Source organism: Haemaphysalis longicornis, unplaced genomic scaffold, assembly GCF_048455015.1.
Source record: "Haemaphysalis longicornis isolate Haplotype H1 unplaced genomic scaffold, Haemaphysalis longicornis Haplotype H1 scaffold_5, whole genome shotgun sequence".
Classification (NCBI taxonomy): Eukaryota; Metazoa; Arthropoda; class Arachnida; order Ixodida; family Ixodidae; genus Haemaphysalis; species Haemaphysalis longicornis.
The window spans coordinates 178,129,044-178,201,132 of record NW_027526385.1 but is presented as its reverse complement, the minus strand read 5'-3'; the positions used below and the strand labels follow the sequence as shown (position 1 = coordinate 178,201,132).

At 48.4% G+C, this 72,089-nt stretch overlaps 1 long non-coding RNA gene across 1 annotated transcript; it reads left to right on the top strand.

The window, feature by feature from the left end:
- The first annotated feature begins 27,974 nt into the window (after nt 1-27,974).
- LOC144138840 (uncharacterized) lies at nt 27,975-60,042 on the top strand. The gene is made up of 3 exons (XR_013315982.1): nt 27,975-28,346; nt 32,646-34,969; nt 59,614-60,042. It is a non-coding gene; the product is annotated as an uncharacterized LOC144138840 (long non-coding RNA).
- Nucleotides 60,043-72,089: the final 12,047 nt, after the last annotated feature.

The following is a 72,089-nucleotide window of genomic DNA, read 5'->3' as shown; positions in this document are numbered from 1 at the left end:
TATGATGCAAGAGCATAATTAGGTAAAGTGAGCGCAAACAAGGAAAGCTAGCGGCCTCTCGATTCGCCCGACCACTTTGTTTTACGGCCACTAATTTCGTAATCGCGAAACAGATTTCACGCTTCTTACGCTCGCTGAATTCTGTCACTGAGACACGCAACAAATCGGCAAGCTAAAGCTGCACCACGTAGTCGTAGCGGCGACGCAAACGAGCACTATTTAATGAAAGCGCACGTATAGTGTGCAGGTACGCAAAAGAGCAGCGCGCCGCAGCAGGCGAGCCGGCGGTCCGCCGGGCTCGCTGGCTTTTAAAGCACCATCATCACCGACTGCGTCACTGTTCTTTTTAGATGCAAAGCATCTCCTAGTCGACCCTCCGTCATCCGGCATCCGCACCTCTCCTCCCCGTCCCCCTCTCCACGCCAGCTGTGATAGCGCCGCTCTCCTCCTCGCCGCTCGGCTCGCCTCGTGCCGGCTCAGGAAGACACCGGCAACACTGTCGCTCCAGGAGCCCTAACCAGCTGTGATAACGCCGCTCTCCTCCGCGCCGCTCGGCTCGTCTCGTGCCTCCCAAGACAAGGCTGCAGAGAGGAGAGCTCGCGACGCCGAACCTAAACGGCAGCGTCGAGCAGCGGATTCCTCCCTTCGAGAACGAGAAGCCGCTTTGAAGCTCCAGCGGCGAGTAGCTGATCCAGATGGCGTTCGGCAACGTGACAACGCTTCGAAACGCCAGCGTCGAACAGCGGATTCATCGCTTCGAGGACGAGAATCCACAAAATGTTCCCCACTACTCAATAAAGAAAGAAGACATTTAATACGCTACTACACGTGTCTTTAACAACCAATTAACACGCTACTACTCCACGGCTTTGCATCCCCTCAGAGTTCCCACGTGGGAAGATGGTGTAATTTTTGATCGGCTGTTTTTGAAAAGTCCTTGTCACCTAGAGTAGTAAGCAGTTTAAACTAGAATTTTCACTTCAAATTTCACTTCATACGACCATCTCTCGGTGAACCGTTGAGTGGCAGATCGCCGTCGCCGTCCGGGCACTTTCGTCGGCGCTTTAAACGCATTTTGCGCTGCAAATCTTTTTCCCCTAATGCCACGTTGATCGCCGGAAAAGATCGGACTCGTCGGGGATTGGCTGGTGACCATGTCGCAAAACAATCGGGAGCATCGAGCTGACTTTGCTTCTGTCAACACGGGATTTTATGGGACCCACGCAGCTTTGTACTACACTGAATTAGTGCCAGGAAGCAGATTGTGCAGCGCACCCTGGGCAGTGCAGGAGGCCTATTCCCGGCCGCGGCGGCCGCTCTTCTGATGGAGGCGAAAAGCAAAAAAATTACACCATCTTCCCTCGTGGAAATCCTGAGGAGATGCAAAGCATGTCGAGTTTGCACGAGTTTGCACGGCTTTGCACTCTCAGGGTTCCCACGTGGGAAGATGGTGTAATTTTTTCGCTTCTTCTGCCCCCCGCGTTCTCTTCGCCCCCCCCCCCCCCCCCCCCCGGTACGTGGTTGCGCATTATTTTTGAACGTAGATTCAATCCAGAAATGAGTGGTCAATAGTGCGGGTATTGTGTTCTAACACTTTTTTCTCGCTGGATTTTGTTGGCGTGAACATGATTTCTCGGAAGTGTATGCAGGTTAATGGTCGAATGAACGCTTTCAGATTTTGCGTTAACTGGCCCGAAAGGCAGGCCTTTGAGCATACCTGTGTATGCTTATTTTTTAAATAATAGGTTCCCAATTATTGCCTCTCAACTGAAACGACTTTTTTAATGTATAAGGAACATATTTGTCTCGAGGCGAGCCCAAGAAATAAGTCTACTTTGAAAGGTACTTTCGAGTTCTTTTCTTCTCCCGCCGAGGCGTGCGCGAAAACAAATCTGTGTAGTGACTACAACTTTCGAAGTTCTTCTTGTGTAATTAATTATTGTATAAGTAAATGTGTATGTAGCACGTTTTTTACGGATCGTGCAATATTGTATGCCTAAATTTGCACATGTCATATTTTTGCTTAGAGTCCAATAGTGTGTACGAAGTAATAATGTATACGCAATATATGAGTGTAGTACATGTGTTCTCGTGACTTCGAATCAAAGACGTCCTCATATGAATTTTGAATAAAAGAAAAGCAAAAGTAATGTTTGTGTAACGCTCCAATAATACCGCGACAAAGGCAACAATTCGACACCACAAAACACACTATTACCTGCATGCTTTCGTCGTTCAATTATTAAACACGTTACTGCACACACATACCAAACAATGGGTGGTGACCCTTCCGAGGCATCGGCTGCCGCTCGTCCAGCTTTCGCGCCTGGTGCCATTCCCGAATGGCCAATGAGGCAGCCACCGGCGGCAGGCGCGAAAGCGCGCGTCGGTTGCTGCGGCCGACGCGCGACGGCCCCGCTGCCGCGGGAAAAAGATGTCAGCAGCGCCCCCGACGTCACCAACCTCCGTTCTCCCAGCCCCACTCGTTGCCATGACGATAAATGCAACGTTTTTCGGACGCCGCGTGCCACTAAAGGAGGATTTGGCGCTGTTGGCGCGAATAACGCGGGCCCACGGTGGATGTTACAGAGGACGCCCCGTTCTTAAACGCGCGAAGCCTGTGAAGCCCACGAATGCACTCCGCGCGCATGGCTACACAGTGCACATAGTTCCGGTGTCTGCCTCTGCGCCGCCGCTGCTATTATGTTCGAAAGAAAAACTAGTTCCACGCACGCACGAACGAACGAACGAATACACATCTTGCTGGCGTGTTCGTGATCTAGCGCTGACGCACAGGCATGCAAGCAGTTAGCGAGCACGCGTCGTACTGTGTGGAAGCAAGTATGATAATACGGGCAGGTCCAACTTCCCATGTTGCATAAAGCGTCTGTTTGAAAGTCCACTTCGTGCGTAGCACATTGTTTACAAAGCGCAGCCGTGTATTCCACGCTGGCGGGACATCACGGTGAAGGAGCCAAGGATGAATCTTCCACTTGGGTTGGGCGTCGTTTGACGATTCTGCGTGACTGGGGGGCGTTTCTTCTCCTGAAATATGACATTTCAATTCTATAAAACGCTAAAGGCAGTAAATAAAAAAAGAGCGTCCCCGGGGAGATTCGAACCAGCGACTCCGAGAACATGGAACCGGCGTTCTACCTCCACCTCACCTCGCAGAGCCAACAACAGAGCTCGCTTCAGTGAAAAATCGGGCGTGTCAAACCTGGCTCCGAATACATACGACTGGCTTCTTCTATTTTGCTGTATTTGAAATGCCCTCGCAGCGATATCACCTGCTCCTCTCACGCCCATCTTGCAGACGGGCCCCATGTTGCTGTTAATACAAGGTATGTATATACGTATGCAAATCAAATATCGCTGATGAATTGGTGTATGTAAATGGTAGGAGTGCATCTCAATACTTACTACCGCACTATACATGAATGAAATTGCATTTTTGCTCTTCGTACTGGAGGCAGGGAGATGATGCGGAGGTTTACTCTTCACTGGGGGGTGGCGGAACTGGGGTGCACTCCGCCCCACACGAGAAAAGTACGCGGTCAGTTTTGCTCTTCCTCTTCATGAGGAGCGAACATTGCGTCCAACTCCCCGCAGCTTTCAAGGGGAGTGCGCCAATGCTTACAAGAGTACAATGACTGTTAGACTCTTGAACTACTCCCCCGAATTCTTAGGGTGAAAACTTGAAATTGTCTTTACCATTGAGATTTGAAAATTTTTCCTTTAAGTTACATCTACAAGCCGATAAATTATATTGGGCACTCTTATTGATGTCAGGGAACTTCCTTGCATCGTGAAGATGTAATGCTATCTATTGAACGAATATAATGCTCTTAAACCCGCCTTTTATTGCGAACAGAAACACCGTCACTTTGGGCGCAAATTAGCACAAAGCTTGCAAAAACACATTTCTCTGAAATATTTGATTTGTTTTGAAGGATAATTACTCAATGCTCCCTACATTCGCATCAAAAAATGGTCATCGCGATTCGCAACAAGATAGTCACTAGCATCATCATCTCCTTAAGTGCGAACTAAGGAAGAAGGATGCCACGCAGCAAGCACAGGACTGGACACCGTAGGTCCACCTTGAACAAAGACCTGGCTCCAGGGCTGAACGCGGACGTTGAAATCGATGCGGCGGTTACTTATCGCGATGAAGAAATGGAGACGCCGGCGGCCCAGATGGATGCACAAGTTGTTCTGCCAGGCACGCTAAACGAAGGACCTGCCCAGACCGATCATGACGTTGCCGGGGGATCGGTACCCAACCTGGACCGTAGGGAGAAACGGCGCCCCTCACATCGTCACCGTAAGAAATCAAAGGCATTTGAACCTGAAGCCTCTCACGCGATGACAGGTTCCGTGGCTCCGGCGTGGTCCTCAGTTTCTGGACCCGATTATATAAACAACGGTACCATTTCAATGGCTTCCCTAACTAAAGCCATGCAGGACGCATCGATTGCAGGCTCAGGACATACGTTTCCCCTTCAAGCCCCCCAAGGGATGATGACTTTTGCGGATATGCAAGCCCAGGGCTACCACCCAGCATTAACCCAAGTGCCTTCCCTTTTTGGGCCACCATATGGAGAGCTACCGCCACCCGCAACCTCTTCGGGGAATGTATTTAGTCCCACAGTCACAACCGCACCTGTTCCAGGAGGAGATCATGGAGTGCAGCTCCCTGGCAATGCGCAGCCTGGGGCACTGTTACAAAGCGACCATATCCTTACTTCATCCTCATCGCAAGGCATGGCGCCGGCAACTGTCTTTGGACTAGCGAGCGGCTATGAGCCCGTACCAGATTTTACTGCGACGGTTCCTGTAAGCCAAGGAGTCCCTCCCGCCAGAGATGGGCGCGCGCAGCGCCTGAACAACGCTCCTATCAACATAGACGTGGCGAAAGAAAGTTATGGTCAAGATAACACAGTGGCCGATATGTCTTGCAGCCGTATCCTTCCTTCCGCTGATACGTCTCAACCCAGCGCAGCAAACGGGAAGTTGCAGAGGACTCGGATGACCGGTGGAAACATCCATGAAGCTAATCCGGAGTTCATTAAGAAGGGGGGCGGTCCTGAATTCGAATACGCTGAAGAAATGCCAATGCACTCACAGAAGTCGACGGTAAACGCTACGAAGAGCGCCGCCTCAAGTGGCCACGGGCGGGCGCCCAGGCAACATTCGGTAGTAGAAAAGTCCCCGTCGACGCCGAGAGAACCGTACCGACGCACAGGTGTCACTGGGGTAAGACGTACGGTTCCATCAGATGCTATCGTTCTAGATAGGCAGTTGGCGAATAGGTTAGTCACTGTAATCTCGAAGATGGAAAAGTTGGCATTGGCACATGATGAAAACAGAGGCCGACGGAGGCAAGAACTCGACGAACGAAACCAGGTGCCACCTAAACAACCGGAATTAAATATTAAAATTGAGTGTCCTTTTTCACAAAAAAAGTCTCATTACAGGTCCCGAGATACCGAAGAAATAGTAGAGGACGGAAGCGATCATGATAATGATGACGATGATGGCGACGATGATAATGACGAGCGAAATTACTCCAATAGGCCGGAGTCGAAACGTAGACTCAAAAAGTCTGTTAATTACTCCGGGCGTAGAGCATATGAAGAATCTGTTGAACGACTTGCTAGAGGACTAGAGCGAAGTCGACAGAGCGCGCGACCAGCAGAAAAGCCTCGTAGAAGAATTCTTGAATCACTATCAAGAGAAGATGAGGGCGAAGAACCGCATTTCGAAGGCGTCTTGGAAACCCGCTCAATCTCGGGTTGGCCAAGCCATACAAACTACCAATACAGTCAACCATCGACCGCCTTTGGGGCTGGGCAGGTGTACCGCTACCCACAGTACCCTCCTCAGATATACCCCGAGCCATCACGGTACCCCGGCCCCAGACCCCCTTTTACTCCAGCTTATCAACCCAGCCGAATGTATGCCCCGTTTCCGCAGCCTGGTACAAATGCATTTTTGTATAATAATCGTTCTACCTGTGGCCCTTTTGACTGCGTTGAAAGTCAAGGTCCTCGAAGCAGCTTTACGGCTCCGGAGCAGTGCCTTTACCTCAATGAAGTGCGACCAGGCAACAACTATGCACTAAGAACTGACTATAACCCCTCCTACCCGGGCGTCAATCAGCCGCAGCAGCAGTCTCACAATTATCTCCCAGGAGGTGGCTGTCCTGTCAGCTCGGTACTTCCCGATACTAGTCACACGTACGTAATAAGGCCTCACCATCAGCTGACAAAGGAACTAATAAATGAAAACACGGGTCCTTGTGGCCCAAGGGGCCCGACCAGCACTGCAAGCGAACAAAACTGTGCTTCCAAGAGACTTTTAACATTCGCAACACCTGGCTCAAAGGCACGCGGCCGCGACGATAACTGGGCCACATTGAGTATGGCCGCCACACTGAGATCAACTCCTCTGGCGCATAGCGAGCCAGACGCTGCACGCGCAGGCAGTGTCCTTCCCCATGTGATGGCAGCTTCTACAGGGGCTCATCGTGCACCGACCAAAGTAATAGCATGGCCTTTTAGAACACCGGTAGCAGCTGCGGATGGCCCTTGTCCACCGCCCAGAGTCAAGCAGACTGGTCTTCGTGTCGCCTCTCCATCCTGCTTCGCCAAGGTGACCCCCACGGCTCTTCCACACCATGCGGTCCAGGGTGGCTTTCAGGTGCTCCACCACGGGAAAAATCGCCGCCAGCCACAGGGGGTGACTCTTGAGGAGCTGCTCCGTCACGAAGATGATATGCGCTGGGAAGAGGAGATGAGATACCGCAGCCGTCGTCTGCGAGAAGAAAGAATCCGCGAAGAAGAGCGCCTGCTGTTAAGAGAGCGCCTTCTGGAGCAGGAAAGACGGCTTCGGGAGGAGTTCCGGGATCATTTGGACAGGAAGCGTGGTACTGACGATACGCTGCTTCGTTTAGTCGAGAGGCAGAAGGAGCTGGAGGCCAGGGAGAACGCAGCCATCATGAATATCTTGGAAAAGGCGCAGGAACGGAGGGTGTCTTTCACGTCCCCGAAGCCTCTCCAGGATGCAGAGGTAAGATCACCGCTCGGTTCCATTCGCCTGAACTGAGTTTGCCAAAAATTTAGCCTTGCAGTGTTGTATGATGGTTTCAGTTTCAGCACATGTTGAGTGTTGGGCTCAAAATCTTTACATTTACGTTTAGCGTCTGCGGAAGCCTGCGTAAGCTCTCTTCAAACAATAATTTGAAATTGGGAGCTGAGGTCTACAATTGCTTCTACTTATTAGGATTGCAGGTTACTTTTTTGCTGTTATTTCACGGTATACACATCAGATGGTGAATCGGCGATAGACAAAAATGGACTGATCAGGGTCACCGCCCATTTTTGAACTATACAATGAAAGGTATACGATTTTCACGGTAGTCTCGTTAAGGTAGTTATGATAATTACCGATAAATATAAAAAGAAAGAAAGACCACAACCGCAATTGTTCGTTAGAACCTATCCTTCACTTTGCGTTTGGACCTGAAATGATTAGGAACAGTTGCAACCGCTAAACAACACATCCACAAGCCTATATAACAACAATATTGGTAATCAAGTGCAATCCACACGCAATATTATCAAGCCGAAAGCCGGAAGATACAGGAAATTCTAAGGTACAGATTCTCTGCTTAGTACGTTAAACATTCTCAGTGCATTTCTTTAACTTCCCGCACGCAGGTCCAAGCAAATTGTGAAAAGGAGCCGTTATTCATGAAGGACGATAAAATGGAACCTGGAATGAGCGCTTATCTGGGTGCCAAGAAACTGGCAAAAGAGACCAGGCGTCAATGCTCAGACGCCGGCCTTGAGCAGCAGCCGCTTCACCAGCGACCCCCAAGAAGGCACTCAATACCTGAACTTCCAGCTATTTCCCATCGTCGAAGGTCATCGAGTACTCATGGCGAAGGAGGAGCTGTTGTGCTTCCCTCATCTTCCAAGCCACACAAAGGGACCTAGATCCTCAGAGATTGAATACACAGAATCGGTTCCGTTTACAACACATACTGTCCGGGTGGACCAGCGTACCAAAGTTCTTTTACGGTTTTGTACATCTTTTTCAAAAATCCCCCAGTTGCGTTTCGAAAATCAGGCTGATCTGCAACGCTTTTAAATAATGTGTTTTTTATTCAAGTTACGGGCATTTTTCATTAAAAAAAGTTGTAACTAAATCCAACTAAAACGCGATGTCAGAGCTCCCCACTGATATTAAGCTGCGGGAACATCAATATGTGCATTTTTTTGAACTGGCAACTTTCTGTTTATGCTTGGCACGCTACCGCTTTGCAGTGTTCTGTGTATCTTAACCTACCCTAGACATCACTGAATGGGAGAGAAGGGTTGAAAGAGTTTGAAATAAAAAGGGTCCGATATATATGCTACGTGTATGCCCCACATTATAATCAACGGCTAAAGCCTCCCTTGTCCTGAATATATTGCGATATGTTTGGAAGCGTTCTCCTACGCCCGCCGGCGTAGCTTCGCATTTGTTAAAGGGACACTGAAGTGATTTGTAAACATTGCTGGATTACTAGCGCAAACCGTAGTTCGGAGTCAATGGGCCATGTTTCGACCATTCTGAACGCGTTTGCGCGAATTTATTCACTAGAAAAATGAATTCGGAAATGCTGTCCACCTCTCTGCATCCTCGCCCGTTTTATGTGGCGTTTTCGTGTGACGTCAGGAGGAGATGATTTGGCTTCACTGAGCACAACTCGCCAACCTTCCGGCAGAGTCAGTCGGCCCAGCGTTAAAGGAACCATGAAGCGAAAATGCAACTTCGTTTAATTTGAAATAACTAGGATTGAGTATCTCACTCACCTCCCTACAGCCACAAAAGATGTTTTTTAACGAAAACAATTACGAAGTATTAAAAAACTTTCAAATTTTGCTCCACAGTGACGTGTTATGAGCAAGGATGACGTCATACGGGCCAACAATAAAACATAATTTTCAGTGCGTAAACTGCACGCTAGCATTCAAGTAATGTGGCCAAATGGAACTAGAGGCCCCATTTCAGACGTCCAGTAATGTGCAGTCTTGTACGGAACGGCGTTACAAGGAACGGCGTTCCTGGAACTAGTTCCTTTTTGGAGGAACGGAGGAACGCCACCGTTCCATTAAGGGTCGGTGGAACTGTAACGGTAACTCGTTACGTTTTTGAAGGAACGGCAGGAACGGCGTTCCTACCGTTACATCGCTAGGATTTGGCTGTTTTTGATGCCAAGGTTCGAGTACAAAAATCCACAAGTCGCTGCTGCGTTTCTCTTCCTATCAACTGGTCAATTTTCCCGCCCTTCAGCCGTAAGTGCTTCTTCGAAGGTCAAAGGCAGAAGAATAACCACGCAGCAGGCCGCAGGTTGAACTTACACGGCCTTCGACGGGTGAATAGCGCAGCCGCAAAAATGCTTTTCACCCTTCATCGTTTGTCTGGGGAGGCCAGAATGCGCGTCTGGCCGATAGAATCGTTCCCTGGTGGGGAAAGAATAGAGAGTTTTAGTAGTCCGTCCGTTCTGTCGTATGCGTTGTTACTGGGTTGACCGGGACCCGGCTGGGCACTTGGGCATTCGTCATGGTAGGGGATTAGTTCAGCGGGCCTGCCTTCGCCATGTCCCCGCCTCCGCAACCTTCCTACTCGCCCTTCCGCGTGCTCAGGAGCAGACCGGTCCCGGTGTACCTGGTAACAACGTAGCCAACGAAACGGAGGGTCTGCTAAACGGGATCCGGACATTTCGGTGTAGAACATTTCGGTACAGGACGTTTCGGTGCGCACATTTCTGTGCACGGACATTTTCGTGCACGACGTCTTGGCCCAGACATTTTGAGTGAGGGGATGTCCCGGGCATTCTTTGAACATTTCAGCTTTAGTATTGTAATTTTGTGAGTTGATATGATTTTACGTTCGAGACTTGTGCTTGTGCCGCCGTTCGTGGAAACGAACGCTAAACACTGGCGGAGCATTGCCACGTGAGACCCAATTTCTGTAGTAGATGGTAAAAATTAACATTGTTAATTTGGATCCGTTCAACAATTTTTTGTTATTTTAACATTCATGTACATTGTTAATTTGGATCCGTTCAACAATTTTGTGTTATTTTAACATTCATGTGAACAACCTTAATACTTTAAGTGTAACCAAAGTGCTTTCTTTTCACTTCACCCAACGGTGCAAAACGCTGCTGCTTTTACTCTATTCCTCCCCCCCCCAGCAAAACTTCCGCGAAAAGAACAACAGAAAAACGACGTCGAATAAGCGCGTGTGCATTTTGTTTTAATTATTCTCTCAATCAATCTCGCCTTCGTTGCATTCGGTGTCAGTTCTACTTAAAACTAACAAACCAATGATCGCACTTACGGTGGCGTTACTTAGGGGAGGGGAAAGCTGAGCCCCGCCGGCAATCATCCCCCTATGTAGAGAGAGAGGGATGTCACTTGTGCTTCACCATAGCGTCGACTGGACTTCGAAAACTTGAAGACGACAGTTGCCGCTCTCGTCACACTAGCCTATTCATTTTTTTTTTGCTCCTTATAATGGGAGGAAGCGATGTATACCTAGGGTGTCCATGATGTGCGCGACTTGATGAGTAATTTCCCAAGGGGGCGACTGAAGGCGCAGAAAGAGCAATTACTGGAGTGGGGGCGCCGTCGGTATGACTGCGACGCGCGGAAGGGCGTAGACAGCAAACGATAGAGGCCATTGTGTTCTCAGCGGCTTTTTGGGTGGCTTTTTTGTGTCACATTATAGAGGTTTCGTGCGGCCATGGTGAATGTAAAGCTTTGTCTCTGTTTAAAACACGAAGTGTGCTATGTCTAGCGGCAAGCCAGTATTCAGTGCTGACCATTGATTTTGCTGTTGGCAGGCTCCCCAGGCGGCAGACGTGCGTCAACGTTGTCAAGTTTGGCTGCATCCACGCAGCCATATCGGCCCTTCTTGGAAGTGCACAGTTTCCGCACGTGCGGGCACTCTCTCGACTGACCAGCCAGCCAGAGCCTGTCCTGGAACCGGTTGGTCATCGCCTGATGCCCGTTGTGCCTGGAACCTTCAACCACGTCCCCTGGCGGCCGGCCTCGCCTACTTATACGGAGAAGCCACCATGCACCTCTGCAGTCAGCGGCAAGCCAGTATTCAGTGCTGACCATTGATTTTGCTGTTGGCAGGCTCCCCAGGCGGCAGACGTGCGTCAACGTTGTCAAGTTTGGCTGCATCCACGCAGCCATATCGGCCCTTCTTGGAAGTGCACAGTTTCCGCACGTGCGGGACCTCTCGACTGACCAGCCAGCCAGAGCCTGTCCTGGAACCGGTTGGTCATCGCCTGATGCCCGTTGTGCCTGGAACCTTCAACCACGTCCCCTGGCGGCCGGCCTCGCCTACTTATACGGAGAAGCCACCATGCACCTCTGCAGTCAGCGGCAAGCCAGTATTCAGTGCTGACCATTGATTTTGCTGTTGGCAGGCTCCCCAGGCGGCAGACGTGCGTCAACGTTGTCAAGTTTGGCTGCATCCACGCAGCCATATCGGCCCTTCTTGGAAGTGCACAGTTTCCGCACGTGCGGGACCTCTCGACTGACCAGCCAGCCAGAGCCTGTCCTGGAACCGGTTGGTCATCGCCTGATGCCCGTTGTGCCTGGAACCTTCAACCACGTCCCCTGGCGGCCGGCCTCGCCTACTTATACGGAGAAGCCACCATGCACCTCTGCAGTCAGCGGCACGCCAGTATTCAGTGCTGACCATTGATTTTGCTGTTGGCCGGTAAGGTAGTTACGCCACCAGTTTGCTTTCATTGCTTGTACGTTCGCCGCTGACTGCACTGCCATGTCGTCGTGTGCAAAATGTTCCAAATTGATACCCGCACAAGTGAAATGTTTGACATGTTGTAAATGTGGCGAAAGCTTCCACCTTGGAAAGGCGTGCTCGTCTGTTTCCGAGTCGTCGTTCTCGAAAATGAGCACCGTTAAACGAGAAACGTGGTGCTGCCAGCCATGTAGATCGGATTCGGGGGCCAGTGCAGACACAGACGCCCTTTCCGGTGACAACTCTTTTGCAAAGCAGTTCTCGGCTGTGAATGAGAGGCTTGATAGCCTCATGTCCACTGTAGAGCGGCTCGCAACAAACCTGGAGGATTTGTTGTCACTCAAGACTGCAGTCGTGGAAATACAGGAATCGATCGAGCATCTGTCCGCGAAGTACGACACAGTAGTTGCTACGATGAATGCTAACAAGGCAGACATCGCCGTGCTCAATGCACATGCACAGTCAGTAACTACTGCAGTGGACGACCACGCAGAATCTTTGTATCAGTTGACCACCGAACTTAATCAGTTAGAACAGTACACCCGTCGATGCAACTTCGAAATTCATGGTCTCGCTGTCCAGCCAAAAGAAAACTTGTCTTCTTTTGTGTGCGACCTAGCTCTGAAACTTGACCTGACTAACTTCAGTACAACTGATATCGCAGCTGTTCACCGTCTGCCTAGTGGTCCTAATAAAATACCGCCCGTCCTTGTGCAAGTTCACAAAGTTAGCATAAAAGAACAGTGGATCAGCGCGCGCACAAAGCTTCCTGAGCTGGCGGAAGAGGAAACGTTCCCTCGCCTTTACATCAACGAGAACCTGACTCGCGCTAATAAAGAGCTCTTCCGCTTGGCTAGGCTTAAAGGTAAAGAAAAAGGATTCAAGTTTGTGTGGACTAGGAATGGCAGGGTGCTTGCTAGGAAAGAGGAAGGTCGCCCCATCGTTCATATCGATTCGAAAGCGGACCTTGACTTCATCGTATAAAAATGGATAAAGACCACTTCCTAGTTTCTCAATCCTTTACTGCAGTCAAAGAGTTTTTTAGGTGTGATAGTAGTTCGGTTCAAATTTGCCACGTAAATATTCGAAGCATTAGAAAATACTGGGACCAGTTCTTGGCTTTAACCTCCTCGTTTAGAACTTGCTGTGAAGTTTTTGTGTTAACCGAGATAAATGTTCCTTTAGACGCCCTTTGCAACTACACACTTCCTGGCTATCAAGTTTATGCTTACTTACGCCCCATTGGAAAAGGGGGAGGCATAGCTGTCTTTATCAAAAACACGTGGTTGGTTTCAGAAATAACTTTTTCTTTCACTCAAGCTGAAGTAATCGCATTGCGGTTATGTTCCCCATTATTATCTCTTGTCTTGATAGCGGTGTACCGCCCACCTTGCTGTAATGGGCGCATATTTCTTCAAGAACTTAATGTGGCCATTTCTTCCCTGTTGTCTGGTGACAACATATGTATGACAGGTGATATAAACATTGACACATTGCGCCCCAACTTGCCACTAACTGCGGACTATTTAGATGTATTGTCCAAATGGGGTCTAGACTGTGCAATTTCAAAAGCTACCCGTGAAGAATTTTTGTCCAGTAAGCTCGTGACTTCTTGTTTAGACCACATCAACGTACGCGTTCACGATTTTCAAACCCTCTCAGCTGTAATTGAAACTAAACTTGCGGACCATTATTTTGTTGCATGCTCTTTGTCACCGAAGTCTTCACATGTGCGCAGAGTCGCGAGCAAAACAACTATTTCAGTCATTGATCCAAGGGCACTTGATAGGGAAATCGCACAGTACGACTGGCACAACTTTATATGTATTACATCTCCCAGTAACATGTACGAAAAGTTCGTAACCTTGCTCGATGAATTCAAGAAACCTGCGACACGAATAGTTAAGGTCAGGCAAACAAACTCTAATGAAAAATGGATGACAAAAGAAATCCTTGTCGCCATTAAAGAAAAAGATATGCTTTGGGCTCGAGCAAAACGTGCCCCACAAAATGCAATTCTCAGGGCAAGCTTTAAACAAAGTCGAAATAAGGTAAATGCGATGATACGTCTAGCTAAACGCAACCACATGCGGAATAAGTTTGAAGATGCGCGCTTCGATTCTAGGAAAACTTGGTCCTTAATTAACGGTATGAGAGGTTCTAATGTGCAATCTAGCAAGGACGAATACTTTTTTTCCCATTTTTCTGGTGACGGACTGAATATTGCCAATACTTTCAACGACTTTTTTTCGCGGGTCACAGGTGTTGCCCGATCTACCCCTGGCATTTGTACGTTGCAGAATAGCATAGCTAAATCGGCTTATCTGCCCCCACTCATTGAAGGTGACCTCAAGTCAATTTTATTTGCGCTGAAAGCCAACAAGTCACCTGGGCATGATGGTATTTCGATAAATGTGCTGCGCAGAAATTTTGACCACATTAAAGCTGTTCTTCTTTCCATTTTAAACCATATCATTGAGAGTGGCATCATTCCCATACAGTTGAAGAAGGCAATAGTTTTTCCTTTGTTTAAGTCAGGTTCTCGAAATAAAATTGAAAACTATAGACCTATCTCTGTTCTCTCTTGCATAGTTCAGATATTAGAGAAACACATTTTAAATGTTATGACCAGTTTTTTATCGACTCATGATGTTTTTTCTCCATCTCAGTATGGGTTTATTGGAGGCCGAGGTACTCAAACTTTGCTCGAGGACTTTTCTGATTTATTAAATTATACTTTCGACCGTAACCAGATTGCATGTGCATTATTTCTTGATGTCAGTAAAGCTTTCGATAGCGTGTGTCATACCCTCCTGCTCACCAAACTACAAAGACTAGGTTTTCGGGACAACTTTCTGCGTCTACTTGAAAACTTCTTACTTGACAGAACTCAGGTTGTTCGGATTGGTAAATTTTCAAGTAATGCTTCTTTTATTAGGTCAGGTGTACCACAAGGGTCTATACTGAGTCCTCTGCTGTTTAACTTGTATGTTAACGACCTCGCCTATTCTGTATCGTCTTCAATATTTCAGTACGCCGATGACACGGTTCTTGTTTCTTATGCTTCTCGTCATTCTGACGCCATAAAGTCGCTTCAAGTTTCTGCAATGGAAACTATGAATTGGTTTACGGCCAATTCCATTGATGTTAATACCAAAAAAACACAGCTGATTTGCTTTCACAATCCATTGAAAAAAGTTGACTTAACGCAATCTTTATTTTTACACTCAGCGGCCTGCTCTTCTTGTAGTTGTATTCCTGTAAAGTATGTGTCCACTGTGAAGTATTTAGGTTTGTATTTCGATAGCGACCTTTCTTGGAATTCCCACTTTGCTTATGTATGTAAAAAAGTTCGTGCTGTATCATCTTTGTTGTACAAATTAAGAACATTTATTCCATTTTCGCTGCGAAAAGTCATTGTACATTCCCTTTGTTATAGTGTGCTTAGGTACGATATTACAGTATATGGTCACTGTTCTTTACGTTGGATAGAACGAGTCAATTCCATTTTGCGTTTTTTGCTGCGTACCATTGCATATGACTTGTGTATGGAGAAAGATGACAATGTATTCAAAACCTTGATGTTGCCCGATTTTACCTCGCTCCTAAATGAAACCGTTATCTTAAAACATTTTTGGATTAATACATTCAAAACGTGTTACACTCCTGCTCGGTCCCTGAGACCGAAGCAACGTTACGCAATTCCTCGTTGTTCCACAAGGTACGGGAAAAGAACACGTCGTTATTATGTGCCAGCTATATTTAACACTTTGCCATCTGACTTTTTTGCGCATGCCTCGAAATATAAACTGAAAAAGGCTTTAAGGCGCATGCGCTAGTGCTTTGCAGAGATTTCGGGAATACCGAATGGTTATCTGTTCTTGGTTGGTACTGCGTACTGAAACATATATAATTTTTTTTTAACGCTTGTCGCCTGCCAGGCTCTGCCTGACAAGCCCGTTGCGGCTTAGGTAGGCCTGATTATGTACATGACTTCTGTTTGACTAATAAATATTATTATTATTATTATTGTTCTGAATGTATCATCCAATTCCTGCAAATGCATCCACTAAGAGGCTAGCAGTATGTTCTAAATAAAAAATAAAAAATCACTGCTGTGACGCTTCGGAGACTGTGAACTCCACCACGCCAGTAGGATTTTCAGGGGAAACCGAAAATAATATGGCTGAAAGAGAAATCTGGTCGAGATTTGAACGTACAGCGGAAGGTGGGAGGCGGGGGGGGGGGGTGGTAGAACAAAGAATTAAAATCTGGTAAATGTAGGCTTGTAAACATTAAACGAAGGTTGGTTGTCCCGAAAACAATGGGTGGAATTTGTATGCACAACCAGTACGCGCTTAATCAGCATTTAGGACATTAGAACCTGCGGCTGTTTTTCAAAAGGCCCGTTTTTTCTCCCCCACAATATCCTAGACCAGTGCTCGCAAATTCATTTTAGCAAGGCAGCCCAGCCTACGTAATACCCTTCAGAAGGTTTTCTGTATTCTGGGGGGCTAGCTAATGTTTGTTACTTTTCGGATATTGAGAGTGTGCATGTAATTTATGTAATTTGAGGGTGTGTAATTTAAAAAAAATACAAAAGAGGCGGTAGACCATCGTAAACACCGGTTAATTGTCTTAGCTAAAAAGAGCGAATATAAATTAACAACCTGTCATAAATTTAAAAAAAAAAAAACGTGCGCTAAAGAATTCAATCGGCTTCATAACAGGTATCCCCATGAAGATGTATTAAACAAAAATATATAAGTGTAGAATTTCTAAAAATACCTGGCAAAGATCGAACATGGCATCAAACAAAAAAATAAATTCACTGCTCCAGATTGTTGTCCATAACCCACGTTAAGCGTAAATAAAAATATAACAGCTGTCGCAAACAGGCAAGCACAAGATAATTTGGTCGCGGAAATGTCCGTACACCGAAATGTCCGTACACCGAAATGTCCGTGCACCGAAACGACCGTATACCGATATGTCCGTACACCGAAATTTCTGCACCGAAATGTCCTCGAGCCGTCTGGAGTTTGTCCGGTGCTCCCTGAAAAAATTCGCCTAGGAGCGTTTCTTTTGATTATCTTTATCTCCAGATAATCTGCTGCCGGTGGTGTTAATATTGGTATAATATACGTAGACAGACGTGAGTTTTAAATGTCTCACTTAATTTCGCCCCAGGATTATCCGACACTATATTTTAATTTAAAAACGTAATTGTAACGTTAATGTAACCACGCGTTCCAATGTTCGAAGTGGAACTGGAACGCGTTCCTTTCGCAATAAAGGAACTTGTAACGGGAACTCGCTTCGAAATTGGCAAGGAACGAGGAACGAGCTTTCGTTCCTATTTTGGAGGAACGTGTACAACACTGGTAATGTGTCGTCACGACAGGTAGTTAGGCGGCCGCGAATCGCACAAACAAAGGTTCCATGACGTCATAGAAAAGTTGCGGGAAATTGGCTAGCGGGTCGCGACTGCTCCAGACGTTTTCTTTCATATCTCCGATATTTCTTCGAAGATTGCGATGATATTGGTATCATTGTTATAGGGACTAAGCAGTCATTCTCATAAACCAAAACTTGTATTTTTCTCTTCATGGCTCCTTTAAGTACGCCAGCCGCCGACGGGTCGTCGCAATTCGTTCGCTCAGTTGAAACAAAGCTACGACACGTTTGTGAATGGAAGAATGTGCCTTTCTTTGGTATGTCAGTTTGTACACTGTATCAAGCTCCAAGTCAAGGTCGCTCGATACAAGCGCTGCACAAGCGCACATGCGATGCTTCGCTCACTGGTACGCCAGTAGGAAAATCTAAGGCCACTTGAAGGCGGAAGAAGAGTCAGCGAAGTCAATATAGGTACTAAGAAAGTAAAATCAACTGATACTTTTACCGTACAGCGTAAAACTAGGGAGTACGAAGCCCTTTTCTTGCGCTGGGAGAACAAGCACAGCGGTCAGCAGCACGGCCACACATCTGCGAACGCTTTTCCGTCTCAGAAATGCAATTGCTAGACGTGAGATATTGTGGAAATTATGGGGATCGACACACACTCCCCCAGCACTATACACCAAATAGTCTCCTAAGCTGTTCGAAATGCTAAAACTAAAGAAAAGTGTAAACTGGTTATACATTGCATACCTTATATTTCCAACCCCGGCAGCGCTGGCCCGTGGCCGAGTGGTTTGGAGCACTAGGTATGCTTTTCCAAGTCACAATTTCGAATCCCCAGGGTGCATTGTTCCTTTTTTTGTTTTTTTGTAAGCTGAATTTTTAGTTTTCGGCCGATGTTTCCTATATTGAGTTCACCATTTTTGGGCCGTAACGTTCACTGTTCCACGAACTAGTGCACAGAACGCGCGCAGGTTGACAATGACGCGCTAGAGAGTTCTCGTTGGCGTGCTGTTGCCCCAAGCACCGACTGCTCGCGGGCAGTGGGCACAGGACAGAATCAACAGACCCTTGGCTTGGTGCGAACACGCTTTTTACGGTACAGGCATGACTGAAGCAAGCTCCAAATATGGGGGAAAAGGGCATGGCATTTAAGCATCTGCGGTGATGTGGAGGACGTTCATCCACTGCGTAGGCCTCGGCTAGGGAGGATTGCTACGATTCCAAGCCGTCCTGGGAGGCTTATCTTAGACATTTTACAGCGGACAACATGGTAGAAGCGCGGTACGACGATTACTGAGATATCAAGAATGCCCATCCAACGATGCCGTCGGATGTCAAGCACGTTGTTTTACAGAACTGAAACCGAAACTTGTTTGAATGCTAACTTTACACATCGTCCAATCAAGGTGCATCTCCTCCCGTCGCCACAGCCTTTAGTTGGTGCGGCTGCCACGGACCACGCATGGTCATTTTAGATGCGACGCTGAAAGGAGCATCTCTTGCCGGCTGCCCTGTCCTGCGTGCGTCCGTCGTCGGCGGTCGCACAGCTGCGTCTCTCCTCCGCTCGCCTCCTCTCCTCTCTCCGATAGCGAACACTCTCTCCCAACATCTGCCGCCGCGCTGCGCGTGGCTGCGCACTGTGCGCATGTCCAGTACTCTCTCTCCCCTTGGTCTTCTCTCCGTCGGGCGCGCTGCGCATAGAAGCGGAGTGCCGCGCTCCGGCTGGTCTCTCAGACGACGGTCGTCCGCGCTTGCGCTTGCGCTTGCTCTCTTGCTGTACCCGACGATTGCTTGATGCGACGCCAATGGAACCCCCTTCAGGTCGCATCACACCAGGGTTCCCGTGAGAAGAGTTGGGCGTAATTTTAAGTGCGAATGCACTTTATAAGCGACCCCAAACCATCCACCGCCGGCGGCGGCGGCGGCGGCGTCGGCGTCCGCAGTGCTCCTCTATATTTAAAAAAGAAACAGCATCCGGCGCCAGGTTTCGATCCGAGGACTTTGCGGCCGCAGCGCGACGCGCTACCGACTAAGCCACGGACGCCACGCTGATATCAGCGTGAGTAACGCGCCTTATATCTTTAACGCATTCAAACTACGTCGTCAGCGGCGTGCGTTGGCGACTCAGCGGCGTTATAGCGGCTTGATAACTGCGTGGTGTACACGTGATACTACAAACCCGATGGAAGAGATGGAAGAGAAGGCGGCGAGGCGGTGGGCTGCGGGGGCCGAGCGCAAGCGCCGCAAGCGGGCCGACAACCGTGCATTCGCACTTTCACATTCTCCCCCTCGGGGTAATGCGGGGGAATTTTTCTTCTTTCTCGCTTTATAAAATAATTACCGACTTGTCAACCGGATAAACGATGAAAAGTGTGTTAATTTGAGCCAGTCTACGCAGTGCACGCAAAAAGGGAGGTTGACAAACTCACTTCAGTGTCCGTTTGATATCATGATTGATAGCAAGACGCTCCTTTCAGTTTCTTGGACGTCCTTGTGACGAATAAAACATTTACTGCCTACGACCGTATTTGTCCAGGGCTTTTGTTGTGTGGGTAGGTGAATGTAGTGCATTGACTGCTGGCATTCTTATTTACAATCCAGTGTGAATAGTGCACCAAGAAAATTACTAGGCAAAGACTCAACGCAAAACGTTGTCTTTAACTATCGTAACAATGTCTATGACCGGCGCAGCAAAACAAAAATACCTTTGTACGATTAAACACAAGTAGTTTTAAATATGCTGCTAAATCTTCTCTGTTCTGTTGATATAGGCAAAAAGGTATCACTTGTATGATTCTGTGTCTGCCCCATTGGGAAGTGCCGCTCTGTAAGTGAAAATCAAGAAAATATAACAGAGCAATGGCGGGAGAATGTAACAGCGCTCTTTTACAAGGAAGCGTGAGATATTATCTTGACTGGAGGAGCTCTTGGAAGTATAATCATGAGCCCCGAGCTAGTAATACAGAGAGACAGTGCCACAGGGTATGCACGAGTTACTACAACAGTACCGCATTCACTAAGCACTGAGAAACCACCTGTCTTGCATTTATTTATTTATTTATTTATTTATTTATTTATTTATTTATTTATTTATTTAGTTTGTTGTTTATTTATTTATTTATTTATTTATTTATTTATTTATTTATTTATTTATTTATTTAGATGCGCTGACCAACAGCATCAGCCCTTCTTGGGTGGTGCACTACAAGTACAGGGCGCTATACAGACCAAACAATGGAATATGAATACTGGATGAGTAGTGCAGGGAATCACAAATTCAAGTGCACCATACACTCGAACACACACGCCCGCACGCACGCGCACAGACACACATTCACGCGCACACACACGTACACGTTACGCTACACATACATAAACACTAGCACAAATTACACATGTAAAACATGAACATTACTGTCGGGCACATTAGCATGCCCAAAGACAGAATTCATGACAAAACGCAGGCATCTGGAAACGCTCATGTTCTAAACAGCCAAAATTGTCGTGTCACACCGGATAATACAGATATCGTGAAATACATGTAAAGCACATTGATGGTATGCACAACACATACGCGCGCATGAACATACACACACATGCATACAAAGACAGGAACTGTGGATCTCTTGTTTACCATAATGAAGTGGCATGAAGAGCTTCAACTACTTCAAAAAGGCGTCCAACAACCCACAAAAATCATCATTACGCACGCGTTGCACACGGCACACTGGAACCAACACCTGTGTGGTCGTTAAATCAAAGCACATGTGTGGGGCGGAGGGCTTGCATTGGCGCCCTTAGCTGAATAGAGCTCACTTTTTTCGGGCTGCTGAGTTTAAAATGGATGCCCTACTAGAACGGAAAAAATGAATCGCGCTCGTGCGTCTGATGTATAATTATTCCAGGTTAACCCGCTTGAGGATGTCGTTGTAATCGTATTTTTCAAGCGGGGGGTCGCAGCGAGACAAGATGCGAGTAAACCTTTTATGTACCCTCTCCAAGCCAAAAGACATCGACGCACTCATACGGTTCCAGACTCCTTCCACGATAACCACGGAGGAGGTTTGCTCCAGCCAATTCAATTTCACCATATTTCACTGCTGGTGCCCCATCTGCTGTATCCATTTTTTACTTGTTAAAGAGAAACTTGTGCCAGTTGCTACATCATCAAATAAATCACTACCGCAAAACGACGGTACACAAGAGAAGGTAACAAACAGACAAAGCGCAGAACTTACAGCTAAAACTTTCAGCTCAACGCAGTGCCTTTTTTTATTGTACGTATCTGGTTGAAAAAAAACAAACAAAATATTAATCAGGCATGATTACAAACAACGTTAGCAGCAGCACGTAGGAGGACTGTCAGTTCAACAATTAAAGGGGCTGCGGCTTCGCTCAGCAAACCCTGGACATGCAAAGCAAAAGCTTAGCATAGTCGGGTGGAGTCTTAGTTGCACTTCGTTAACCTTTTATTTAGCTATATTTGTTATACTATTCATCCAGTACCTGCCTTTGTCTATGGTTGAATGTGGTCCCGCTTACGGCGTTTTTCGATCCTCACGGCTCGATCTTCCTCTCTCTTAATTGATGCATTAGGAGGTTTAACGCGGCGATGCTACGCAGGCGATGAAGCGCGCAGTAGTGGAGGGCTCCGGATTCATTTCGACCACCTGGGGATCTTTAACGTGAGCCGAGATCTCGCACACAAGGGCGTTTTCGCTTTTTGCCTCCATCAGGAAAGCGGCCGCCGCGGCCCTGTACGTGGGTCTCCGACAAGAAAGAACTTGTGTTCTCCAAAAGACATGGGACGTGGCCAGATCTAAACTAAATATGGCAGCTGAGGAGGGCAGTGAAAACACGGCGTCAACACCACAATGCGACCAAGTAATTGTTACCCAAAAGCGAGTGAAAGGCGTCGGTTAAGCATAAGAAAGGCGTCTGTTAAACCATCTATTTTTCGTATCTGCTTTCTTTTCACACGCTTTCAGTAACATACTTGAGCTCTCTGCTTCAATGTTAACTGGCAAGCTGTTTGTTGCGCTATCGCCTTCCCGGCCGTAACCGGCGTCACGCTATTGTCTATTGCTATACGTTAGAAGTGACCTCAGGAAAAGACGGCTGTGGCCATCTTTTCTGTGGTGCGGTGGGGACAGCGAAACTCTGTTCCTAAAAATGGCCGAGTGAACAGATGCCGCCGATTCACTTATTCGTCAAACTCGATCTCAATCTGCGGGGTAATGAATAAAACAATGAATATTATTTGTTGTTTTTCTGTTTAATAGGATCGAGCAACCCACGAGCTTAATGCGAGAAGTGTGGACAATCGCAAGGCGTTGGGTTCTATGTAGTGGAAAGGCTTGTACGGCCCTCTGGCGTTGCTGCTACGCCAAATCAATAACTGCCAGTTTATTGCTTTGCATAAAACCAAAATACGGCACGTTATTTTGAGGCGTTTCGCCCACGAAAACAGTTTAAAATATTTTTTTTTATTTTCAAAGCAGTGTAAACTGTGTCGCGTGCAAAACTCCGTCTTCTGCAAATTCACGGAGATTTCACGGCACCAAAGGTGTGAAATTTTCGCCCAATATACGGTGGTGGCAGCCGCAATTTGCAAGTTGTTACGTAAACCCACATAACTCTTTCGTAGGCTGAAGTTGCCAATGAGTGAGGCATACGCCCCCGTCAACTGTTTGTATGTAATACGTTAGGTCCTCTCCGCCAGTGACATAAAGTTCGCGGCCTACAAGTCCTATTATTGTTAAATTGCAAGAACAAGCGTATGTTGTCGTGTCTGTTGCATTTCAGAGAGTTATTCAGTGCCAGCAAAAATTGTGTTTTTTCCATAGAGATAAGACAGGGAAACTTCAGTACTGGTCCCAGTAAACGTCATAGAACGTCAAAATGACGAAAGGACAGACAACCCCTTGGTCAGCCACAGTAAGTGACAGAATGAAACTGAATAAGGCAAGCCTTCCGGCGAATCCACTAATTCCGGAAGAATTCACAGAGTCGCAAAGAGGGCCCGTAGTTATCACGGGCGAAGGCAAAGACTATGCACACAATGGACGTATCGTGAAAGTTTGCGTTTTCGAGAGATTTTGCGGGCCTGCGGTCTAGCTATATCTACTGGATAATCGGATTCATCCTTTACCTTGCACTGAAGGGCAGGCCCAAACAGGCCTGCCGGCACGCCATCGATAGTGAAAGTGAGAGACCTAGCGACGGAAAAGCAGCGCTTCCGTGTGATTTGCAATGTGGGTTTCTCTACCGTTCCTTCCTGTAACTCTATCACGGCAGTATTTTCATATATCACTTGTTAAATGCTCACCTAGTAACGGGATCTGCTTGTGCTGAACCGTGCGCTGAGGAGGGAAGCCCAGCCTCCGCTGGGCAATGAGCAGGACTACGAGCAGCCATTTAGCGCCGAGCAATCGACGTGATAAGAAAGGAAGGCGAAGCTTCAGCGCTGACGGATGAAGGTCACTGCGGCGGAACGAATAACCAGGAAAGGTGCAGCGTAGTGGGGATTCGGCTTTTAAAAGGCGGGTAAATTCATACTCTGTAAGTTTTGCGACAGCAAATGAAAACAGAGTCCAAATCGATGTGACGCGATTACGCTAGTTGGCGCGGCGGCTGTCCGGGGCTCGCGTTGTTATCTCACCTGCTGCCAATTACAGATAAACTGAGGCTCGAGAATTCCGATAAGTAACCGTGCAATAGTGCACCCGGTTCATTTGGGCAAGTTAGGGCGCTTTTATCATTTCTTTTCCCGCTGGGGTTCTGTAGTACGCATCCCTCGGATTCTGAGCCAGCTGATCGAAATTTTCATCACGTGACTTGAGCACACCGCCATTACCTGTACGACCAAAAACTCAGCAGACCCTTTAGAAACCTTATAAACCCGTATTTTTGTGCACATTAGAACAGTAAAGTTATGCAATTACGGTTATGTAATTCACCGTTACAATACTTCGAGCGCGTATGCCGGGTGAGCGTTATCCGACGCCCCTCTACGAGCTCCCGCGTGCTGCCGCTTTCCTGGCGGGATAAGCAGCGTGTCAGTGAAATGCGATCAGTTGCGTCTCCTCTTCACGCACTTGAACTCGATAGCCAGACAGTGAAATGTCTTTGTGCGCACTCCTTGAATAAACCGCCGGTCACATATTTCGGCCTGCGAACATTGCAATTGAGTAGTCCTGCCCGCCTCCCCATGGCCCAAGAGTAGTGCTACGCGAGGCTTACGGGTTATCAACAGCGGCTTCTGGGGAACGCAGGAGCACGAGGTAATTACCCATTTACCTTTAACGGGCTATAACCTTCGAACCCGGCGCGTGCACACTTTACCAATAGAAACATCCACGCGCGGAGAACGGACGATTAGAAGTTCAGGCGGGTAGCTTAAACATCTTGTTCTTTTTGTCGCTTCCTGCCGGCGTTATTTTTCGCAGAAGCTCGGGCGTTCATCATCGTAGACTATTCACTTCGCTAGTTGCGCACCAATGTATAGCACGTCTTTTTCAAAACGAGACTGAAAACATGACGGCATACACTGAAGCCTGGGGGAAGCAGCCTGTCTGGCAATGAGCAAAAGCTGTAATCTGTGTTCTTCAATAAGACGAGTTCACGTAAGTATTTAATTTAGATTTATTCTACGCGCTGAACCACTGAACTGTTTTTGCCAGGAAAACATTTACAGATGCCCCTCCAATGAGCTCTCGCGTTCACAACTCTCGTGACGTCACGAACCGTAGTACTCGAAAGCGTACAGAGCGTCGACACCCATTTTCACGTTTCTGTCATTTTCTCCTTCATGAAACCACTTCTAGTCGCGAGAATGGTCTATTTGGATCCTCGGCACCGTAAACTATCAATGCAGGCCAAATCGTTTTTACCCTTAGTTGTCCCTTTAACTTGAACTTCAATCATTTGAATTCATGGTAATTAGAAATGCACGATCTGTTCCGGCCAAGTCTCCATAGAAGTCAACGTATACAGAAACCCGTTAATTCGAACCAAGGGTAGGTTCCCTCACGGATAATTCGAACCGCGCGCCATTGCACTGGCGCTTTGGCACCTGGCACATAGGCAGAAAAACGCACCCTGTGCCTACACACAAGTCTGCATGGAACATAAAAGGCAAGATACGGTAAAACCAATCCCACATTTGGCGAACGTTTCGGAAGACGCATATTTTGCGAACGGCATCGGCTTGAGCGAGTGCGGTGAGTGTGCGGTGCACTGACACATGAGGGCATGATGTCTCTGGTCAGAGGCGCTTAACCTGTCGCTGCCAATGAGAACAAGGAATACGAGGAAGAAGCACAGCGTGTCTCCGAAGTCATGACCGGAAGGAACGCCCACCCTTTCTTTTTAAGTTTTCAAGAAGATTCATTTATTATAACAAGGAGCTTTCGCTGTCGCCTTTAGGGACAAAAAGCAGACCGCTATCACGGGATTTTAGATGCGAAGCATCTCATGCTCGGGGCTTTGTCCCTCCCTCCCTCGTTGTCGTTGTCCGCCGTCCGCACTCTACTGCGCATGCGCGTCTCTTCAGCCCCGTCAGCGTTTGGGATGACGTTAGCGCAGTCCACTATAACAAGAAGTAGTTAGGCTGCGCCCGGTTTCGATCCCACGACTCTCTGGCCGCAACGGGAGGTACGCGGCGCTCTTCCTACTGTGCTGCAAACCGAGACGGGAGCATGTGCTACCAACGCGCTTTATGTGCTTCACTCATTCAAACTACGTCAAGAAGCTACTGATACAGCGAAGGCGCGCGAAGCTGAACGTCAAAGGAAATGACGAACTGAAAACTAATGGGAACTTCAGTCGACCCCATGGCCGCTTCGCATACTACTCAGGGTTCCCCTACGGGAAGATGGTGCAATTTTTTTTCAAGTCCCGCCATCACGGGATTTTTCAAAATGCTTCACAAGAAGGCTACTCATATCTTCTTCACCTTAATAAATAAAGTGGTTCGTACTATTAGAGTGGGGGTGGGGGGATTTGCCAGGGCTTGTAAGCGACGGCTATTTAGTAAAGTACTGAAATGGTAAATATGGGAGTAAAAAATATATATAAACACAGTTATTTCGCGAGAAAAAGAGCGACAAAATGCAATCATTGTTTCGCATCTCTGTTTCACTTCGCTCACTTCTTCCGTTCGCTTTTTTAGAGCGTTTATTTTGCCACAGGGCATAGATAAGGGGTATGAGTTGATAATGAGGAAAGTTGATTAGATGAACATGAAAATTTTTGCTTCATCGTTGCCATGTGGGGAGACATTTTTCGCCGATCTCCTAATTCCCGTCTGAATTCATAATAGGCCATCTCCGAAGCGCACAGAAAAAACTTCCAAAAACAGCCACGAAATAGTCTGAACAGTCATGCCAAAAGCAACCTCCCATTGAACAAATGCATTTGGCCCATTTCGATCCATGAAAGAGCAGGATCTGGCTCATTTTTGGTATGAACTATGATCTTCGCGCACGTTTTCAGGGCGTTATCTCAACTATTTTCTAGTCAACCCTTTTTTAGGGAAAAGGTGCACAGTTTCTCTTGTTACTGCGTCTTTATACGGCTCAGTTTCGGTTTCCGGATTTAGCTCAATTCGAAAAAAAAAAGCCTCATATGGTCTTTGTGAAAGCTCAATGAATGGCAATCTTTTATTGATCTTAGTTGTGATCAGGTAAATTGTTTACCAGTACTGATAATTTTTTTTTCAAATTTTAATTTAAACACTTTCAAGATCACCTCTCGTGATTTTGTATTAACTTGACGTTTCTCCCAGTACTTGAGTCAATTTTCATGGCTGAGGAAATTTAAATTTATGTCATTTTAAATGTGTATTTAAATATGAAATCTTAGTGCCTGGAATTGGTGTTTTTTGTATGCATGCATGGCTTACCTTACAGAATCATAGCGATATGTCTAATACAGTCACCCATACTCCATTTCGACTCTGTTTGCCTAATGGAACTCTTCTTCATCTAATAGAACACTGTTTCAAAAAGAGACTGTCGACCCCCGTTACGGGGTGCCACAGGATCGGCGCATGTTAAAGATCCCCAGGTGGTCAAAATTAATCCCGAGCACTCCACTACGGTGCGCCTCATCGCCCATGTTGCGTCGGTGCGTTAAGCCCCACAATCAATCAAATCAGAATAGTCAACGAGACAGCCTTTGTTCGTCAATATGGAGTAGAAGTCCTGGATATTCCTTCTCGACTCTTGGATTGATGGAGACTCCGGACTACCTTTCAAAAATGGTCACTGTGACTCTCATTACTGGGATAACAGCGTAATTAATTGGTCTCTTTTTGTTCACTGATTTGGAGTCATAGTTACTACATACTATAGAGTCCTGCATACTCTCTCTCGACTCCTCGTCACGAATCCCTGCCTTTTTCTTTTTGTTAGTGTACACGTGGACACTGAAAATGTAAACCTCAGACGGCCAATAAAAGTTCACATCACTGATTTTTGGTAAACAAAATTCCCCAATGCAGCAGTGCAAATAGAAAAACCACTGAGCGTATCTTCCTTACATATTTTTGTTGAAGGGCTGACCCCCAATAGATAAGGAGGTGAACGATAATAAGGACATCTGAAACTGACAGTGATTTTGCGGGAGAAGCACAAACACTGCTACACTCTTATCTCCAGAAGACGGTCATTTACCGTGAAGCTCGATAAACGTCGAGATAGACTCGAGCTCTCGACGCGGGACAGACTGTCGGGAAGCGACATTCCGCTTCACTTCTGTCATCGCTGACGGCGAACGAACGCGGTAGCGTTCGGTGTCGGGCGCTGCTTCCATCGTGCCACATGGCTCCAGGCGGCCGTGAATACACCCTTGTGGGCTTTTCAGAAGAAATCGACCGGAGACCGCTCTTCTTCCTAGAACCGCTCCCAGCCACAAGGGTTTGCGGTGCATGCGGGCTCGTCCCCAAGGCCATAGCTTTCCTCCCTTGCGGCCACTCCCTCTGCAAGCCGTGCCACGAGCAGTGTGGGCGACGCGGTCGGCTGGCTTGCCCGCTGGACGGAGGCGTCTGCTCGGACGAGGAAGTGGCATGGATAAACCATCCGGCCAGAAGCATCATGGCAAAGCAGGTAGGGCGTTCACCAAGACAGCGGGGAACTCTGTAAGACGATCGTCTTTCTTGGGGTACTAAACATCGGAAATGTAGGCTTCCCTGTACGTCTGCCCCTCTATTTAGTGAACCGCCTGAAAGGTAATAGAATTCTTGATCAAGAAGAACATATACGCAAAACCTTTCCAAACTACTAAATCTGGTGCCATACTTTGTATTTGTCCGCATTGTTGAGTGAAAAGTAAACGATCGGCATAACTGAGGTAAAACATCGACACATAACTAATACTGGGCAGTGTTTTAATGATTGAAAATTTTGGTGTGCTTGATATTCGCGTTGAGAAACTTGAACAAACGCGTTTGAAAGAATGTTTTCCCCTAAACTAAAAAAGGGCTCGCGCCCAAGCATATACCTTGAGGTGGCATCCAAAATGCGACTAATAATTTCCAGTATATGACGCGTGAGCTGTTGGATTGCGAAAACACTTAATAGACTTTAGCGAACCTAACCCTATTTATTGTGGAAAGGTCAAGATGAACAAAAGAATGCGTCCGAGTTTGGGATGGAAGAAAAGAGAGGCATTTATGTGTCAGGGACGGCAAATTTAATCGTCCAATTTTAATGCGCAGCATTCCATGCCAAGTACAACGAAAGCCGAGCGGTTTAACTCGCGGAATTCACACAAAAATGCGTAATTCATGCAGTGAACAGAAGAGTGTTAATTGGCATCATTGGGCGACGGAAGTTTAAAAAAAACCAGGAAAGCAATATCGAACAGCGGTAGGAGAAGAGAAAGCGAGAAAAGGTTAAAGAAGGGTGACATCCGGTATAGTAAAGAATTATTAAATTTCCACAATTACCAGTGCAGGCGACGACTCCGACACCGTTGGTTACCATGGGAAGCAGATACAAGGCAAAGGTCCCTGATAAATCTTGGGCCATCTGCACTAGCGTGAAACTTGGGGAAGGGCAAAGCATTTAGTGTATTAGTGTATTCAGAGATTGTAAGTTTCTCTATTGCGGCACGGCGCGGGCTGATTGGGCGCCGGAGAAGCGCCGATGGGAGGAGCAATTGGGAGCTTTCTGAGGCGGGGGCGTCGTTTCTGGCGTTGAACAGGATTTAAGCAATTTAATGAGACACAAACTGGCCGTAAGTTGTCTCCGTGTAACACGCCGGAGCATGCTATGAAGTAGGTTGATTGATTGATTGATTGATTGATTGATTGATTGATTGATTGATTGATTGATTGATTGATTGATTGATTGATTGATTGATTGATTGATTGATTGATGGGTTTAACGCGCCGACGCAACGCATGCGATGAGGCGTGCCGTAGCGGAGGGCTCCGGATTAATTTTGACCACCTGGGGATCTTTAACGTGCGCCGAAATCTCGTGCACACGGGCGTCTTTGCTTTTCGCCCCCATCAGAAAAGCGGCCGCCGCGACCGGCAATCAAACCCGCGACCTCGTGCTCAGCAGCGCAACGCATTAACCACTGAGCCACCGCGGCGGGTATGCTATGAAGTATGCTAAAAAGGAGCACGAGGCGTTGGAAAACGAGTGTCCCGGTGTGTTCGTTTAGTACGCATTACGTTCCAGCGCGAGGCGTTGCAAAACGACTGCACAGGGGTTTTAGTACCGTGACTACATGAGACTACAGGAGACTCCACCAGCCAGAACCCCTAAGGGGTTTCGCACCTAAATAAGCGAAAGCGTGCAATTCCAAGAGTAAATGAAAACAAACAGGTTACGTATTTTAAATGCGGAGCATTTCTTAGGCTCGCCTGGTCCTGCGTCGTTGATGGCGGCGCCGTCTACACGCTCACTGCGCATGCGCAACTCTCCTTTTTACACCCACAGCTCCGCCATACTACACTATAAAAAAAAAGAAATAGTTAGCGGCGCCCGGTTTCGATCCCACGGCTCTCTGGCCGCAACGGGAGGTACGCGGTGCTCTTCCCACTACGCTACAAATCCCGGACAGGAGCGTGTGCTACAAATCCGGGAAAGGAGTAAGTGCTACGAACGCGCCCTATGTCCTTGACTCATTCAAACTACGTCAAGAAGCTACTGATACAACGAAGGCACACGAGGCTGAACGTCAACGGAAACGACGAACTGAAAACTTTAGAGGGGGATGCTGAATTTCCTGTGCGAAAGCTGTGGCGGGAAGCGCCACGCGCCTTGCAGCTCAACCAGCCCCGTCCGCAGCGCCTCTGATGCTGATTGTGGCAGGATGCCCCTAGGGATTGGCCAACCAAAAAATCCATCACGAGATAGGTTCGCGTTCAACCACCGTCGTCATCTTCCCGTAGGGGAACCGCCGAAGAAGAAGAAGAACGAGAAGACAAAGCTGCTAAGAGGAGGGCGTGTACATTGCTCTCAGCCGGTGCAGCAATGTCAACAACCTTTACCTCACCAAAGCTGACTGAGACTAGCCATTCTACCACGGAGACAACATCGACAAGAACATGATGGACGAGTTTCGGCGCCTCGAGAACCACCGCCTACTCAGCATAACACAACAGCACTTGCGTGCCTTTGCCACCGGTGTGGACCCGGACGCGGAATTCCCTCTGGCGCTAGTAAAAACCAGATCACTCAATATAACGGCAACACAATGGAACCACACGGAACCGCCACGATGCTCGCATCCTCATCAGGGTTCCACACGGGTAGATGGTGTATTTTGACATTTTGATGTATTAAAGGATCACCGTAAAACAAATATCAGTACCTAGATTTTAGTCATCCTGGAGATCAGTACTGATATGTTTCTCGAATGGTGACACCAAATTCCATACAGAAATGACCAAGCATATTTACAATGGGTGGGAAAGGACTTGTTTCGTTCGAACGGCAGCATTAGGTGACAATTTGTTACACCCCCCTCCCCCCTGCCTTTCTTGCATTGCAACCTTCCCATGCGGGGCTGAACTTCTCGACTGTGGCTTGCTTGCTTACTGATGTGAGTTTGAGACCCCTCATGTCACTAACTAAGATGCACAATTTTTTTTGCACAACACATTAAAAACTCTTTAAAACTTGCATACTGCGACGACACTCATCAATGTCAGTTTGGACAAAAAAGGGAAAGAAATACTGACATTGGGCAGCATTACAAACACCCTGTATTTTTTTTGAAGACACAGAACTAAGCTGAAGAACGTTTACTGAGCAGCAGCAGCAGCATAAACTGGACAGTGGTGTAACAACTGACAAAAAATAACCTACCTAAACCATTGGAATCAAAATCATGAGCGTAACAGTTCAAAATTGAGCTTGATGTCTTCATCTAGACTCCCTTTGCTTTAAGCTCGCAATGGGTGCTGCCATTCACTGCGTGGAATAGCATCACTTTCACATTGTGGAAAATTCAGAGGGCTTATTTTACACATTACGGCATATCAAAACTTTCACCGCCAAGAAATACGGTAAAATTTTTTGAAATGAGTCGGTTCTTCGCACGTCCTGTCCTTGGATTGCCGTCGCGGTATAGCAAAATTCTTCAAGCTCCAGTTGCCGAGTGCTAACGCAGATGCTTTAGAGCGTCGGTCTCTTTAGTCGATGACCTACGAGACAACGTTTTTGCCAGAATGGCGTAAGACTTTTGGTTGTGGAGAACCTCTTGGAAGTGGCCAGGATCTGTGCGCCCGACCGCCAGCATTACGTTGTGACTCCACAACGTCTCTCCCTGTGTTCTCCCTCTCGCGAACACCTTCGCCTCCCACCGGCCGCTGTCGCTAGCAGTAGAAAGCCTAGAATATATCTAGGCACTATACTGGCAGCTGCCAATGCACCTCGAGCTTTGCGATCGCTGCACAGCCTGCCGCCGCTTCTCCGCGGCGTTTGCGAGATTGGCGCTGCGTGGCTGATAGGAGCTCATGCAATGTTTGGGTTCTCTTTCGCTTCTTCTTGCCTTTCCCCACACTAAAAACTTGCTATGGCCACGTCTCCTAGCAAATAGTAAGTTTAGGGCACTACAAAAAAACAGCTGCGTTTTGGTAGAGTGCTCAAACTCCTACATGAACTATCCGGGGACGCGGTTCTGGGTGCCAATTACGGGCTTCGGTGCCGGCAGCAGCATATCACCAGTGACACCGCAGAACACCACAGGCACAAGTGAACACTATTATCGACTCGTTTAGACATGATACTGGCACAGTGAGAGGTTGATCTTGTTTTGCAGCGCCGACAACAAATGCGGCCTCGTTTCGAAAATACCCGTCGTATGAAAATATGTTTCATAAATAAAAATATTGCAAAAATAGTAAATGCTAAATTATCTCACACAAATATTTTTATTTTGTGCAGGTTTTCTGCTGGAATCAAGCCAACGGTTGCAATGTCGTCACAGCTGCTGAAAATATTTCCAAGCACTTTCACCACGACTGTGAGCACCACTTGGTAAGATGTTCCAAGTGTGCAGCTGGAATCCTCGCCACCGACGTGTGCGCGCATCTGGAAACTCACGGTGGAGCCGCAAAAGTATCCATTGCAGCTACAGACCAACTGGATCAAACTGTCTCGCAAGGACAAGAAACTTTCAGCGCACGTGCCGAGTTTACGAAACAGGGTCTGCGAATAGCCACCTTCAATCCAACAGCTTTGTCTTCGATTCAAGCCCAGCTAAAGGAAATCAGCCGAGTTTTTAACATCGCACTGGCGGAAACGCTTTCGAACGACGCCGACACCAACAAGAGAAACGCCAAACAAAGGCAATTACAAGAGAGCCTTAGGCAACTACGACTTCATATGGCTGAACGGAAAGATCAGCCTGGTGATTTTGTGCACAAGTCGGATGTGAACCAACAGGGTTTGAATAACAGCATGGTTGAAAGACATAAAGCACGGATTCAAAGTCCATCAGAAGCGGTGCAATTAGGTATAGGCCCGAATGAAGCGGCTACCACATTGCGCAAGGCAATAGAAGAGGGTCGCCGTGAAGCAAAGGCTGAGCTGGCAACGCAGTTTGCCGAATTCAGAACAGCAATAAAGGACGAGCTGGCTATGCGGTTGAACGCACTCGGAGAAACGATAAAAGACGGAAATAAGGAAAGAAAAGCTGAGTTGAGCCCACACTTCACCGAATTCACAGAAGCAATTGGAGACGGCCACCAAAAAACGAAGGCTGAACTGACGAAGCACTTCGCCACATTGATAGAAGCAATGGAAAGCGGGCGTCGCAAAACAGCGGCTGAGCTGGCAATGCAGTTCTCTGCATTCAGAGACGCATTGACAGGAGTCGGTACACATGAAACAAAAACTGAGCAGGCTGCGGAGGCTGCCACATCTACAGAAGTTACGAAAGACCTGCCCCGTGAAACAATCTCTGAGCTGGCTCCGCAGTCCGCCGCATTCGGGGCAGCAATGAGTGAAGAGCTTCGTGCAACAACCGCTGAATTGACCACACAGTTTGCTGCGTTCAGAGAAGCAATGGGAGAAGGTTACCATAGAACAACGGCTGAGCTAATCACACAGTTTGCCGCCTTCAAAGAAACAATTGAAGATAGCCATCAGGAAACAAAGACTGAACTGACAACGCACATCGAGACATTGATAGAAGCAATCGGAGACGGCCACTGCAAAACAACGGCTGAGCTGGGTTCACACTTCGGTACATTCATAGAAGCAATGGGACACGGGCATCGTAAAACAACAGCTGAGCTGGCTACGCTCTTTTCAGAATTCCGAGAAGCGATAAGGAACGGGCAGCGCGAGACAAACGGTGAGCTGGCTACGCAGTTCGCCGCATTCAGAAAAGCGACAGAAGGATCGCACCGCGAAATGAAGGCGGAGTTTGCTACGCAGTTTGCCGCATTCACAAAAGCAATGGAAGAAAGGCATCGGGAAACAAGGGCTGAGTTAGCAATGAACCTCAACGCATTCTTGGAAGCCTTGAGTGACGGGCACCGTAAAACAGCGGCTGAGCTGGCTGCGCAGTTGGTCGCATTTAAACAAGTTATACGAGCCGGCAACACGCAAACAAAAACTGAGCTTGCTGCGCACTTCGCCGCATTCCGCGAAGCAGTGAGTGACGAGCACTCTGAAACAAAAGCCGAGATGGTTGCGGAACATACTGCTTACATAGAAGCACTGGAAGACGGGAACCGCAAAGCAAAGGACGTACTTGATCGAATATCAGTGGCGATTGATTCCCAGTGTGATCGAACGAGCGATCTCTTCCGAAATTCTTCTGCCCTCATGTTCTCAATCCTTAATGTTGCAGCAAAAACACGGCACAGGTGGATACTCGAGAAATACGCGCCACTAAAGCAAATAGCAAAGGAAGACTGCGTTTTGGTCGTAGGGGAGCCAGTATACCTTCGTGGCTACTACGTGTCAGCGGGCCTCGTTTTCTATGGTGACGGCGACATTGGTTTTTGCTTCAGACTACACGAAGGGCTGATTGATCAGTTTCAGGAGTGGCCGTTCAATCTCCAACTGAAGTTCAGCATCCTCCATCCACACGGACCCGACAAACTGTGCCATTCTACGACGCCAAGTGCTCTTGGGTCTGGGTACTTTTCAAGACCAACGAAAGTGAGCGGCCATCTTATTAAGATTCATGACAAATATTTCAAGCCCGAAAATCTGGAGAGCGGCGGATTCGTCAGAGACGGCCGCTTGATCCTCAGGTGATGGTTCCTATACCTTGAATGCATCTTTCAGTTCATGAACAGTTCGGTGATATCATGCCGCATCGAGAGTGTTGGAACTAAAATTAGCACCCGTTTTAGGCTTATCTTAAACCAAGTGAAACCTCGTTTTAGAATTGCTTTGATTTCTTGTAGGGTTGAACGCGCCGACGCAACTTAGGCGATGAGGCGCGCCGTAATGGAGGGCTCCAGATTAATCTTAGCCACCTGGGGATCTTTAACGTACGCCAAAATCTCGTACACTCGGGCTTTTGAAATACGATATTCTTTCCTGGGCTACTTAAACTCAGAAATTTTGGTCTGTCTGAATGTCTGTCTGTCTGTCTGTCTGTCTGTGACTCGATTCAGCCACCCGGCCAAAGTAAAACAATGCCTGCGCAATAGTCTTATATAGTCACAGCTAAATCTACCCGTCTAAGTCCGGTGTAATGTTCACACTTGTCAACATTGTTGAAGAAGAACAAGACATTACGCAAATATAAGACAGCAAATTAATACAGAGGTGATATTTGCATTGTTCCTTTATGAAAAAACCTACATGCTTCACTTTTGCGAAATTAAATACTTCATCAACTGCAGAAAAAAATTCACTCCGCCGTCGCCTGCTGTCGCCCGCGCCACTATAGCTTCTGGCAGAATTTTAACAAATCAACCCAAAACAGTTACGAAAGGTTCCACTAGATAGGTTCCACGTTCTGCTTGCAACGCACGCGCAGTAGGGAAACGCGGTTCTATAAACGTTGAAGTAGGGCTCCTCGATTCACGCGCATCTTCGCCGTACGGCAGCGTTGGCATCGAGACACCCGGTTTGAAGCAGTGGAACGCGGGAAATTTAAAATGATTTAAGCAAACCTTTGGCGTCTTTACCTTGGGAGGAGCGCGACGCAAGAGGAACAACATGAGAGGTCAGCGGGAAAGCGAAGGGAGGCATTTACTTGGCAAAAGAAGATAAAGACTATCGTCTTTTGACGGCATTTGCAACGAAAGGAGCAGATACGCGGCCAATTTTTCGCTTTTCGCTTCCATCAGAAAAGCGGCCGCCGCGGCCGGCCATCGAATTCGCGTCCCCGTGCTCAGAAGCACAGCGCCTTAGCCACTGAGCCACCGCAGCGGGTTACCTCGTCCTGGAAGCATGATGTTACATTTAAAGAGCGCTTACTAACAGTCTTTACAAGCGTATGGATCACAGTTTTAACATACATAACACTGCAAAAGCACACAATATTGGCCAACACAAAATACTTCTTTGAGCCACATTACCCTTCGGAACGTTAGGATGGAAGTTTCATATAATATTAAAGAATACAGAAAGCGATTCGCGTTTTGATGAAAGCACCCAAATTCTCACCTACAGTGCTCGTTGAACCGATATAGTGAATACTCACAAATCACGTAGTAATAAAGGGGCCATCCAGACAAAACACAAGTTTTGTTTATTCGAAAGATCGCCTAGTTAGAATCCTACTGACACCACATTTAACGTAAACTTCGCTCAACTAAGCTGTATAATTAGAAAACAAGGGAATGGCCATGCGACCCACTAGCTCATTTCCGGCCACAGAACCTACGATGCCACATGCCCAGCTCTGCCATTGGCTGAGGCCGGCAAAAGCACACGCAAACTTAGGCAGAGATTTTAAGCTTGCTGAACGAGCTATTTGCGCTTAAATTTGGGGCGCATTCTTTTTACGGCAGTTCCAGTGGTGGGGTAAAGAGTGGAAGTTACGAAAGCACACGTAAGAATACAAGTAGCGATGCGCACTGCTGTTGATACTGCGTGCACTAGGCTTGTTTTAGCTGCTGTCGCGAGTTGTAGCGACCGCAGTCTGCTGGTAGCGGGGCCGGTCGCCGTCGCTCCGTCGAGCCAGGACTAGGGGAGAGCTTAGAGAAAACTCAACGGGTTTATTTACATTTTTACAGTGAGTTGTCGAGATGAAGACAGAAGACAGATCTTGGCGGGCCGCAGCACGCCCTTTTTGTTGACCCCCGATCCCTAGTTCCCTAGGTTAGGGATCCCCATACAAAACAATGCGGACCAATGGTGATGTGTACGTTCCTCGCTGTGAAGCACCGCCCTCGGGTAGGGACACGCCTTTCAGGTATGTCGGCAGATGCACAGCACACGCACACACACACACCCTTGCCACTCGTCAGGACCCGCGCGGGCGCCGCGTATTCTTTTGGTGTCTGCCGTGCGCTGCGTTCCCAGGGAGCCTAACAGCACAGATTAACAAGGTTCGTGGAATCACTCCGGGAAGGGTTAATGGCTTGACCATTGCCACTGCCTTCTTCGCTGTGCTGCCGCCGCCACGGGGTCCCATTGTCCGGTCGTCGCCGTTTGGGCTTTCACGCGCACACGCGTTCAGTTGCTCAGGCCGGGGGAATACCGGCGGCTCCTTAATCCCTTTTGGGGCAACAACACTCAACGCCGCTCAAAAGCCGCTGTCAATCAGTGGCCGCCGCGGCGTCGTGTCGGCCTCTATTCGTTTCCGTCGACAAGCGGTGGGGTGGTCGACCGGCGGGCGACTGATCCTCGCAAACATGGCGCCAGTGAGTCATAACAGCTCCTCCGCCGACGGGAAGATCTCGGACGTCGTGTAGTATCAGCTGCTCGACGGGAGAGATCACAGTAGCAGCATTCTTCCAGCACCATTGAAACCACAAAGACCAACCTCCCCGAACCAGCAAGCGCCGGCAATGAGTTTTCGGCAACCAGGCTACTCTTTCAAAGGTGCTACAATGCACCTACGCTTTTTTTTTGCATATGGCAACCACACTAATACTCTTTCTCACAGCTAAAAACGTAGACTGAATTACTTAAAACACTACTCAAAATCACTACTGCAAAACGTTCCTCAACTGAAAACAAAAGAAAGCAAAAGCGAAAAAGTTAAAAAGGCTCTGCTTAATGTGTCAACATTAGCGTTGGCGGAACCCTTCTTATACTTCACAGTGAAGTTAAGCTCCTGAAGCGCAAGGCTCCAGCGTAGTAGTCGTGGATTCTTTCCCGACATTTGCGACAGCCACGTCAGTGGGCAGTGGTCAGTGACGAAGACAAAAGAAGTTCCATAGAGGCAGCAGGCTAATTTTTGGGTGGCCCACACAATGCAGGCACATTCTTTTTCTGACGCACTGTAGGCCTCCTCGCGAACCGAGAGTTTCCTGCTGGCGTACAGCACAGGGTTCTCGTTCCCGTTCTCATCCTCCTGGCAGAGTACTACTCCTAAGCCTCTGTTGCGGGCATCGCATTGCACAGTAAAGGGACGATCATAGTTCGGTGCATGCCGTACGGGCGAGTTTACAAGAGCCGTTTTGAGGCCTTGGAAAGCATCCTCCATTTCTGGTTGCGGGAATTCGCTAACCGCCTCTCCTTTCAACTCGTCAGGTCGCCTCCTGCCCTGCCCTACCACGCGCCCTAGGTACCGTACTTCAGCGCGAGCTAGCTGGCACTTAGCCGGCTTCGCTGTCAGTCCAGCGTGCGTCAAACGTCTAAGGACATCGCTAAGATGGTACAGGTGGTCTTCCCAAGTATTGTAGTACATAGCAAGGTCGACTAAGTAGAGAACAGGGGATTCTTCAGCCCCCTGCTGAACTCGGCTCATCAGCCTTATCCCGCACTTATCCAGGAAGCCCGCGGTCAGTACGCTGGTGAACACTGAGCCCGGGTCGCACAATATCTCCTGAGGAAAGCCCACTCTCGAAAAAACAGACAGTAGTGCGTTAACTACTTCTACTGAGCTTTGCTCCTTTATTGGGATTGCCTCTGGAAATTTGGTTGCTAGAAAATCAGCGGTAAGCAAATACCGGTAGCCTGATTTTGTCGCTGGGAGTGGTCCCACAACGTCTATTACCAGCCGTTGAAAGGGCCCTGAAATGAGCGGAAGAAGCTCAAGTGGCGCCTTTCCCTTCTCGTGCGGTTTTCCCACTCTCTGACAGGTTTTACACGCTCTTACGTGGTTCTCAACCTCGGTGAAGCATCCTGGCCAATACAACTCCGTTAGGAGCCTAACTTTGCTCTTCCGAGCTCCTAAATGCCCCAACCGACCAACTCCGTGACAGAGATCAACAATGTAATGCCGATACTTAGTCGGAACTACAATCTGGTCAAACGTGCGACCTTTTGCATCCTGGTAGTGGCGGTACAATATGCCATTTTTGACGGGAAAACTGACATTCTTCCTCGCCACCCCTTCCCTGACGGTGTTCCAAATCTCCTTAAGGCTGGGATCGCTTTTCTGCTGCTCGATGAGCTCGTCTCTTGTCACTTTCTCCCGTACATTGTCTAGTGATTTGGATACAGGCAACACGAGCAGCCCCTCTTCCGATTCCCCTTCAGCTATACCAGCGCGAGTCTCCTCCTCTGACCCCTCTCTCTTTTTTTCAGTAGGCGACGGGATAGTAGACTCCGCTGTGCTGACTCCAGCTGGTGTTGCTGTACTTCCGGTGAAACTCGGTTCTTTCCGCTCTAGTTCGGCTGCTGGCGTGCATGCTTTAGCTCTAGTCAAGGCTTGGACTGTTCCCTCCTGAAAACTTTTCCCTTGTTCTCTAAGCAGACGGTCGGTCTGATTCGAGAACAAGTAGGAGTACTGCGAGGGCAGCTTGTCTGACACCGCCGCTTCCGTCTCTACTTCTTCGAACGGCCCAGTGATGACTACTCGAGCTACCGGGAGACAAATGCTTCCCTCTTGCAAAACCGGTTTAATCCATGCGCACTTGCCGTTGTAATCTGCTTGTGTCACGTAGTCCGGGTGCACCAGATCAATGGTTGCCCCACTGTCTCGTAAGACGCGGCATGGCTTCCCGTTCACTGTTAGGTTAAAAAGGTAAGGACTAAGTAGCTCCTCGCTAGTAGCAGAGTCACAAGTGTACGAAAGGGCTGGCCTGGGCCTACGACAGCCTATGGCAATGTGACCGACCTCCTTGCATTTGTAGCAGGTAGGTGGTTGCCGCGCGTCAAAAGGACTCTTTTTGGAAGAAGACTCCGAAGCCTTTCCCTCCTGTTTGTTTTGCGATCCTTGACTACTTTCAGCGAAGTCCGCCTTTTTCTGTGCCGTCATACCTGCGCCAGCCCCCTGCTTTCCCGTCCAAGGTTTTCCTCTATCTCCCGCTTTTGCGGGAGGAACCTCGTCCCTTTCTCCCCGGCGTGACGCGTACTCATCAGCCAAGTCGGCAGCTGCCTGCACTGTTACTACTCCGGCCCTGTCTTGGATCCAGAGCTTCATTGGCTCGGAAAGCTTAGAAAAGAACTGTTCGAGAGCTACTACTTCAAGAGCCTTTTCGAAGTTCCCAAAAGCGCTGGCTCCCTTCATCCATTCTACCAAGTTTACCTTCAACTCATAGGCAAACTCAGAATACGTGCTGCCCTGCTTCTTTGTCAGATTGCGAAACCGCTGCCGGAACGCATCTGACGAAAGTCGGAACCTCTTTAGAAGGCTATCCTTCACTTTGTCGTAATTGTCCGCATCCTCCACCGGAAGCCGCGCGATCACATCCGCTGCTTCACATGGCAGCAAACTTAGCAAATTTCGAGCCCATGTGCTACGGCCAAGCTTCGCTTTTTCACAGGTTCTCTCGACGTTCACAAGAAAGAGGCCCACATCTTGCCCTACTTTGAAGGGTTGCATTAGCTTAGATAAATCACAAAGATTTTGTCTTCCTGCTACCTCCACTCCTTGAACCTCAGCCATCTTCCTCACTTCCACTTCCAGGCGCAGCTGTTCTACTTCCAGTTCTTTTTGCTTTAGCTGGCACTCCTGTTGCTTTAGCTGGCACTCCTGTTGCTCCCGCTTTTGCTCGCGCTCCTGTTCCTGTTGCTTTTGAATCTCATTCCACGTTTCTGTAATATCTTCACTGGTGAGATTCAAGCCCTCGATAGCGCGAACAATTTCGTCCTCCTTCATCCCCGAATCTACTTCTGCTCCCAGCTCCTCCCCTAGAATCAGCAGCTGATTCTTCAACAAACGCTTCCAATCCATGACAGAGAACTAGTGTGGTGCGGCTCACTCTCTACCCATAAGTTCCGGAAACAACTGCTTCTGTGGTAGCCTCTACCAGCGAAAAGATTGCACTTCTATCTTATCGGCCTGGCAACCAAAAAAACCAAAGCCAGCACTCACCAGTTCACAGCTGTCAGTCTCCGTGATCTCGGCGTGTTGATCATTCTCCGTCCTCCAGGCTCAGATCCCACCGCTGCCACCAGTTGTCGCGAGTTGTAGCGACCGCAGTCTGCTGGTAGCGGGGCCGGTCGCCGTCGCTCCGTCGAGCCAGGACTAGGGGAGAGCTTAGAGCAAACTCAACGGGTTTATTTACATTTTTACAGTGAGTTATCGAGATGAAGACAGAAGACAGATCTTGGCGGGCCGCAGCACGCCGTTTTTGTTGACCCCCGATCCCTAGTTCCCTAGGTTAGGGATCCCCATACAAAACAATGCGGACCAATGGTGATGTGTACGTTCCTCGCTGTGAAGCACCGCCCTCGGGTAGGGACACGCCTTTCAGGTATGTCGGCAGATGCACAGCACACGCACACACACACACCCTTGCCACTCGTCAGGACCCGCGCGGGCGCCGCGTATTCTTTTGGTGTCTGCCGCGCGCTGCGTTCCCAGGGAGCCTAACAGCACAGATTAACAAGGTTCGTGGAATCACTCCGGGAAGGGTTAATGGCTTGACCATTGCCACTGCCTTCTTCGCTGTGCTGCCGCCGCCACGGGGTCCCATTGTCCGGTCGTCGCCGTCTGGGCTTTAACGCGCACACGCGTTCAGTTGCTCAGGCCGGGGGAATACCGGCGGCTCCTTAATCCCTTTTGGGGCAACAACACTCAACGCCGCTCAAAAGCCGCTGTCAATCAGTGGCCGCCGCGGCGTCGTGTCGGCCTCCTTTCGTTTCCGTCGACAAGCGGTGGGGTGGTCCACCGGCGGGCGACTGATCCTCGCAAACATGGCGCCAGTGAGTCATAACACTGCACAGCAGTGCGGGGCTTTGGGGTTGTCTCAGACGAAACTGGCCGATTAGCGGAAAAGACGGTGTCTTACGTTACCACATTTGTCGAGCGAACACCATGCCACACGGAACAATGATTTCCTAGCTTAACAAAAGGTGCAATGTGCAAATTAATACGGTCGAAAACAAAGCAAAGGCAGAAAACGGCTCGGCGCAGTATGATTGCGCTATTTAGTAGGACTGAGGGTAAAAAAGGCTCCGCGGTCGGCTTCCGAGCAATGGCGCACTTGGTTTCGCTTGAAGACCTGTTCTTGTGACGTCATTGCAGACTACACAAAAACACAAGATTTGGCGGGAGAATCAAATTAGAAGTCAAATTGAGTAATCTCTCAGTGAATAAAGTCTAAACTTGAATTTTGTCTCCATGGCTGCTTTAAAGTCCCTGCTGGAAGGACTAGAAAAATATTTTTTAGCTCGACCGCGCTTGTGGTTATAGCTTTAAATCTTTAGGAAGCACAACGGCTGCAGAACCCGCGGCAGGTTGCCGCATTCATACTTTCTGACCGTCGAGTGATCTCGCAGTTCTAGTGTCTCTCTCGATGGCCTATCACTACAATTGTCATTGCAACACTCAAACAAGTTACCGGCTTCTCCTCCACTCAAGACAATTAAGATGGGGCTCAGGCTCCAAAAAAAAAAAAAAAGGGACGCAGAGGGCAGCATTTCCCTGGCTGCATATATCTCTGCAAGCTACATACACGTATTGGTCCCCGGCGCGCATCGTAGGGGACATCCCGGTGTGTCCAGAAAAACGAAGTACACTAAAAGACGTTTCCACGCTTTGCTCTGCACCTCCACCACCTCGCCGTCCTAGAAACAATGAAAGACAAAGAACAAAAAACCATCTCAACAGCAACGATAAATGAGCTTCCGGCGGTCTTTTATGCTAATTTAAGGTAATCCACTTAACACCCTGTATTTTGTCCAAATTTCTCTAACACACACTACCCATCTTTCCCGGAAACTGAGGAAAGAGCTCACGGACCTAGGGCTTCTCGACCAGAGATGGTGTTTATGTATGGGTGTAGTCCTGCCGTTTCCCAATTCTCCAGCGTTATCTACAGGTTCACTTCGCGCACTTTTTCTGTTGCCTTGAGTAAATGCAAAAAGAACGCCGCTGTTCGGTCTTAGTAGTAATAGAATGCGGGTGCAGCCATGCTCTGTTTCGCAAGACTCGTGATTTGTATTTCTTGGCATAATTTTGTATAGTTCTCGCAAATAACGGGGGTTTATCACATTTTAAGTCGGCTGACTGCTGCGGGCGCGTCATATCACCGCGTTTAATTACGTTCTGCATCGCGCACGAAGTGCCTAGCTCGTAGCTATTTCGCAACAAATTCCCTTTAAACCTTGAGGTAACGAACCCCTTTCTAACGAATGTCTGGATTTAACGAAGTTTTTCAATGCCCCATTTCCACGCCCATTGAAGCCCATGTGTTCGCGACCTCTATGTAACGAAGGCGTTGCGGCGGCTAACCTTGATGTAACGAACTCGCCAAGCTGATCAGAAGTTGTTTTCTGAACTTTTAGTAAAAAATTGGGTGGGTAAACGCACTAACTAACCGAGTACTAGCACTACTTTAAGGAGCCAGCAGCTACAAAAACGTCTGTAATCGCTGAAAACAAAATTAGTCATGATGGGGATAATGAATGCAGCGGCTAGCGCCATTCTATAGCTTATAACGCAGCCCCCGCTTGAGATTCCGCTTGCGTAGCGTCACACCACGACGCAAGGGTAGCTACATTTCATCTTTTTTTTTTCTCCGCACCGCAAACGACCGTGCGTTCGCACGCCTGAGTGCGGTGTCGGTTTGACACTTACGTTTTGAGGTGCTAGGCCTGCCTGTAGGCGTCTGGTCGCGCGTCTCCACTGCTGCCTCTGGTGTTGGTTTGTCTGTGATGAGTTCTGCTGCCAGAAAACGAAACACTTCCTATTTTCAAGACAAGCAAGTAAATGCCATTGCTGCCAGGCACAGTATCCCAAATGGCACCCTCTCAACAATTTTGAGTGCGGAAGTGAGCATCAAGTTCGGGAAAAGGCGCCCTTTTCAGGATAAGTTTGGTTTTTGACACGCGTTTGGAATCAACCAGTTTCGAAAGGCAAAAGTAATAATTTTGTTACTCGTGTGAATACGGGGTAAGTGACCTTCCCTCCGTGTAGCGCCGTGTAGTGCCCATGCTAGCACTAAAGCAACAGGCGCAAATCACGCAGTTTTCTTCTCTGAAATAAGTCCTTGAAGGGCGAGTTCACTTTCAGTGAGGTCTAGCATTCTGATTTAGTTTCCACTCCATTCACGCGAGGCTTAAGTCGAAACCAGCGTGTAACGAAAACCCGCATGTAACAAAAAATTGCGACCCGCCGCTGTGGCTCAGTAGCTAAGGCGTTGCGGTGCTGAGCACGAGGTCGCGGGTTCGATTCCCGGCTGCAGCGGCCGCTTTTCTGATGGAGGCGAAAAGCAAAAACGCCCATGTGTTCGAGATTTCGGCGCACGTTAAAGATCCCCAGGTGGTCAAAATTAATCCGGAGCCCTCCACTACGGCGCGCCTCATCGCCTGCGTTGCGCCGGCGTGTTAAACCCTACAATCAATCAATCAATCAATAAAAAATTGCGACATTTTGACAACTTCGTTATGTCAAGGTTTAACTTTACCGCCTTCGCGACAGTATCCTGCAGCAGCATACCACATTCCGCCTGTCAAGCGGTGTATAACGCCGCAAAGCGTAGGGGTGGTACTCCGTAGGTAGAAACACTTTTGTAAGCTTCATAGTACGCGCTCAACATGCAGTGTACAGGCCCAGATTCTTTTGCCGTCGAGCCCCCCAGAGCTTGCGGTGTAAAGAATTGATTGACGAAATAATTCATTGCTTGGTGCCTGCCTCAGTATGCACGAAGCTTATGAAGCGCTTGCTAATTCCCCACAGCGGCTGTTGTTTGTACTGTAGGTAAGTATCACTTTGCTAGAACAGAAGCAGCAGCTGTCGGGTTCGCGCCTGCCTATGCCTGAAGTTAGGCGTCGAAGTGTTGCGATGTCAGGCAATACCGACAGCATGACGTACAAGGTATTTTTCCAATAAGTACCTATTCACGAAGTTACAGCGCAAAATGCGACGCTAGGCTTAACATCCGAAGGTTATGCTTAAGATTAGGCAACCTTCAAGTTCAGTTTTACGCCGTGTCAAGTAACTTGACTCTTATTACTCGATCATCGGTTAATGGACTTCAACGGGTAATTGCCTTCACATCAGGACATAAAGTTACAGCTGACGTCGGGCCGCCGCATCTTCAGCGCAAGTGGGTGAATAATGTTATACAGTAGAACCCCGCTGTTACGATCCTTACTGTTGCGTTTTCCTGGCTGTTACGTTGTTTGCCATTGGTTCCGGCACAGCTTCAATAGCGTTTAATGGATTGTGAACCCCGCTGTAACGTCTCAACTGTGGGCCCGTTTTCGTATGATGCGTCGCAACCTGACACTACGAAGCCGCTTGGGCACAGCCATTTTGCCGTTTCATGAGGCTTGGCCAGTCTTTTATACTGAACTGGCTAAAAGAAGCCGCAAGCGAGTTGGAGAGGCCGTCACAAAATAGCCATCCATCGCGAGTGCTATCACCATCATTACTGTGCTTACAACAGAAGTTTAACTTCTGAACGCCGGAATTGCGTGATGTTAGCGCCGCCGCACTGTTGTAATTGTGCCGTGCAGCGTTTTTAGATTAGGTCAGTTTGTAAAGAGCGCGGCCTTCCAGTACCACGGCGCGGGCCGGTGCTGCCGCCGACCTACAGGTCGTGGCGCTGCGGTAGCGTTGAGATTAGGCGCTCGTTGAGATCGGTCTAGGCGCGTCGTCTGCTGCTCCTTCCTTGCTACTCTCGGCGCTTTCTACACCACCCATACTGTAACTTGCGCTAGTTTTGTCGAAGAAAAGCCCATCATTTTGGCAGGACGCAACATCCCTTTGGGTGGTTTTCTGCATGACTTTGGCGTCTTTCTTTCGACAGGTGTTCAGGTATGTTAGGGGAAATAGGGGGCACCGCGCTCTCCCCCAGGGTCCACCTGCCTCGCGGTATCTTTTGTTTGATCGTTCACGATGCGTTCGTAACAGTTGACGATGTTTTAAGGCTATCAACGAATGTCGCAGCTGTATGTCTGTGACGTTACCTTGAGGTCTTTCCGCGGAATAGCGCTCTACGGCGCCTTGAAGAAATGCCGCGGCACGGGCTCTGCCGCTGCGGAAGCAACACTGAACGGCAGCCCGGCGCGCAACACGTCAACTAACATCACCGACACTTCAGAGATCCACTAAAATATGTATGTGCGATGACAGCACAGAGTTAATACGGTAATACAGACGTGATGGCAACAATGGAGCTCTACGTAGGGGGTGATTCAACGGCGCCAGTTAGACGCCGGCCCATTTTCGTGGCTTTCTCCTCACTCTTACGTTTTCCCGGCTGTTACGTTTTTCTTTCCCGGTCCGGTGAAAAACGTTCTAACGGGGTTCCACTGTATCCCCTTTTAGATCTTTCAACGGGATATCTGGGCGTGCCTACATGCTTCTCTCTTGGCCAATATCTCCTTCTTGCTATTCTTCCTCCATTGCTATATATCCTGGATTCTGTTACCATCTCTCTTTCAGTGCTTCTTGCGATCACATTCTTTATCGGAGAGGTTTCACAAAAGAAACTGTACAGAACAACCTTCTGAAAACAGGCTTCCCGAATTTTGCGGCGGAACTTGTAAAGGTAGGGAGCCCTGCTTAAGCCCTAAATCCCGCTCTGTATTTTCTCTAAAAAAGGGCGCAGAATCAGAGCAAAGCCCATAATAACTGCTGGAGAATCACATGAGGTAAGGCTCTTAATCTTCCAAAAGCCAGCCTTCATTCTTAAAAAATAGGTTTCCTTCCCCTCTGTGAAAAAGGATGTCCAGCGCAACAGTTTGAGGGTTATTGTAGCAATTGGGCTGAGGTCCCCGGGATACCACAAACACACACACCGCACAATCGACGCCGAATTCGTAGACCCGCAAACTACAGCACAAACTGTGCCGTCGTTCCGGGGAAGCGTTCAGCGGGATTCCAGCCACGCTGACACTTTGTTCTTTCCGTGTCGAGGTATTCGGTATCCCGCTTTCCCCTGGCGGTCACAGCCCGATCGTCGTCGGTGGTGTTCTTTCCCTACGTTCGCGCTCGTTTCTGCGCATCTTTTGTTTACCAGTAGGCTTTGCTGTGCGACGCACAATGTGGTACAGCCAGCGTGAAAAGACCGCGCTTACTTCAATTAAATAAAATCAAAGTCATTTCTAAACACGACTTTGTTGATGTAAAGACATTTTTCCAGGGTCACTATATGCGTGTTATATCAAATTTTAAAGCTCGGGAGGCAACCAGCTGGATGAAGGAAGAAGGTGGGCATAGAGCGCGAAAGGTGAACACGTGCGGTCACCAACGGCGCGTGCAGAGAACAGTGGCTAGGTAGCTAAGAAAACTAGGGCCCCTTCTCATCCTACGGACACCCAAACACGCGGCTGAGCGTATAAACTTTCCTGTGCGCTTTCGTTTACAGCTGTGCAATTTTAAAAAATGACCACGTGTCTGCTCCTCCCGTCGCAAATGTCGACTAAAGACGATAGTCGTCTGCCGCCGCTGCCATGTAAAAGCTTCCAATCTCTTTCCCGCTCACCTCTCATGCTGTTGCTCTCCCGTCTCTCCTGCCAAGATAAACACGCTAAAGGTTTATTTTAAATTTACCGCGTTCCACTGCACCACACTGGTTGCCTCGATGCCAGCGCTGCCCTACACGAATCGAGGCATCGCCTGAGGCGATGACCGAGGCACCCCGCTCTAACGCTTATAGAACCACGTTGCCCTACTCCACCCACGTGCGTTCCAAGCGGAACGTGCATGGAACCTATCCAGTGGAAACCTTCATTACTGGTGCCGTTTCATTTCTTAAAATTCTGCCTGGAGCTGTAGTAGCGCGGGCGACGGGAGATTGGAGAAACTTTATTGGTGCCTGCAGTACGCGCGCGCGCGCGTAGGCTGAGCCTACGTCATTCTCGGGGCAGGCGCCCGGCGTGGATCCCCGTTTGCCGTTGCCGAATCCACAAAAGGCTCACAAAAATGTTACCTCTAAATATCACTAAGTTCCAAAATATCATTTGGACACCGGGACATGAGGAGCTTGAGGGTAATGAGAGAGCAGACCAAGCTGCGCGAGAACTTACTAACCGTTCAGCCAGTAGTCTTAGCTTACTCACCCCTCTCCCCAATACCTTTGGTGAGCGACTCAACATTCAAAGAAAAGCCAGAGCTCTCTTTCCTCCACCAGATAAAAACTTAACAGCTGCAGAGCATCAGTCTCTTAGACAAATACAGACGAACACCTATCCCAACATCCTCAGGATATCGAAGATGTTCCCCGAGAAATTCTCAAACGCATGTAATAAGTGCGGTGAAATATCCACCCTATTCCATCATCCTGGGGTTGTCGTACTATATGGCCCTCAGTAAACACCAACACCAAGTTATATGAGCTATGGGAGGCAGCTCTGGCCAGCTCTGACCCTGGGGTTCAGAAGTATCTGATCTTTAGGGCCAAGACTGGGGCAGAGGAAACAGAGGCCCTGGAAGGAGGGAACCTACCCTAGTTCAATCAAGACCTTTCAGTTCAAATAAACGTTTCATCTATCTATCTCTCCCCGTTGCCGGTTCGCGGAGCCCCTGCCTGGCCAGTGCCTTGAGGGCCTACTGGACGGCTCAAAGTGGTGTTTCTTGGTTTTCACTCTTCGTCGCAGCTGCCAGTCGCGGCGGTATGCTTCCTGACTTTTCTTCGCTGGGGTTCTTGGTACAGTTCCACAGCATGTGCGAGAAGGTTGCCGTCTCCCGGTGGCAGGCCGCACACTTGTCGCTCTGGTATGTCTCGGGGTACATCCTGTTTAGTAATGGCGGACTGGGTAGGGTGCCCGTCTGCAGTTGTCGGAACAAAACCGCCTGGGCTCTGTGCAGCCCTTTACAGGGAGGCGGGATAAGCCTGCGGCTCAGTCTGAAGAACTTCGTCATCTCGTTGTAGTTCACCATGCGGTCTTTGGAGCTGAACCACGGTGGTCGACAGCCCTTGCGGTCGCGGTCGGTTAGTTCTCGCGCCGCGGCGCGTGTCGTCTCGTTGTGGTTCTCGTTTCTCTCCGACGTCTTTCCTGCGTGCGCCGGAAACCACTTTATGCGGACGTTCTTGTCCTTTCCTGCTTGTTATATAGTTTGCTGATCGCCGCCAGTGCGATCCTCCCCTAGGCAAAGTTCCTTACGGCTTGCCTGGAGTCGCTTAGGACGGTCTGGCAGTCCCTATCCGCGATGGCCACTGCGATGGCTATTTCCTCGCCCTCTTTTTGTTGAGTGCTTAGGGTGCTGGCTGACGCTCTAGTGTTCCCGTTGGCATCGACCACCACTACGGCGAAGCCTTAGCGGCCGGGGTATTCGGCCGCGTCCACGTATCCGACGCCCTCGTCGCCAGCATGTAGGTCTATGAGTGCCGCGGCTCTCGCCTTTCTTCTCCCCTGGTTGTATTATGGGGGCACACTATTAGGGATTGGGTCAACTCTGAAGCCACTTCTTATTTCGCCCGGTATCGGATTCTTGATGCCTTGTTGGTCGTGGTATCGTATACCGAGCTTGTCTAGGATTTTTCTGCCTCTTTTAGTCATCGAAAATCTTTCAAGCTGGGCTGCGCGCTGTGCTTCGGCTATTTCCTCCAGCGTGTTGTGGACACCCACGTGCAGTAGCCGATTCGTGTTGGTGGTTTCCGGCAGTTCTAGTGCCATCTTGTAGGCTCTCCGTATGACTATGTCGATCTTGCTTTCCTCGCTCCTCTACATCTGCGAAAAGGCGCCACGTGCGCAATGTGGCAGAACACAAATGATTGAATTAGTCTGACGAGGCTTTCCTCTCTCACGAGGAATCTCATTGCATTTGCCGCTTTGCAGATGAGGTGGGTGATGGTGTCTCCATTTCTGCCGTTGTCCTCGACTGTCATTCCGAGCTCTCTGATTGTGTTCACCGTCGGGATCACCGTCCCTAGCTGCTTGGTTCTAATATTAATTTTCTCGCGTTCTCTCCTAATTCTTTTCCTATGTTATCTTTTGCTCGGGAGGTACAGCAGGAGTTCGGAATTGCTCGGTGAGCATTGAAGGCCCGTACCCTCGCGGCAGTCTTCAATCGCGTCGATGGCTGTTTGTAGGGTTGCTTCTATGTGGGCGTCGCTGCCCCCGCAAACCCACCGCGTGATGTCGTCCGCGTAGATTGTGTGCTTGACTCCCTCGATCTGTTCGAGTTTTTATGCGACTTGTATCATCACGAAATTGAATAGCATCGGCGATATGACGGAGCCTTGTGGTGTGCCCGTGCTGCCGAGGTTCTTCTCGTCCATCTTAAGGTCGCCCGCTTTCAGATCGACTGTTGTGTTCGAGAGAAAGTCCTTGACGTAGTTATACGTCCTCCCGCCCATGTTCAGTCGGGATATCTGCCTCCGGATTGTTGAGTACTTGACTTTATCAAAGGCACTCTGCAGGTCGAGACCAAGTATTGCCTTGGTATCTTGGAGTCTCCGTCGATGACCTGTTGTTTCAGCTGAACCATGGCGTCCTGAGTGCAGAGGTGTACTCTGAAGCCGATGGTTGTATCTGGGTATAGTTCTTTTTTTTCGAGATACTCCTGCCATCTGCTGAGCAGGACGTGCTCCAGCACCTTTCACACGCACGATGTGAGCGAGATCGGGCGGAGGTTGCCGGTACTCGGTGGCTTGCCTGGCTTGGGGATTAGTATGAGGTTGGCCTTTTTCCACTTCTTCGGGACGGCACTACTTTTCCAGCACTTGTTGTAGTACTTTGTCCGGCTCTCGATACATTTGTCGTCCAGGTTTCAAAGTTTCAAAGTTTATTTCAAAAAATGCAATAATCTGCGATTACATAATGTAAGTATACGAGAGGAGGTCCCAAGGTAACAAACCGTGGGTGGGACCTCCTATGCTTCTACACCATAAATTACGAGCATATAAAAAGACGTAGTTGGAAGTTAGCAATTCATTAGCACGTAACGGTAAAAAAATAGTGGCAATACAGAAACAAGTCAAAAGCAAACAATAGCAAAGTATGCATAGAATATGGCTCCACTGTATATACTGCACATACCTAATGAGAGCAAACCATTCTAGAAAAAGAAAAAAAATGAAAAAACAAGTACAAACATTTTCATTAGAAATAATTTATACATGAGTACACGCAAACAACAACAACAAAAAACAAGAGGCCAGAAAATGTTCTTCACAACCAAAACCAGTAGTACTGGCATAGCCTAATTCCTTTTATTCCAGTAAATGCAGTGTAAATACTTTTTAAAGCAGAACACGGATTTAGAGTTTTTAAGGTCAATGCTTAAAGTCTTTCAAAAGCTTATTGCGGAAAATGCGATAGTTTGTTTTCCATAATTTCTTCATACTTTGGGTAATGACAGGTTATTTTGAGACGCTAAACGTCTATTATTACGGTTGGACATTAAATAAAAAGGGAACATGTCTAGTACAAGGTCATTATTTATTGCGCGAAATAACATGATGGCAAGACTATATGCATATAATTTAGAAAGGTGAAGAATATTCAACTGAGAAAATAGAGGCGACGATGGTGATAGACGGGGCGAGAAAGTAGTGATACGCATGACCTGTTTTTGGATCTTTTCTAACGGGGTAATGTAAACATTGTATGGACCTCCCCAGGATGAAATTCAATAGTTAAGTGACCGTGGATGAATGCAAAACACAGACAAGTGAGAGTTCGAACGTTAAAGAAATGCCTTGCCCTTAGAAGTGCACTTACTCTGTAAGAAATTTTTTGCAGGTAGAGACAACATAAAAACGGAATTTTAGGTGCATGTCCATAATGATACCCAGGAAAGAAGCCTTTTAATGTAACGGAATCGGTTGAGAATTGATATTCAAAGATGAGATGGCGCCCAATTTTCTTTGAGGAGAATAGAAGGGTACGAAACAGGTCTTCGAGACTTTGATGGAAATTTTATTTGCATGACACCACTGCTCGAGGGAGAGGAGGTCTAATTGTAAATTAGAGATAAGGGAATCGATATCCTGATGGTGTGATAAAACACTGGTGTCGTCGGCATAAAGTATACAAGTAGAATAGGACAGGCACAAAGGAAGATCACTAATGTAGGTTAAAAATAACATGGGGCCTAGGATAGAACCTTGTGGAACACCCCTGTTTGATATTACCCATGCGGAATTATGACTGTTGATGGAAACAATTTGATACCTATCTTTAAGAAAACTTTTTATAACAGTTAGACCTGGACCAGTTATGCCATATTATTCCAATTTTTAAACAAAATGCTGTGATTAATGGTGTCAAAAGCTTTTGATTAGGACCGCTCCCGAGATGTTACCTTCATCAATGTAAGATTTAACCTTATCAGTAAAAGTAGCAATGGCAATGTCAGTTGAGAAACCTTTTCGGAATCCAAATTGGTTGGAAGTGAGAATATTAAACTTGTTGAAATACCTAGACAACCTTACCTCTATTAGTTTTTCTAGAATCTTGTCGAAAAAACAAAGAATGTAAATTAGCCTATATTTTTCGGGGTTTGTAGAATCACCTTTTTTAAATACAGGAACAACCTTAGCCCCTTTTAGGAGCTGTGGGAAAATTCCGGTCTTAAATACACAGTAAAAAATGTGACTCGGTACGTGCGATATAGGTTTACTAATGATAACATGATTGCCATGAATACCATCTAAGCCAGGGCCTGTTACATTTAGTGTGCTAAGAATGGACTCAACTTCCTGCGGACAGGTGGGGTTCAAGAAAAAGATTGCAAACTGCGATTGAAAGGCTGAGCGTAATGCGAAACCGTGGCGATATGCACATTGCGGAAAAAAATATTCGCAGAAGGCATTTGCGATTTCTGCGGGTTCAGTCATAACGGATACATCCTTACGTAGAGTAATTACTCTGTCCGGTTGTTGGACCTAATTTAAAAATTCATTAAGTATTTCTTATTTTTTCTTTACGTCATTGCCACACTCCTGAAGGCATTTTTCGTAATAGTTACGTTTAGCTCTCTTGAGCACAAGAGAAAGGATTTTACACCATAATTATTTAGCCGCATTTTAAGTTTGTCATTAAATGGTTGTCCTTTAGTTTTTTTTCTTATGTTATCCTTCTTACGCAAGGAACGTAGGAGAGAAGTTGTAAGCCATGGTGCGCGCGGACTAGAGTATTTTCGATTGGACTGATTTACGGTAGTGCAGTTATTACCCGAACAATTAATGACAGTGCAAAACTGGTCCAAGGCAACTTCAGGGTCGAAACAGTTGATGATAGAGGACAAGTCAATGTTAGAAATCAAGTCGAAGTATTTTTCGTGGTCAAAGAAAGACCTGAAGTTCAGTTTATTGATGTTTACAGGTTGGTATCGAAGCACAGAAATACGGGGAAATGGTCTGTAATCAATGTCTCAATTGCACCAACAGTGGGGGAAGTGGAAAAGTTTGACAGAATGGGATCGAGTAACTAATCAGAACCCCTACTACTACACCTCGTGGGAACAGACATTAGCGACTGAAAACCGTAGCTAGAAAACAACTCATGTACTCTGAACAAACAGAATTGGAGGTATCAAGAATGTTAATGTCGGCAAAAATTATAACGTTTTTGTTTTCAAGAGATAGTAAATCAAGAACGAGTGAAAATGCACTAAAGAAAGCTGATAGTTCGGATGAGGGGGACCGATAAATTGTGCCGCAGGCAGTTTTACAACTGTTGTCACATGTTGAGAAAGTATCGAATTTTATTACCCAAACGGATACATTTCCCCACGTTAAGCGATAAGTCAGGTCGGTGTTTGTAAGCAATGTTTTTATGAATGTACAGACCAGAACCACCGTAAGGATCTTCGGAAAGATCGCAATATTCGGACAAATAACCGGGAATGTTGAGAAGGTTTTTATCGGAGGGCGTTAGCCAAGTCTCAGAAAAACACAACCGTGAAAAGCTGTGTTCCAGGGAATCAACGAAAGTGCTAATATTATCGTAGTTCTTTCTCAAGCACCGAGCCTTAATATGTATTGCGGATAGCCCTTGCAGATGACTCAAGGCATTTTTGGCGGGCTCAGGCGATACGTAAGACAGAAAATTTAGCAAATCATGAAAGTGGGTGAACCAGTGTTTACATGCTGAAACACCTTAGATCGCTTTCGCATGCGAGCCGGTACACTGGTTCTTCTAGTGTCTTTTGTGGCCTTGATAATACAACGATCCGTCCAGACGAACATCCACTTACGTTGCTTTTTGAGGTCGAGTGCCTTTGAGAAAAGTCGTTTATTGTCAGGCGTTACGTGCTCATTAACGTAAATCGGAGCCTCTTGAGAAGCAGGAAAGCCGAGATCACTGGTTTTGGGACGGCCATTGCGGGCTTTGGTGAGGTAATTCGAACGCTTACCACGGGGGAAGAACCGCAAAACGATGGTCATGTGTGTACTGTTACGCGTCGCAATCCTGTGAACCATGTCGATGTCCTCTGGTTTTAAGGGGCATCCCATCTTGTTCTCAAGACACGCCACTATCTTTTCACAGTCTTCCCCTTGCGTCACAGGTACGCCTTTTATTTCGAGATTGTTTAAGCGCGAATATTGCTCGAACTGCGCGACCTTGCGCATGAGCGTGTCATTGTTTTCCTCGAGTTTTTTTGTTTTGAGCAGCAAGGGCAGCGTTCTTGGTTTTTGCGGCCTCGAATTCTTTATTGATGTAATCCGTCGATTTCTTCAACTCAACAACTTCGTTCTCAAGCTTCCTAACATCAGCTGGGTTACATGTCACAACAGAAAGTTTCACAGAGTCGAGCGCGCGACTCAAATCAAGCAGTTTTGTTTCCACAGTATTCTTGAATTCTTCAAATTCTTTAGAAAGCGCAGCAACAGTGGGACCCGTGAGTGACTCGAGACAAGAAGTCCAGGCGGTTGGTACGCAATTGCGAATAAAACTATAATCACCTGCGTGCGTAGCTCATATCCGTGAACCGACGGCCGAAGGGACTGCTGCCTCGAATCGCTCGTTGGGTAGTGGTCAGTGAGGTGACGCCGTGCGCTTATGTCCTCCTGGAGAAGGCCTGTGGACGCAGCGACGCCTGATGCCCCGCAGAAGTTACTGCAGCTGATGACGCCACAGATGCCCAGTCGCAGCAAATCCATGAACAGGCATGCGCAGCTGCGACCGACTTTCCAGGCAGTAGACTGGGTGGGGCAACCTGCGTGCGTATGTTATATCGGTGAGCCGACGGCCGAAGGGACTGCTGCCTCGAATCGCTCGTTCTTGAGAGCTTTGTTCGAGGTGAGGTCCGGACCTGGTGCCGATCTGGTATTGAGCTCGTGCAGTGCCGTCCTGAACTCCTCGACGTCGATGTCTCTGTACAAGCGCTCATTGGATTCGCCTTGGTGTGTTCCGTGGTGTTCGGTTGGCGTTGTCGGGGTGTATTTGTCTCTCAGACGGCGCTCAACGTTTTGGGCTCCGTGCTTGGCGACCTCCTTGTGCAGCAATTTTTCCAATCGGTCCCTTTGGTGTGATTTGGTCTTGGTCTCATCAAAGAGGTGTTTGAGCAGGTTCCGGGTCCGACCGTTGTGCATCTGGCCATGAGTGGCGTTGCACAGCTCGTTCCACTGTTGCGTGCAGAGCGTCGGACAGTGCTCTTCGATCGTCCTGTTGAGTTCCGCCCCCTTCTTTCGTAATTTTCTGTTAAGCCGTTGTCCCTTCCACCTGTTTATTATGGATTTCTTGGCTTCTATGAGGTGGGCTACCTTGCTGTGTATCCTGTCGACTTCGACTTCGGTCTCGATTTCCCTGGTCGCGTTGCGCGTGTCCAGGGTGATCTTGTTAGACCATTTTTTTATGTCATCGATTTCTTCGTCTCCGCCGCTTTGTGCCCTGGCTTCTCTGAAATCGTTCCAGTAGATCCAGGTGTACTTCTTCCTGTTGTCGGCACGGCTACGGGTGGGTATGGTGACTTTTACTAGCGTGCGATCACTACCGAGGTCGTCCCCGGTGTTTGGCCAGGTGATCGGGGCTGTCTCGTCATTTTTCGCAAAAGTGAGGTCCGGGGGGGGGGTGTCTCTGGACACAGAGTTCCCAATTCTGGTTGGGTGTGCGGCATCTGTGATGAGTTTAAAGTTCAGCTCACTTGCGTTCAGCGCCAGGTTTCCCTTGATGTTACTTTTGGCGTATACCCATGCGGGGTCCATTGCGTTAAAGTCTCCGCAAGCGAGCAGTACGTGGTTGCCGTCTGCTTTGCTCGCCCTATGTAGGACGTTCCTAAATCTCTGTTGCTTTTGCGACGGGTTACTATATAAGTTTACGATGAAAATGCTGTCCCTTCAGTGTTTCTTCGGAATGCGTTCCCTTAGCGTGTGCTCGACGCTGACGTTGTTGAGTTCATATTCGACGAAGGTTAGACCCTTCTTACCAGGGTGCATACTCCTCTGCCACGTGCAGGGGCCGCATGCAGAGGGTACCCTGGGAGGGACTGTGTATTCGTGAGTGTCTCTTGCAGTAGCAGCACGTCCGGGTTCCTGCCGACTTGCTGGATGTACTGCCGGACGAATGCTCACTTTCCTTGGAAACCACGTCAGTTCCACTGCCACAACACTACGCTTGTTGTGCCGGCGGCCATGTTTGTCCCGGGTGGAATTCGTTGGGTGGGGCTTGGTTACTTGTGGTTGAACGAAGACGGCGTGGCTAATGATTAGTTGTACGTTCCTTTCGAGGACTATGAACATGTTTCTATGTTCCACGAGGGTGGTTTGAATAGAGTCTATGGCAGTCTTCATGGCCATCACCATGCTCTCGAGCCTCGCAATGTCTTCGACGCTGTTCTTAGCCTTGTGTGCCTGAACCGCTCGCTTCTAGTAGCCAGTTCTGGGACCCTCTCGCTCGTCTTACTGGTACCCGGCTGCTCGCTCTGATTTGTATTGTTTTCAGTTGTGTTTTTCTCTTCCAGCCTTCTGTTGAGTTCCTGGATGGTGGGCTTCAAGGCTGCATTTTCTCTTTTCATGGCTGTGTTTTCTTCCCACAGTTCCTTGAACAGCTCATACATTTCATTCTTGCTCACTTGGCTGGATTTTTTCTTGGTTTCAGTTCACTTTCCTTTCATGGCCCCTCGTGCTTTGTCGGCCCAGCTCACTCTGTCCTGTGACTGACACGACCACCTGGGTTTGGAGCGGTCGGCGCTACAGCTGTGTTTCCTCTGCTTGCCCTCTCTCGACTGCGAGCGATTCCTGGAAGGCGTTCTTGACTTGTGCGCAGCTAGATTTCCGAGCGCCGGGAATTCGCGTTCGCTATCAAGTGGGTTGGCAACCTTCCGTCGCTCGCATTGCCTCCTGCGTACGATGTACGGTGTCTTGTACCTCGCCTTGCACTCTCTGTGGCGGTTGGGTGTGTGCCGCCGCAGAGTTTGCACTTGGGTGTGCAGGGGTGACCCTCCTCGGGGTTTTGGAGTCTGCATCCCACGCATACGCAGGCGGTTGTTGTTGGGCATACGTCTTTGAGGTGCTCGATGCGTCCGCACTTATGGCAAACCTCGATTTGTTTTTTGTACAGGTGGCGGATGAAGTCCAGTCCTGAATCTGACGAAGTTGGGGTCTTGCAAGCCCTCGAAGGCTACGATGACAGTTGTTGTGCTGCTGATTTTTCTGTCGCCACGGCCGTTGGATTTCTCCCATTTACTACCATGACGTCAGCTTCTCTTGTGCTTATCCTGGTTGGGATGCCTCTGATCACCCCCTTGACGGTGTCATGAGGGTCGGCGCAGTAGGCGCTGACTTCATATGGTTTGCCTAGAACGTTTATCTTTCGAAGGCCTTGGTAGCGTGTGGCGTTTTCTTCTTTTGATGTACTAACCACGATGATGTTCTCTGGAAATTTAGGGCACAGGATGTCCTCGCTGTCTTAGTTGTTGTTGAAACCAGCCGCTCGTTGGATAACCAAGAAGTCTTCCGTGGCCCCTAGCTTGGCGATGTGAAGGTCGCCTCTTGGTGGTATGATGATCTTTATTTCGTCCAGCGGTAAGGCTGGCATTCTTGCGGCTTTGATTATCGAGGCCTTGACGTTCTTGTTACCTCTCGCTGCTTTCTTGGCTTGGGTATTCGCCACAGTGGGCGTCGAGCTCGCGTTGCGCTGTCGGCGACTCGACACGCGTTCACCCGCAAGCTTCCATCCTGCATCTCGGAAAAAATCCTCAGGCGAAATTTCTTCCCCTTCGACTTGCTTGCACACACATCTTGGCTTCGAGGCTCGAGGAAGCCATTGCATAACCGCCACCGGCCGGCTAACTCTTGATTTAGGGTTACCGTGGCGGCCACCGCTTCGAAACTTCCCGGATTCGTAAAATGAGAAATAATGGCTTCCCAGGGGAAAATCTGGTCTCCCGGTGATCTCGTGGAGAATATCTGTCCATTGGTACTAGTTTAGTGGTCTTGCATCCACTTGGCGCGTCGGAGAACCGGTACTTGGTGGAGCCGACGCGAAGCACGATTGCATCGGTTGGCCCGCTGGTGGCCAATCGCGATGGAGAGAGAGAGAGAGAGAGAGAGAGAAAACGTTTATTGAAACAACAGGGACGGGGTAGGGGAGAAAAAGAGTTAGGAGCTGTGGGCGGCCATCCTATTCCGGTAGGCCGCGCGCCGCGGCTGCCATCTTCACCCGAGAGATCAGGGCCTCCTGGTCTTCGAGCTAGCAGCTCTGCAACGCGCACTCCCACTGCTCAAGGGTAGGGGATCTGGGTGGTGTAAAATTTTTTTTCTGCAGTGGATGTAGTATTTCATTTTCTATCGCAAAATGAATTATATATAATTTTTAATGAAGGGAAGCTGCAAATATCACTTATCTATAGATTTTCTGTCTCATCTATGCATAATGTGTTGTTCTTGTTCACCAATGTTGACAAGTATGAACATCGCCACCGGACGTAGACGTTTAGATTTGGCTGTGGGTATATAAACCTATTGTGCAGCTTCTGTTTTACTTTTATTGGGCGGTTGAATCGAATTACACAGAGACAGACCAACCAACATACATGAAGGGGAAAATTTTCGCGTTCAAGTGGCCCAATAAACACAATCGTCTTTGAAATATGTTGGGAATAGTCACGCATACAATCACCCCGAGTGTGTGTAGAACCTGGAGTGAAGACCCAAAATACGCCCCTGAAATATCTGTCCAAGTATTGTGGATGCAATGTTTAAAGAGTTTCATTTTATTAATGAGCAAGCATAGCTGTCATGCATTACATTTTAGCAATCAATAAAATCATAGCGCAAGTATTCACACCTGATTCAACAAAAAAAATATTTTGTTCTTAGCGGTCGAAGATTGCCGAATGTCTAGGAAAGCTGGAAAACGCGTTGACCGCACGCAATAGAACTCATGGCAATTTGTAACTGTTGAAAAGTAAGCGTTGTTTCATAATTTGGGGTTAAGCACTCAATGACTAAAAAAACATAGCGAGGAATATGCTGGGGCCATTACCTACTGCTCTACTCTTTACTGTGTGCTTGTTCTATTTTTGCCTTTGCAGTCTTGACCTTCAACCCATAGTCGACGCCGCACCACAAGAAACGGGTTTCGAGTGAAAAGTCAGGGTGGACTCAAGGAGATTTCATGCCTGAAATTTTCTTTCCGAAATGGGAACAAAATTTACTTAATGAGAAGAGTTATGAAATGTGTGAAGCAATGGCAAGAAAAATAACTTTGGTTATGAAATACTGAAAAGGAATACGATATGGTTGATCCAACGTTATCTGTTTTTTTTTTTTTTTCATGTTTCTTCTCGCTTACGGTTGTGTACCCAAATTACCACAATATGACAGCAACCATTTCACCCGCTTAGCAATAAAACGGTTCCTAAGTTGTGAATTAACCTGCTCTTCTTGTTTGCATTATTATTGTACCAAGCATTTTCAGAAAACGGGCTACTCCAAGGAATTGTTAGACAACGCCATTTAAACAAAAACGGTAAAAACTGTATTAGGGAAACAAAAATCGAGCATGCTGTTGTTTTGATGTGCCCAACTGGTTTTATGTTATTTAAAAATTGGTTTCTGGATTTATAGAAAAACCAAATTTACCCGCAGCAATTTCAAAGCAGTCACTAGTACTTGACAACGTGAATGCTTTTTTGCCTAAATGATTTATTACACACCGAGCAAACATTGAATAACCCTCGCATGACAGCTTGCATCTGTAGCGTTCTCTGAGTTCATCATACATTTCGCGAACAACCAGACAAGAAGGCGAATTCCAGCGTGACTATGACTTACCATGAACTGAAATGTTTGCTAGGCTTGAAATGATGATATGCAGGCATTTGGTTGAAGTTAAACCTAGACAAAAACTCCTTGTCGCGGTGACTTGCCCACAGTTTATATAACCTGGTGACATCTGTGCGGTATATTACTATAGCGAAGGAGCTCCCCTTGTGCTGCTTCAATCGCCCGGTGAGGCGGTGATGTAGAAACGATTGCGGGCAAACGAGGATATACTCGCTCGTGACGAAGAAAAGAGATCCATTGGTCGTTTGTTGGTGATAAGTTGGTGTCACTACCGTTTATAGCGAAATGTTGTTTATGCGTCTTATGAGCCTGAATTTTTCCGTACGTGCGTAATATCCACCTGATGGCCTGTATCAATCATCTTCATGGCCCACGCAATAGCCGCAACATACCCAAATGCTTGCGGGATACCTGGTAGAGGAACTTCGAGGTTGTAACAAAAAAATGCACGCATCTCCACGAAGTGAATCGTGACGAGTGGGCGAAGAACTGGGAATCGTTCTTGCCGTAAATCACCCGTGGCATTGCCCACTCGCGCAAGTAAATGAGTGACAACGCGTGTGTACAGTATATGCAATTCCAATACAATCCGATACAATTCCATTTAATCCAATCCAATGCAATCCAATGCTCCTCGCCCGTGCGCAACACTGTGTACACGGACGCCAAGGGACAAGCCACGGACAAGGCGAGGTCCTAAGGGGCTTCGCACCTAACAGTGAAGGAGTGTGGCAGTCGTGAAGAACAGCGACCGGTCACTGGTCTACAGCCTAGCCATGATTATTCTGTCCCGCACAACAGGGAAACCAGTCCACAGTTCTTCCGCCAATCCCTCGGACATACCATGACATTCCACAGCATCAGCGTTTGAGCTACCATACTCTTCCTCCGCCGCACAAACAGATAACCAAAGACGAAGCTGTAGAAACGCGTTTACTCCAGACAAGCACAAATCCACATCCCAGCCTCCTGCACACGACGTACCGTGCATTCACCCGCCAAATAAGTGCCCCCTATGCGGCCGGCAAAAAGCTACGCTTTACCACAGCATCCCGTGGGCCTGTTCTGAAGCTACGACAGTGCCTGGGAACGACAATCCATGGACCGACCAGTGGGAAGCCATGCTGTCGAGCTCGAACCTGGAAGATCAGCGCAGACTGGCCAAGAGGGCCTGGATGCCACCCAATGTTACAGCGGCTTTGGAGGAAGGGCTCCTCTCTCTTGGGAAGACGATTTACATTTGCCATGAATGGTGTCTTCGTCCTCATCCTCCCCTATTTGGGCGCACTTCTAGGATGTGTGATCCTGTGTTTTTTACGTGTTTTGCACTTATTTGAATCACAAGGTGATTTAGATTGAATTTGCATCGACAAGCAGGACGGCAGGGAATTGTATGGTTTGCGCTTATACCATAGGTGAGCCGATTGCGCCATTAAGACCAAGTTTACGGGGATGGTGCCGGAAGGTGCCCAAGAGTTATGAGTGCTACATGGAGATTTTCTTCTTGGGAAAAACTCCCACTATAAACGAGATGGCTATACATTTTGAGCACTGCAGAAAGATTTATAGATAGGTTTCGGAAAGGTAACGTGTCGCCCACGAACTCTTGAAATCATTCAAAGGTAAAAACTGCTGTGGCTGGCGATTACGATACCCCTTAAGGCGAAAATTATGTGCAGCTAAACTGAGCTGGTTCTCTCGACGGCAGCGATGGTGAGCCTCTGCGTAGGCGGCGCGAAGTGCGTCTCCGAAAGGAACCGCCAACTGCACCTTAGGAAGCGTACGTACATCATCGTCCCCGCGGACACCGCGGACTGCCCTCCACCGAACCCGTTCGCCATATTTTCCTCCGCCGTTTTCTTTCTGTCGTAACCCGCTCGGTTACAACGCCCTCGCCGTGCCCGTGCCCGTGGCCCTCGCCGCCGCCACAGCGCAGTAGCGGTGGCCAAAGTCCTGCGCACTAAAAATGACACGACCCAAATTACAGGTCAGTTCCGGCACATTTAAAATAATGGTCAGTATACCCACACTGTATGAGTAGCTAATTTGTTTATCATTGTTTTGGGTGCTGGCATTTCCTGTTTCTCAGAAAACCACATGCGATGCCACCATATTTTCTTACTGCTAAACGTGAAGCAAAAATTATCAATGGGAACTGTTGCTGCAGCACATCTATTACAGAGGGAATTTACAGGTCGATTAGGTTGACATGAAGGAGGAGAGTTGGCAATTTGGGAACTGCTGCGGGCTTATAAGATAAGAGTAATTTTCATTCTGGTCGTTATCTTTTATCCCGTTTCCAATGGTCGTGCAAAGGCAACCTTGGAGAAAGTTGGCCCATGGTTAGAGCAGCTCGAAAGAAGACCAAGAGTGAGAAGAGAAAACACAAAACACGGTGCTCGCAACTGAATTTTTTTCCGGGAAGCGGTCATACTTCTACTTGTACGTCACAAAGAAAAGAAAAACCGTCATGACCAGCGTATATATGCAACCTTTTTTGACAACAGTACGAAATAGGGACAAGTAACGCAGTTTTTACAGTGATCTGGGCTCATGATCTCTCGTGCAAGATTGTCACGCTGCTTGGGTACAAATGCAGTGCTTTAAAAGCCTGGAGCATATGCACACCTAGGCGTATGCGAAGACATGTGGGCGAAAGAGTCGTTATCCACCGACCATTCATGTTTCCTTAGCGTACCATGAAGCGTACCAGGTACGCCACGACAATTGTAGAGTTATTTGTGGGTGCGGTCGTTGCTCGTCGGCTTAGATCGAGTAAAACAAGAGCAGTCCAAGACGAGGGGGGGGGGTGTGGGGGGGCGTGGTTGTTTCAATACAAGACCGTAAACTTCTTTGTGTAATAATGAGAGAATATCCACTTAGAATAAGTCTCACGAATGTAATTTTGACGCGATGTATTCATTGACCAATGTTTGCCCAAAACACGGGATTAAATTAAGTCCAGATGGAACGCCTGAAGGGGTTAGGTCGCCGTAACGCTGGTCTTAAGGCGAACGCTTTACTTATCTATGTATGTAACGCATAATGTACAAAAAATGCGTGTGTCAGAAGAGAGAGAGAGGTGAACATTATTGAGCCAAGCTCTGTTACGGGGAAGGCTGTGACAAAAGGCGACGCAGCGGGCCCCAGGAAACGGAAGCACCAGCGGGAAAAGGTAGGCAACTGCTTCGCGTGCAATGCGAGCCCCTGGAGAAATGAAGGCAGTGACAGGGTTATCAGGAGGCTGCTGGCGACGACGAGCCAGCAGAACAAGCTTCGGAAGGTGGTGTCGAGGGAGCTGCATGGTCAAGTGGTGACGGCTTCGGCCGTAATGTTCAAGAAAGAGTGCAACAGATCACTACAAGGTTCAACTACGCTTTCGCTTTTATATTGCGAGTAAGTTGTAATAATCCACATATGTTTGTTTTTCGCATCTGTTACCTTTTATAGATTGGGCACGTGGAACTGGTGAAGCGATCCTGCATGACATGCACATTCCTCTGCTTCTGCGGGCAATGCCATGTGCAGTTGCCTTTTTTGCAAAAGCTTACGACGCTGGAACTACAGCACATACGCGGACGCAAGACACAACACCTTTCCTCGACAGAATGAAAATACTGTGTACTGATTTCTACGGAGCAAGCCAAGCTGTGGTCTCCAAAACAAGTATCGACGCTCTGAAAAAACTTGGGGTTGGACCTGTACAAATAGAAAGATCGCACAGACTGGGAAAGCATAGAGTGGTGGACACACCCGCTAATTGCTCATTTGGTATCAAACAGAAACGAGCCGTCTTCGTAAGTACGGGAAAACTTAAAGGGAGTAAAATTATAATCTCGGGTTTTTTTTAAGTGCAATGCACTTCTTAAGCGACCCTGAACCTGCGTCCACCGGCGATGTCCGCATCACATACCCGCGTGGGGGATTGGCCAGGAATCTCCTCGTCTTCCTTGGCAACGGGGGGAGATGGGCGCGCGCTGCCTGGCCGCTGACATGGCACATACCCACGTGGGGGATTGGCCAGGAATCGGGCGTGAGAAGGGCTAATGCACCCGCTTAAAGGAGTACTGACACGAAATTTCAAAGCTGAGATCCGCTTTAGCAATCAAGTACAACGACAACACAAATAGGTGTCTGTGAATAAATGCATCTTTCTTTCTTTGTAGTTGTGTGTGTGTGTGTGATCTCTCTTTCGCGAACATTACCGAACCGCACAAATTCAACTCGTGCAATCGCACTTTCACATTCTTCCCCTCGGGGAAATGCGGGGAATTTTTTTTAGAAAAGATGCGCAGGAAACGGGAAATCTTTGGCAACAGAAACATGATATCTTGGTAAATGGCGAGAACCTTAATGGGAGTGAAATTTCAATCTCGGATGGTTTTTTTTAGAAAAGGTGCGCAGGAAACGGGAAATCTTTGGAAACAAAAAAATGAAGTCTTGGTAAATGTGGAGGAACTTAAAGAAAGTAAAATTTTATTATCAGAGGTTTTTTTTTTACAAAAGACGCGCGAGAAAAGGGAAATCTTTGGATATAGAAACATGACGTCTTGGTAAATGCGGAGAAATTCACAGGGAGGAACATTTAAATTTTGGAGGATTTTCTAGGAAAGATGCGCAGGAAACGGAAAATCTTTCGAAAGAGACACATGACGTCTTGGTAAATGGGGAGAAACTTAAAGAGAGCAAAATTATAATCTCGGAGGGTTTGTTTTTTGGACAAGATGCACAGGAAACGGGCAATCTTTGGAAACAGAAACAGGACGTCTTGGTAAATGCGGAGAAACTTAAAAGGAGTAAAATGTTATTCTCGTAGGTTTTTTTTTGAAATGATGCGCAGGAAACGGGCAATCTTTGGAAACAGAAACATGACTTCTTGGTAAAGGCGGAGAAACTTAAGGGGAGAAAAATTTTAAACTCGGGGGGTTTTTTATACACCTTATCAAACATATACTCACGGCTGCTTGTAACCCAGGTGCTCCTCCTTGCCTGGATACACCGCCCATCCAACACCATCGACAGACCAGCGACAACTGAGGACACCCCTGCCGGCGAGCAATGGTGCTGCCCGAGCCCTGCCAATGACCTTAAATTCCTACACTTCGACGAATTCGCCCCGCCAAATCTCGGCGATGTTGCGGACTTCGGCTGGCAACCGGGGACAGCATCGGCACTACATAAGCAGCCTTCAACTTACCTGCCAGTGGGGCTCGACACCGCATCGAACATGTACTCAGGCTGCTTGTAACCCAGGTTAGTTACTTAAAAAACAGCCTCTGCTTTCGCAGCTCTGACCGCTGTATTGTAGCGGTGTTCCGCCCCATTGACACTTGCTGTCTGTTAAAAAATGTTTCCACGTGCTTGCTTTGTGCTTATCAGACTATTATCATGAATATGCTTCTGCTGCTATCTGGAGATATCGAGACCAACCCAGGGCCTGATAGCGTCGCTGCAAGTTCCACGCAAACAGAAACAATTGAAACTTCGGCCCTTTTGGAAGCAATACAGCGCAGTGAGCAAGGAAACTGCAGCTACGAAACAAACTTGTCCAAATGGGAGGAGGGCATTGAATCTAAGCTGAACAACATAGAGAAAGGGGTGAAGTGCCTTGAACAGGAAAAAAATCAATTCCAATGTAACCCCTCGTCTTTAACAAATTCGCAGGGCAACGCCTTCATTCTAACCCAAGACAGCGTTGCTAAAAGCGGCTTCGATTGAAGCCGAGCACCGATTCCGCAGGAACAACCTCTGACTCTTCGGGATTCCAGATAGCCAAACAGAGACATGGGCTGAATCGGAGGAGGCCGTCGTTGGCTTGTGCGCGACGCCTTTGAACATAACGACTGACACAAATCAACTGGAAAAGGCGCACAGAATCGGTAGTTCCCAGCCGAATAAAAATCGACCCATTGTTGCTAAGTTCGGCCGCTTTAAACATAAAGATTTAATCTTAGCATCCAGTGTTAAACTAGAGGATGCAGACTTTGCTGTTCGCGAAGACTTCTCAGCTTCGGTCCGGCATGCACGACGGAAGCTTCATGAGTTTGCCAGGTAGCACGATAGTAAATTTCAGCTATGTTTTAAGAAGCTACTCCAAGGTGGGCGCACGTACGTTTATGATGCAGAGAGTGACACGGTTGTTCAGGCAAAATTATAGCTGTAGAATCGCGCAAACGTATCTGATACCACCATGCATGCCTCAGGCCGAGAAGCCCGAAACCACGAGACAAAACTAAACGTTTCAGTTGTGAACTGCCCGAGCATTAAAAATAAGAATGATACACTGGCAGCATTACTTGCTGCAGTTGAGGCAGATATCATATTCGGCACCGAGTCTTGGCTTGACGATACCGTCAATTATTCGGAAGTTTTTCACCTTCATTTGATGTCCACCGTTGCGATCACAATGCGCACAGTGGGGGCGCTTTTGTTCTAGTGGATAAAAGTTTGCCCAATACCCCTCTGGCTCGTGGCAAATGGTTGCGAATCAGTTTGGTGCAATGTTTCACTCCTGATGGTGAACATATCGCATTTGGTTCCTTCTACCTTGGCCCCAGCAACATTTCTTTAATGCCGTTTAACATATTGTTACGAGGATAGAACAGGGAACACAATGTATTCACGCTATTCCAGTATTTACTGTAGACAGCACGGCAAGCCGGAATCTGACGTGATCCTCGTCTTCCTTCACGAGCCCAAAAACGTCCCTCGTCGTCGTCGTCGTCATTCACTTCACCGACGGGTAACATAACCCCCCGGGACGAGGCGCCGTCCCGGCGCACTTTACAGAGCTGTTAGGCTGGGGAAAACATATGGCTTGAGCCGGACAACATGCACAATGTCTGTTGGGGGATGGGCAGGCGAGGACTGGAGTGGAGATATCTCGTAAGTCACATCAGTGACTTGGCGCACGACTCGATAAGGGCAACAGTAGCGAGGAAAGAGTTTAGCGGAGAGGCCCACACGACGCGTAGGTGTCCACAGAAGCACAAGGGTACCTGGATGAAATTTGGGTGTGGAACGGTGCTTATCGTAGCGAAGATTGCTGGAGGCCTGGGATGTCGTAAGACGGGTGCGTGCAATTTGACGAGCCGCGTCGGCCTTGGCGATGACGTCGCGGGCATATTCAGTGGGGCTTGCCGCCGAGGGAATCAAAGTGTCCAATGGCACGTTGGGGTGTCGACCGTAGAGTAGGTAAAACGGGGAATACCCCGCAGTGTGGTGGCAAGGAATTGTACGCGAAGGTCACGTACGGCAGAGCACCGTCCCAATCACGGTGGTCGGGGGAGACGTACATAGATAGCATGTTGGTCAGGGTTTGATTGAGTCGCTCCGTTAAGCCATTTGTTTGAGAATGGTAAGCGGTTGCCAATTTATGTTTAGTCGAGCACGAGCGGAGAATGTCAGCGATCACTTTGGAGAGGAAGTAGCGGCCACGATCAGTAAGCAGCTGCTTAGGGGCTCCGTGGATGAGAATGACGTCGTTGAGCAGAAAGTCTGACACGTCGGTGGAGCAGCTGGTAGGAAGAGCACGGGTGATGGCATACCGGGTCGCATAATCCGTGGCCACCGCAACCCACTTGTTACCTGCTGTCGACGTAGGGAATGGCCCCAAGAGGTCGAGACCTACTCGGAAGAATGGTTGGGACGGCACCTCCAATGGTTGAAGGGGCCCAGCTGGGAGAGAAGTTTGTGTTTGCGGCGTTGGCAGGTGTCGCAGGCGTTAACGTAACGTTTCACAGCACGGTATAAACCCGGCCAAAAGAAACGACGCTTGATACGGTCGTAGGTGCGAGCTACGCCAAGATGTAAAACTGTGGGATGATCGAGGAACTGTTGAAGTATGTCTAGGCGAAGTTGTTTTGGTACGACCGGTAACAGCTCAGGTACGTCGCAGGAGAGATTTCGTCGGTATAGAGTACCGTCTTGGAGGTGATAAAGGCGGCACGACGGGTCCGAGAGGTTAGAGGAGAGAGTGTCGATTAGGGACCGTAAGGAGTCGTCGCGGCGTTGTTCATCGGCCAAATGGTGCAAATCGGAGATGGCAAAAACGACGGCGTCGGTGTCATGGGAGATGATGTCGGGCTGATCGACGGGATAACGGGACAAACAGTCTGCATCTTGGTGTAATGTTCCATATTTGTGCACAACAGAGAACGTGTGCTCCTGGAGACGCAGAACCCAACGTCCGAGGCGGCCAGTAGGATCTCGTAACGACGAAAGCCAGCAAAGTGCATGGTGGTCAGTGACCACAGAAAAATCTCGGCCGTATAAGTATGGGCGGAATTTAGCTACGGCCCACACAAGAGCCAGGCATTCGCGTTCAGTTATTGAATAGTTGCGCTCCGAGACAGAGAGAAGGCGGCTGGCATAGTAAATCACTCGGGTGTGACCGTGCTGTTGTTTAGCGAGGACAGCTCCGATACCGTAGCCGCTTGCATCTGTGCGGAGCTCCGTAGGGGCAGAAGGGTCAAAATGTACCAAGATGGCAGGTGTGGTCAGCAGGGTAATAGGAGTAGAGAAAGCGTCTGCTTGCAAAGGTCCCCAAGAAACGGGAACGTTCTGTTTCAGTAGGTCCGTTATGGGTCGGGCAACATCGGCGAAGTTCTAAATGAAGTTCTAACAGAGCCCCACGAAGCTGCGGACATCTGTCGCAGACATAGTCTGGGGAAAGTCTTTGACGGCACGGATTTTAGCAGGGTCGGGCTGAATGCCAGTGCCATCAACGAGATGACCAAGGATGGTAAGCTGTCGCCGTCCGAAATGGCACTTTGATGGGTTAAGTTGAAGGCCGGCGGTACTAAATATCGCGAGAACTGCGGAGAGGCGCTGAAGATGGCTTTCGAACGTTGGTGAAAAAACAATAACATCAACTAGATAGCACAGGCACGTATGCCACTTAAGGCCATGAAGGAGCGAGTCCATCATGCGCTCGAAGGTTGCTGGCGCATTGCATAACCCAAAAGGCATGACTCTAAACTGGTAAAGTCCGTCTGGCTTGATAAAAGCGGTTTTCTCTAGGTCCAATTCGTCCAGAGTAATTTGCCAATACCCTGAACGCAGGTTGATCGATGAGAAATATTGTCCCGAAGACAAGGACGACGCAGTTGTCTTGAAGGAGAAACAAGTTTATTGGGGCGAACTTGTGCTCCCCTAACAACTCAAAAGAATACAGAGGCGGCGAAGCAGCGGTCAACAAAGTGACTTGCGTCGGCGAGCGTGTGCAGAATAGAATGCCGCGGCGTCTGCTGTGCAGGTTTTTATCTTTCGGCGCGAGAGTTTCTGGAACCGTCGATTCACATCCAGAACATTGTAGATCACAGAAGATTATTCTGGGCTAGCGGCGTTAGGGCGAAACACTCTGCTTATCTGAATAAGATAGCCCGTGCGGCATAAAAATAAACAGTGGAACACGCGCTTCGCATAGGACACAGATAATAGAGCCGGGCGTGGCCGGGCATTAAAAACAAACAATAAATAAACCCGTTCATGGTTCGCGGCAATATTGAGCACCATGAAGGGAATCGAGGGCATCATCGATGCGGGGCAACGGGTATACGTCTTTTTTGGTTATCTTATTCAGGTGCCGATAATTCACACAGAATCTCCAGGTGTTGTCTTTTTTCTTCACTAAGACGACGCGCGACGCCCATGGACTAAACGAGGGCTCCATAATGTTTTTAGCGAGCATTTTGTCAACTTCCTGTTGAATAACTCGGCGTTCGCTTACAGACACACGGTATGGGCGTCGACGGATAGGGGTTGCGTCGCCGGTGTTAATGCGGTGCCTCACTAGAGTGGTCTGGCCTAAGGGTCGTTTGCCGAGATCAAAAATGTCACGATAACGGGTCAACACGAGGCGAAGGTCCTCCGCTTGTGCAGACGGGAGACCTGCGGCGATCATCTGGTCAAAAGGGTCGTCAGAAGAAACAGAAGGGTGTGGACGGACCATGTGAAGATGACGGGGACACGGACGCAGACAAACTGAAGATATCTGAGCGTGTCAATGGAGAAAGAGTTGCAAGAGGCATTCTAATTGATAGGATTTGGGGAATGTGGCCGAAATTGAGAACAGGGATGCAGATTTGGTTGTTTTGAATTGTCACAACGGTATGAGGAAGGGTCACGTCACGTGTGAGCAAAATGTCCGTGATAGGCGAGATGATGTAATCCCCTTCTTCAACTGGGGGGCAAGGCGACAAAGGGACGCAGGTGGCAGCTTGTGGCGATGACCTGACGAATTTCGTGAAGCGGAGGCGGGAGGGCATGTCGTCGACCGTTGTAGCTGATTGCGGAAGTTCAAGGCGCACGAAACCCGAGGCACAGTCAATGAGGGCAGAGTGTTCCCCCAAAAAGTCCAGGCCCAGTATGAGGTCATGGGGAGATTGCGGCAGCACATGGAACAAAACGGAAATGGGACGGTCGTCTATTGTTACGCGTGCAGTGCACATTCCGAGTATAGTAGGGACTCGTCCATCGGCGACACGCACCATGCGAGGTGGAGCAGGCGTCATAACTTTTTTAAGTTAATTTCGAAGTCTTGCACTCATGACAGATATGTGCGCGCCTGTGTCAACTAATGCTTGAACCGGGACGTCATCGACTTGCACATTGATAAGATTGGGCCGGGCAGGTTCAGTGGACAGAGGATTTGAGGGCGGGGTCGTCCATGCAGCGCTACCTCTCGGCGTTGCACCATTTAGTTTTCCGACGATGGGGGGCTGTTATAGGCGGCAGAAGGCGAGCGGCGAGCTTGCGGCGAAGGCGACTGGCGGCGGCGAGGGGAAGGGGAGCGGCTAGTTCGGGACGTGGAGGAAACCGCGGGGAAGTTGTCTTGCGCCTGGTAGGACGGAGATCGATGAGAGGGAGTTCCCAAAGGGCGATAAGTCGGAAAACCAGTGCGTGGAGGTGAGGACCAGCGGTTGCGACAGTAGCGGGAGACATGTCCGACGCCGCAGCAGCGGAAGCAGATTGGTCGGTCGTCAGGTGTGCGCCATTCTGCGGGGTTGCGAGCACGAGGAAACGAATACGGGCGCCTAACTGGTTGGGCGGGGCAACGATTGCAGTTGCCGGCATGATGAAAAGCGCAAATAGACCGGGCGCCCAAGTTGTCGATTTCTTGACGGACGACCGTCTGAATGAGGGAGACAGTAGCAGCGTCAGGTCCGGCCAGATACGGTGACAAAGTAGCAGGGGACATGGCTTCGACCTCCCGGCCGATAAGTCGTGTTAATGCCGGAGAAGGGGGCGCTTCGGGATGTCGTAGGGGCTGGTCCTCACACGTCGATTTCGCGGCAGTATTCGGCAGCCGGGCGAAGTGCTGACCGATCCGGCGGCTTTTTGCCTCCTCGAAGCGTCGGCATTCAGCAATCTTTGTTTCCACACTTGTGAAGTTCTTGAAGACAAGCAAATTGAAAGCGTCGTCGGCAACGCCCTTAAGCACGTGGCCGACTTTTTCTGACTCAGGCATGTTGCGATCAACCTTCTGACATAAAGCCAGCACGTCTAGTACGTACGAAACGTAGGGTTCCGTCGAAGACTGGGCTCGGGTAGCAAGTTCGTTTTTGGCAGCAATCTGGCGAGCCGTAGACTGGCCGAACAATTTCCTGAGCTCCTCTTTGAACTGGTCCCAGCTGGTGATGGTCTCCTCGTTGGTCTCGTACCAGACAAGTGCGGGCTCTTTTAAGTAACAATTCACATTGGATAACATGATCGTTTGGTC